Below are 72,089 nucleotides of genomic sequence, written 5' to 3'. Positions count from 1 at the left end.
TTCTGTCACATAATAGTCAAAACACCAAATGCACAAAACAAAGAAAGAATATTAAAAGCAGTAAGGGAAAAAGGTCAAGTAACATATAAAGGCAGACCTATCAGAATTATACCAGACTTCTCACCAGAGACTATGAAAGCCAGAAGATCCTGGACAGATGTCATATAGACCCTAAGAGAACACAAATGCCAGCCTAGGTTACTGTATCCTGTAAAACTCTCAATTAACATAGATGGAGAAACCAAGATATTCCATGACAAAACCAAATTGACACAATATCTTTCTACAAATCCAGCCCTACAAAGGATAATAAATGGTAAAGCCCAATACAAGGAGGCAAACTACACCCTATGAAAAGCAAGAAACCAGTCGTTTTGCAACAAAACAAAGAGAAGACAAGCACACAAACATAATATCACCTCCAAATACGAGGAAGCAACAATCACTATTCCTTAATATCTCTCAACATCAATGGACTCAATTCCCCAAATAAAAAGACACAGATTAGCAAACTGAATACATAATGTGAACCCAGCATTTTGCTGCCTACAGGAAACACACCTCAGAGACAAAGACAGACACTACCTCAGAGTAAAAGACTGGAAAACAACTTTCTAAGGAAATGGTCCAAAGAAGCATGCTGGAGTAGCCATTCTAATAGCGAATAAAATCAATTTTCAACCAAAAGTCATCAAAAAAGATAAGGAAGAACACTTCATATTCAACAAAGGAAAAATACACCAAGATGAACTCTCAATGCTAAATATCTATGCTCCAAATACAAGGGCACCTACATACATAAAAGAAAACTTACTAAAGCTCAAAGCATACATTGCACCTCACACAATAATAGTAGGAGATTTCAACACCCCACTCTCATCAATTGACAGATCATGGAAACAGAAATTAAACAGAGACATAGACAAACTAACAGAAATTATGAACCAAAAGGACTTAACAGATATTTATAGAACATTATATCCTAAAACAAAAGGATATAACTTCTCATCACCTCATGGTACTTTCTCCAAAATTGACCATATAATCAGTCACAAAACAGGCCTCAACAGATACAGAAAGATAGAAATAATCACATGTGTCCTATCAGACCACCATGGACTAAGGCTGCTCTTCAATAACAATAAGAAAATAATGCCCACATATACATGGAAGTTGAGCAATGCTCTACTCAATGATAACCTGGTCAAGGAAGAAATAAAGAAAGAAATTAAAGGCTTCTTAGAATTTAATGAAAATGAAGGTACAACATACCCAAAATTATGGACATAATGAAAGCTGTGCTAAGAGGAAAACTCAAAGCTCTGAGTGCCTGCAGAAAGAAACAGGAGAGAGCATATATCAGCAGCTTGACAGCACACTGAAAAGCTCTAGAACAAAAAGAAGCAAATATACCCAGGAGGAGTAGAGGGCAGGAAATAATCAAACTCAGAGCTGAAATCAACCAAGTAGAAACAAAAAGGACTATACAAAGAATCAACAGAACCAAAACCTGGTTCTTTGAGAAAATCAACAAAATAGATAAACCCCTAGCTGGACAAACCAGAGGGCACAGAGAGTGTGTCCAAATTAACAAAATCAGAAGTGAAAAGAGAGATATAACAACAGAATCAGAAGAAATTCAAAAAAATCATCAGATCCTACTACAAAAGCCTATATGCAACAAAACTTGAAAATCTGGAGGAAATGGACAATTTCCTAGACAGATACCAGGTACTGAAGTTAAATCAGGAACAGATAAACCAGTTAAACAACCCCATAACTCCTAAGGAAATAGAAGCAGTCATTAAAAGTCTCCCAACCAAAAAGTGCCCAGGTCCAGATGGGTTCAGTGCAGAATTCTATCAGACCTTTATAGAAGACCTCATACCAATACTATCCAAACTATCCACAAAATTGAAACAGATGGAGCGCAACTGAATTCCTTCTGTGAAGCCACAATTACTCTTATACCTAAACTACACAAAGACTCAACAAAAGAAAGAGAACTTCAGACCAGTTCCTTTATGAATATTGATGCAAAAATATTCAATAAAATTCTTGCAAACCAAATCCAAGAACACATCAAAATGATCATCCATCATGATCAAGTAGGCTTTATCCCAGGTATGCAGGGATGGGTTAATATACAGAAAACCATCAATGTAATCCACTATATAAACAAACTGAAAGATAAAAACCACATGATCATTTCATTAGATGCTGAGAAAGCATTTGACAAAATTCAACACCCCTTCATGATAAAAGTCCTGAAAAGGATGGGAATTCAAGGCCCATACCTAAACATAGTAAAGCCATATATAGCAAACCAGTAGCTAACAAACTAAATGGAGAGAAACTTGAAGCAATCCCACTAAAATCAGGGACTAGACAAGGCTGCCCACTCTCTCCCTACTTATTCAATATAGTTCTCGAAGTTCTAGCCAGAGCAATCAGACAACAAAAGGAGATCAAAGGGATACAGATTGGTAAGAAAGAAATCAAAATATCACTATTTGCAGATGATATATGATACTATATTTAAGTGATCCCAAAAGTTCCACCAGAGAACTACTAAACCTGATAAATACCTTCAGCAAAGTGGCTGGGTTTAAAATTAACTCAAACAAATCAGTAGCCTTCCTCTACCCAAAAGAGAAACAAGCTGAGAAAGAAATTAGGGAAATGGCACCCTTCGTAATATTCCCAAACAATATAAAATACCTCAGGGTGACTTTAACCAGGCAAGTGAAAGATCTGTATGATAAGAACTTCAAGTCTCTGAAGAAAGAAATTGAAGATCTCAGAAGATGGAAAGCTCTCCCATGCTCATGGATTGGCAGGATTAATATAGTAAATATGGCCATTTTACCAAAAGTGATCTACAGATTCAATGCAATCCCCATAAAAATTTCAATCCAATTCTTCATAGAGTTAGACAGAACAATTTGCAAATTCATCTGAAATAACAAAACACCCAGGATAACTAAAACTATCCTCAATAATAAAAGGACTTCAGCGGGAATCACTATCCCTGAACTCAAGCAGTATTACAGAGCAATAGTGATAAAAACTGCATAGTATTGGTACAGAGACAGACAGATAGACCAATGGAATAGAATTGAAGACCCAGAAATGAACTCACACACCTATGGTTACTTGATTTTTGACAAAGAAACCAAAACCATCCAATGGAAAAACGATAACATTTTCAGCAAATCATGCTGGTTTAAGTGGAGGTCAGCATGTAGAAAAATGCACATTAATCCATTCTTATCCCGTACAAAGCTTAAGTCCATGTGGATCAAACCAGATACACTCAAACTAGTAGAAGAAAAAGAGGGGAAGAATCTTGAACACATGAGTACTGGAGAAAATTTCCTGAATAAAACACCAATGACTTATGCTCTCAGATCAAGAATCAACAAATGTGATCTCATAAAGCTACAAAGCTTCTGTAACGCAAAGGACACTGTTGTTAGGACAAAATGCAACCAACAGATTGGGAAAAGATCTTTACAATTCCTACAACTGATAGAGGGCTTATATCCAAAATATATAAAGAACTCACGACTGCAGGGAGACAAATAACCCTACTAAAAATTGGGGTTCAGAGCTAAACAAAGAATTCACAGCTGAGGAATGCTGAATGGCTGAGAAGCACCTAAAGAAATGTTCGACATCTTTAGTTATAAGAGAAATGCAAATCAAAACAACCCTGAGATTCCACATTACACCAGTCAGAATTGCTAAGATCAAAAACTCATGTGACAGCAGATGCTGGAGAGGATGTGGAGAAAGAGGAACACTCTTCCATTGTTGGTGGGATTGCAGACTGATACAACCATTCTGGAAATCAGTCTGGATGTTCCGCAGAAAATTGGACATTGTACTACCTGAGGACCCAGCTATACCTCTCTTGGGCATATATACAAAAGATGCCCCAACATATAACAAAGACACAGGTTCCACTATGTTCATAGCAGCCTTATTTATAATAGCCAGAAGCTGGAAAGATCCCAGATACCCTTCAACAGAGGAATGGATACAGAAAATGTGGTACATCTACACAATGGAGTATTACTCAGCTATCAAAAACAATGACTTTATGAAATTCATAGGCAAATGGATGGAACTGGAAAATATCATCCTGAGTGAGGTAACCCAATCACAGAAAAACACACATGGTATGCACTCATTGATAAGTGGATATTAGCCCAAATGCTCAAATTACCCAAGATTCACAGATCCCATGAAACTCAAGGATGACCAAAATGTTGATGCTTCACTCCTTCTTTGAGAGGGGAACAAGAATACCCTTAGGAGGGGATAGGAAGGCAAAGTTTACAACAGAGATTGAAGGAACATCCATTCAGAGCCTGCCCCTCATGAGGCCCATACATATACAGCCACCAAACTAGATAAGATGGATGAAACAAAGAAGTGCAGGCTGACAGGAACTGGATGTAGATCTCTCCTGAGAGACCCAGGCAGAATTTGGCAAATACATAGGCGAATACCAGCAACAAACCACTGAACTGAGAACTGAGAAGGAATCAGAGAAAGGAATGAAAGAGCTTGAAGGGGCTCGAGACCCCATATGAACAACAATGCCAACCAACAGAGTTTTCAGGGACTAAGCTACTACCCAAAGACTATGCATGGACTGACCCTGGGCTCCAAATTCATAGGTAGCAATGAATAGCCTAGTAGGAGTACCAGTGGAAGGGGAAGTCCTTGGTCCTGCCAAGGCTGGACCCTCAGTGAACGGAATTGTTGGGAGGAGGGTGGTAATGTGGGGTGGATGGGGAGGGGAACACCCATATAGAAGGGGAGAGGGAGAGGTTAGGGGGATGTTGGCCTGGAAATGGGGAAAGGGAATAACATTTGAATGTAAACAAGAAATACCCAATTTAATAAAGATGGAAAGAAAAAAGAATATTCAGGTTGTTAACTCATGTTGTTATCTCTTTTATAAACTTATAAGCTACAGGAAACCCACTCAGACTTGACTCTCATGGACCAAATAGGCTCCACTCAGATAAGTAATCTGCCTAAAGTTCCCACTTACTACCTATTCCAAAGGGTGGGATTCCTCTGGGTTTCAAACGTACATCTAAGAAAAATTTCTTTTCTCCCAAATGTGCTTAATCTTATTCTCTACCTATAATAAATATATGTGTTCTAGCATCTTGTCAAGTCTGGGCACTTATGAAACCCAGAACATCTCCAGAGAAGCGACCTCCAGATATTTCAATTTCCTCTCGCAGACACTGATGCTTCTATTGGACCTGTTCCTTCTGGCCTATTCTCAGATGGTTCCACAGACCCTGGACAACAGGGAGACAGCCAACTCTAGGACTGGATAAACATCCCCCCTCATATATGGCACCAACCTATCATTCTGCATTTTTGCTCCTTTCATAACACCCTTTCTAGTCATCTTTCTGGAGTTACTATTCGCTCCCTGCCTCATTAATCTTGTCTTTACATTCCTTCAAGGACAGATACAAAAAATTCATAATCAACTATTAATCAGTTCCTGTTACAGAATTACCAGCCGCAGTCCACTGAGGATCCATTTACCAACTGGGCCCTGATTGTGAAAGTCAGCTGTACCTCAATATTGATGATGCCCCAAGACAGCAGGAAGTAGCCTAAGAGACATGTCGCCCCTATCCCCCTTTCACCATCAGCTTCCCCCTCCATTTTTTCCTTCTTTTTATGATTAAAAAAGGGAGGTATGTTGGTATCAGGAATTGCCTTTACCTCCAACAGTGACACCATTTGGTCACTGTTGCCATGGCAACCATCATACATTCCCAGTATTCCAAGTAAAAGGCAGACAGCTGCTGCTGCTGCTGCTGCTTCTTCTTCTTCTTCTTCTTCTTCTTCTTCTTCTTCTTCTTCTTCTTCTTCTTCTTCTTCTTCTTCTTCTTCTTCTTCTTCTTCTTCTTCTTCTCCTTCTTCTTCTTCTCCTTCTTCTCCTCTCCTCTCCCTCTCCCTCTCCTCTCCCTCCCTCTCCCTTCTCCCCTCCCTCTTTCTCTCCTCTCCTTTTCTCTTCTTTCTCTCACCCTTCCACTCTTCTCACTCTCCCATTAAATCTCTCCACATGGAACTGTGTTGGTATTAGTTTGTTGTGCTTTATCTGGACAGGCGCTGGCTGATATTTAGCAACAACAATCAAGACTCACACTGCCAGAAATGGAGATCATCAATCTGTAAGGAAAGGAATGCCCATATTCTTCTGTGGAGAGTCTGCTAAGTGTCATTCTGCCTAACATTTCCTTTACAAACTTTTTCTTTTAAAGACTTTTGAGTTAAGATTGTTCTCTTGGAGCCTCTAATTATTTGGTTAAGTTTAGTGCTGGGTTTTATTTGGATATGGATTTTTAAATAATGAATTATAATGCACATACTTCTTGTAAGGAGATTTAAAGGCCATGATATGAAAGCAAACTCCAAACATCTGGCAAGACATTTTGTGCATGTTCCTTCATCTGTCGTTCATATGAAAGATGATCCCATTGTATGGTTCTGTGACCTTGGTCAATGTTTTTGTTTGTTATATGTATTTTTATTGCATTCTAGTAAAAAATACATGTAAGATTCTAAAATTTCTTCATATTTTGCTTGGTTGATTTCTATAACTGAAGGAGAGGATGGGACTAGACTCCAGGCATTCCTCCCCCAATGTTTCCAAGGACCCAAAGGCCAATTCTGTGCAACACTTGCCTTAGGTACCACTGTTTCGAAACCTTTCAGGGTTCTTTTCTGAAGGTCTGTCTTTGTACCCTTGAACATTTTATTACTCATTGTTAAGTTAGCCTCCCAGAGGTGGAAAAGTCCATCTGGGTTGCCTTTGTGGTCTGAGGGAGGTGCAGTCTCAGGTTGGGTCTATTCCAGCTATGTCAGTGCAGGTCTAATTAAGCAGTCTTGGGGATCTCTCTGCTTTAAAGCAATGTTACCTTGTGGCCAAAAAGCCTGCTGCCTTTGGGTTTCATCACATATGGTTATTTTTCTCATTGCTCTCTCTGTCCCTTTTTATAAGGGCAAGAACCAAACTGATTCTTATCATTTATTTTCAGAAAATACATAAATAAAGCATATTTACTTATGTAGTTCAGAATCTATCAGCTTAACTAGTATAATTTCAAATGAACAATTTGGGATCACATGGGCCTTACAGATGCTTTGTACAAATAAGATTGCTCATTTAAGATAGTACTAAGAGCTAAAGGGAAGAAAAATAACTCAATTGTCCACTGTCCAATGCTCTGATTTTAAAAATTAGTATTGCAATAGGAGGGCCTCCCAGCACTGAGGCAGAGGCAGAGGCAGAGGCAGAGGCAGAGGCAGAGGCAGAGGCAGAGGCAGAGGCAGAGGCAGAGGCAGAGGCAGAGGCAGAGGCAGAGGCAGAGGCAGAGGCAGAGGCAGAGGCAGAGGCAGAGGCAGAGGCAGAGGCAGAGGCAGAGGCAGAGGCAGAGGCAGAGGCAGGAGGCAGAGGCAGAGGCAGAGGCAGAGGCAGAGGCAGGTCTATCTCTGAGTTCAAGCCTAGCTTGATCTACAGAAAGAGTTCCAGTATAGCCAGAGCTACACAGAGAAACCCTATCTTGAAATACGCCCTCTCCCCTACAAAATAGTATTACACTGATCCATGAAAGATAGTTATTAACAACCATGCTGATTAAACCCATTAAAAGTTCTAAGTCATTGTTTATGGCCAGACAAAGAGTAGGAATATGCCCCTGAAAGTCTCTTAGTACCCAAGTTTAGGGGTATAAAATTGTAAAAGTCAAAACCACCAAAGATACATCAAAGTTAGATGATGGACCTAATGACCACTTTGGTCAGAATAACCTTGAAATGTTCACTCCTGGAAGAGCATACTAATTAGATTAGATGTAACCTATTGATTATTTTGTTCATTACATCTGGATCCTAGCCAAGGCCATGAAAATATTAAATGGGTTGTTAAGGCAGATATTAACTGTTGGAGGTTGGGGAATAGAGGGCTAAGAACTAACTAGGCAAACACAAAATGGAGTCACAACAAGATGGTATCACCTTAATCATTTCAGTATGTTTTTCATATGCAATTTACTCTGAAATCACAACCCTAAAATATCCTACTACTAATAATACATACATACGATAGGAGAAGGATGGAAGAACATTTGGGAAGAGGAAGGAACTAGTGAACGGAGAGACAAGAAAAGGTAATAGGAGGTATATATAAAGAGTCAAGGGACATTATGTGTGTATTCAATGTCATAATAAAGCACATAATTTCATATATTCAATATGTTAATTACAAAGAAAAAGTCTGAGTACTTGATTCTTGTAGCTACTTAAGTGTGTGACATAAAATTAACCATCAATAACAGCTGATGGGAGCCCTCGTTGCAATTCCTTTAATGTGGCATTAATGTAAAAGATTACTCCATTATATTGTATTATAAACGGTCATGTCTTGTTGGAGATCACTGAGAAGTTGGCTCTAAAAGTAAAGTTTCACTCCCACCATTTTAGACCCAAGCATATTTGTGTCAAGCATCCTCTAAGCCCTCTTTTCTGAGGACAGCATGGTCCTCCTCCCAACTCTGTCACAGGAAGGAAGAAACAGATTGTCTTAGTCAGAGTTTCTATTCTTGCACAAACATCATGACCAAGAAGCAAGTTGGGGAGGAAAGGGTTTATTCAGCTTACACTTCCATGTTGCTGTTCATCACCAAAGGAAGTCAGGACAGGAACTCCAGCAGATCAGGAAGCAGGAGCTGATGCAGAGGCCATGAAGGGGTATTTCTTACTGGCTTGCTTCCCCTGGTTTGCTCGGCTTGCTTTCTTATAGAACCCAAAACTACCAGTCCAGGGATGGCACCACCCACACTGTGCTGAATCCTCCCCCTTGATCACTAGTTGAGAAAATGCCTTACAGCTGGGTCTCATGGAGGCATTTCCTCAACTGAGGCTCCTTTTCCTGTGATAACTCCAGCTTGAGTCAAGTTGACACACAAAACCAGTCAGTACAATTGATCCCTTGTCAACTTGACACACAACCACATCACTATTAAACCTCAACCCTTACTTTATTATTAATCCCCAAGGTCTAAATAACTTTGAGAGTCCCACAGTCTTTACATTTTAAAATTTCAATCCCATTAAATATCCAATCTCTTTTAAAATTCAAAGTCTTTTTTTCAATTCAAAGTCTCTTAACTGTGGGCTCCACTAAAATACTTTCTTCCTTCGAGAGGGAAAAAATATCAGGGCACAGTCACAATCAAAAGCAAAATCAAACTCTAACATTCCATCCAGTGTCTGGGATCCACCCACAATCTTCTAGGCTCCTCCAAGAGCTTGGGTCACTTCTCCAGCTCTACCGTTTGTAGCATACACCTTGTCTTTTAGGTTCCAGTTGCCTGTTCTCCACTGCTGTTGCTGTTCTTGGTGGTCATCTCATGGTACTGGCATCCCCAAAACACTCCTGTCTTCTGCTGCAACTAGGCTTCACCAATAGCTTCTCAAAGGCTCTCTTCATGGTGCCAAGCCTCAACTCCTTTGCATGACCCCTTCAGTCCTAGGCAATCAATTGCAACTGAGGCTGCACCTTCACTAATGGCCTTCCATAGCCTCTCACAGTGCCCAGCCTTAGCTGCATTTCATGACCCCTTCATGCCTTCAAAACCAGTACCATCTGGGTGACTCTTACACATTACCAAGTCCAGCCACAACATGAGGTACAACCTTAGTTATCTCTGGAACACAACTCTCAAAAAATGCTTCCCAGAAGATTTCACCTCAGTGATGCTGGTCTCTTCTTAATCATCACTAATTTCTTAGCTCCAGTTGACCAGCATCAATAGTCCCAGTAATGCAAAGGTTTTACATTAGTAGTTCTGGTATCTTGTTAATCACAGTTGATTCTTCAGCCTCAGCTAACCAAAACCACAGAATCATCACCATTAAAATAGCAACAACTCTGATAAGAGTCTTTAATCTTCCCTCTGAAATTTCACAAGCCAGGCCACCATCTTCTGCACTGTTGTCAACATTATCTTCCAAGCTCTTACAGAACATCTCACAGAGCTCTTCACACCCCAATGGTACTTCTAGCTCAAAGTTTCAAAGTTCTTCCACAGTCCTGCCTAAAACATTGTCAGGTTGTCACAGGAGTACACCACTCCCAGTACCAATTTGCCTTAGTCAGGGCTTCTATTCCTGCACACACATCATGACCAAGAAGCAAGTTGGGGAGGAAAGGGTTTATTCAGCTTACACTTCCATGTTGCTGTTCATCACCAAAGGAAGTCAGGACTGGAACTCAAGCAGGTCAGGATGCAGAAGCTGGTACAGAGGGCATAGAGGAATGTTTCTTACTGGCTTGTTTCCCCTGATTTGCTCAGATTGCTCTCTTAGAGAACCCAAGACCACCAGCCCAGGAATGGCACCACGCACAATGGGCTGGATCTTCCCCCTTGATCACTAGTTGAGAAAATGCTTTACAACTGGGTCTCATGGAGACATTTCCTCAAGGGAGGCTTCTCTCTCTGTGATAACTCCAGCTTTTGTCAAGTTGACAAACAAAACCAACCAGTACACAGATCAATAGTGAAAATATTGTGCTCTTAAAAGTCTGATAGAGCAAATACAAGGAACTTTTGAAACAAACCTAAAACTCTCTGCAGTCCAGGTTTGCCCTGGACTGAGGAAATTCTCCTCCTGCCTATTTCTCCGATGGTTCCTTGATATAAATTAGTAAAGAGCCTGACACAGAAGGTCTGGGGATTATTGCCAACCTCACTTTTAATGAACAATTTAGACAAGTTCTGGTTTCTTGACCAAGAGAAAAGACAGTTACCCATGCTATGTGTGGTGACTGATGCCTGTAACCCCAGCAATTAAGCCATAGGAACTTAACCAGGCTGGAGAAATATAAAAATCACCCCTACTGGGGTCTTAGTTTCTGTTTCCAAAATCTTCTGAGATTCCCTGTATAGATCTTATATGACTCAGAGATAGGGGTATTTTGTGTGTCCCTTCCTTGACAGTAACATGGCCCAAAATGAAGGCTTATGTGGGAACACATTCTCTGAGTCTGGTACCTTTCCAATGACTCAACATGGAAAAAGCATCTCTATTTAGCACTTTTTTAAAAAATAAATTGCCTTTAATTTTTGGCAGAGATCATCAAGCCTCACAAAGATCATTTTTTTTCTTAATATCTAGAACAAACCCAAAGCAAGCCAAGCCTCTAATAGTCTTTCAGTTTTCAGTACTCTCTAAGTATTATGTAAATATTTTTGTTGCCAAATAAAAAGGAAGTCAGAGCCAGAGGGGAGCTTCACAAATTGAAATTTAAGTTAACCTTCTCACATTGATTATATGTAAAAAAAAAAAAAAAAAAAAGCCTACTGGTATAAATACGTATCAAAAACTTGTAGGCTTTTCTGCTTAAGAGAAGCATATCTAACTTTTTGCCTGTTTCTGTGTCTGTGGGTTTTGTTTGGTTTGGTTTAATTTTGGAGGCAGATTTGCTGTATAACCCTGACTAGCTCTGTACTTCTGAAGTTACTCAAGATGACCTTGAATCTATGGCAAACCTTCCAACCTTAGCTTCCCCACATGATAGGATTCCACTCAACCCCCATGAACTTTAGATTTAAATATTGACTTTAACCAGAAGACATTATAATATACTTTATGCAGCAAAGAAAGAGCCTGGATGTATTGCTTATCTTTGATTTCCAGATCCCTGTCCATCACATCACGAATCTATTATCTCTTCCTCTGCCTGAGGATGACCTGTAACCTGTATGTATCTTTGATTAGTCTCTATTTACAATCTTGGTTAATCTCAGTAGGGCTGAGTTGGCTAATGTTTAATCTCTGAAATGACCTGGTCATGACATTGACCCTCTACTAAGTAAAGGTAAACAAACAATGCTATGTAACCACAGGTCTGTCAATTGTTTTATGGTAGTACATACCAATTTGTCTGTCAGGACAGATTAATAGTAATAACTATGTTATGATTTGCCAATACTTTGGGTGGAACTTGGAAGAACTAAGGCTGGATCTATGGCTACACTAAAATGTGCTCATGTGACTGACCAGCCCACTCTAAGAAAGGCAGTGCAAGCTTTGGGCTTATTGGTACCAAGATATGCACACATATCAGCCAGTGTATGTGTACAATGACCTGAAGAAGTGTATCTGGCACATCCAGATGGTGGGAGGTGGGGGGGTCTACACCAGAGATTTCTAGAGCATAATAATTCATATCTGCCTCCCAATGCTACTATATTCCTTAACTGTAATAATGTGATTCCAGGAGTTCAAGTTGGGTCCTTCGAGTTCTTTAATTAAACAAAAATTTAAATAATTGATCACTATACTTCACACTAAACTGAAGCTAAGGAGCTGTGATTCATTGAGCCACACTGGTCCCTGGCACACAAGTTTTCAAGTTGCTTCTGAAGACAGCTGCCCCCAATTGCACTTCTAGTTATATGACACAAGAAAAGAAAATACTGGTACAATCGATATTTTCTAATAAGTTTTTAATAACCCTTTATTTTTAGGGTGAATCCAAACTTTTTCTTGTCAGACTGCTATCAAAAGATTCGAAGGCTTTGTGTCAGAATCTTCATTACTCTTTTTCAATCCTCAGGGGAGAAAAGATGCAATAATAATAAAGGAATTCTGAAAATTCTGTGTTTTAGAGACCCTATAAACTCTATACCCTTAGTCTAAGTAGGGTATCCCAGTAAGTCTTGCGATACGGCTCCCTCCAATTCCGCTATTTGTAGCAGCAACGCCCCACTACAACACACCCTCCCATTCTAACCCCAGACTATGCCAGCAACATGTTCTGAGGACAAAGAACTGAGAACATATTATCAAACAGGTACAAGTGGGTCTTCCAAAGTAGCCATCGAGGCAACCTCTCAACAACCTGAAACCTGGAGTTTGTCTCCTGGAAGAAAGAATGAAGGACAAACTGCCTTTAGTGTTGATTACTCAGACCTTATCAGTTACTGTAAATAAATAGTTGATGTTATTGTGGTGTATTTTGCTTTTGAGAAAGAGTTTGACTGTTTAGTCCAAGCTAAGCTTAAACTTAGGGTGATCCCATCCTTCAGGATCCCCAGCACTTGATTTCAGGTGTGCACCAACAGTTGAAGACAACAGGTGATTTCTCAATTGCAGCCCTGGTAAGTATATAGCACTAGACATAGGGCTCCCATGCTGTTTTAATAGAATACCACCATCAAATGAAGACACTCCATCACTTTCATAGAATGAGAAAAACCCCTAAGTTCTTTCCTTATCTGGAGACAGATACATCGTGTAAAGACAGATTGTATCCTCTGCTATTTTTTTCTCTAACAATAATAGTAGCTGCTTCTGCATCTTCAGATTGCTAGAAAAAATATTAAAATATCCAATTACTGTCTTGTGCATGGAAATGCAAAATAGACCTCTATCTCAAATTCCCCCACAAATCACTCAAATTCCCCATTTATAAGAAGCTCTACCGTCTCCATCATAGTTTATCATGGAGCCTGATATACCCAATTACAGGAAGCTTTTGTAACAAAGCTCATTGGTTCCCTGTATGTTCTTAATGGCTGTTGGCTATAGCACTGACAAATTACTGACTAAATGGGATTCGAAGGCCATCTAAAACCTGACATAGAACACAGAGATAGATCAGTAGGTAAAAGCACTTATTGTGCAAATCTGATGATCCAGGTTCAGTTCCCAGAACCCATATTAAGTCAGAAGGAGAGAACTGACTCCTCAAAGTTGTCTTTTGATCTCCACATGTACACACACATGCTCCTCCTCTGATAATAACAATTCCGTTAATTCCTGACATAAGGTATATCCTAAAACTGTTCATTATAATTTTGGTTGTTAGGATTGTTGCTACTAGCTACCAAATAAATTAACTTTTGGCTCTGACCTCATCAAAAGTAAAGATTTTTCTATTATTCCATCAGTCGAGGGAGAGCATCTAGTTGGCATTGTGTATACAATATACACAGAGGTCTCAATGGATTGTTAGTTAAGACCTGTTTCAAGTTGTCATTTTTTGTGAGACTAGAAGTATGCAAGTAAACTATCAGCAGAACCCCACTCCCTCAGAGAATTTTATGGAAGAGTCTCAGTGAGAGTCTTAGTTTCATTGCTGTTACTGTGATGAAATATCCTAACAATAACATAAGGGAGAAAGGACTTATTTTAGCTTATAGTTCTAGGCCACACTCATCTCAAGGAAGTCAAGTCAAGAACTTAAAATAGATGGTCACATCACATTCAAAAGCAAGATCAGAGAGAAATGAATGCATGCATGCTTACTTGCTTGTGCTCAGCATAATTTTTCTGCTCTTGTACAGTTTAGAACCCCTGCCTGAGAAGTGGTACAGCACATGGTGGGGTGGATCTTCTCACATCAATTAACTTAATTAAAACAATTTCCCATGGATGTACCCATAGGCCCACTGTGATGGTTTGCATATGCTTGGCCCAGGGAGTGGCACTATTAGAAGGGGTGACTTGTTGGAGGAAGTGTGTTACTGAGGGGGTGGGCTTGGAGACCCTCCTCCTAGCTGCCAGGGGATGCTCAATCTGTTCCTGGCTTGGGTGAAGACATAGAACTCAGCTCCTCCTGCACCATGCCTGCCTGGATGCTGCCATATTCCTGCCTTGATGATAATGAACTGAACCTCTGAACCTGTAAGCCAGCCCCAATTAAATGTTGTCCTGTATAAAACTTACATTGGTCATGGTGTTTGTTCACAGCAATAAAATCCTAAGACGGAAGTTGGTACCAGGGACTGGGGTATAGCTGTGATAGGCCTGACCATGCTTTCATTTGGAAGAATGTGGATTTGGGGACTTTGGATTTGGAAAGCAGTGGAATGCTTTAAATAGAGCTTAATGGACTATCTTAGTAGGAATGTGGAAGTCTTTGTTACTGAGAGTGATTTGAATTATGCAGACTTGGCCCAAGAGATTTCATAGGAGAAGAATTTCGGTATGTGCTGTAAAGACTGTTTTTGTGGTATTTTGGTGAAGAATGTGGCTGCTTTTTGCCCTTGTCTGAAGAGTCGGCCTGAGGCTAAGGTGAAAAGACTCAGATTAATTAAATTGACAAAGGAAGTCTCAGAAACTCCCATCATAGATTTTGTTTTCTGGTTAAGTCTCATGAAGAACAGTTTAATGAAAAAGGGGAAGTTGAAAAAGGAAAACAATAAAATATATGGTTTGAGTAGTAAAGGGATACCTGGAAGTAAAATGGAGCTGAATCCTGTGTTCAAGAATATTAAATTGAATTAATCCAGTTTATATATTCTTGAACTCATGTTTTCTGAGTTCTTTCCCACGGCCTTAATGTCACAGCATTCCCGTTTTGCTGAGAAACATTAGACACACTCTTGCTTCCTGGATTTGTGCTGTTTCTAATTATCATAGATTCATTGACCTTTTTCATTGACCTTGGTAGGAAGAACATTCTCTGGAACTATTGGAAGCTATGCTCTTAAAACCCTCCATTATTGATGTTAATATTATAGTTAGAGTTAAGTATGACTGGGTTCATTAAGAGGTCAGGACAATGGAAAATCCCCAGCCAGCTGCAGAAGACTAATACAAATCTGGCGGTCAGGATGTCTAATGATATGACAAACTGTGACCTTTCTGAGAAACCAACATCCTGTTGACGTCAATCTGACCACAGGATCCAGTGTCCTTGGCTTGTGTAGATGTTTCCCACTTCCCCCTTCCCTCTGTTACCCCTGCTATGGTATAAATTCAGCCTTGGGAAAAAATAAAATTTGTCGCCTTGATCAGACTTTTGTCTTGGCATCCTTCTTCGAGTCTCTTGTCCTCCATTCTCTCCTAGGTGGTCCCCAACCTACACTGACTACCCTGCAGGTTGGGGCATGGAACATAAAAATTGTGTCCATTATTATGCAAACAAGCCTTATGCCTAAAGCAACCATCAGCACTTGTGGAGATCCATGTCCCACTGGCTCTGCTCCAGGGGTGGGAACTGTGTCACACTGTCCCTTCCTCAGACATGCTAGACTTGGCACATGTACACACACACACACACACACACACATACACACACACACACTCACAGAGGGGGGGGACACCCCATTTTGTCTTTGCAGCTGTTTTGCTTGCTGTCCATTCTCAAATTCTTTGACTTTGCATACTCCTTACTCTAGTGTCCGTCATGTAATCTTTCTCCCTCAGGCTCTGTTTTCTCATGTTCCAAGGACAATGGATTGAAGCCCACTCTAACCCAGTATGAACTGATCTTAGCTAATTGTATATGTAAAGACTCTATTTACAAATAAATCATATTCTCTAGTTTGAAGTAGACACCAACAATCCAGTACATAACACCATATAAGATTGTTTGGAAAATTAGAGGACATAGAACATACATAAGTTTGTTACTATTGTTTCTATTGTGAATTTGAAGCTGAGAGAGTATAATTCATAAGCAATTCTTTTATTGAATGTAAATAAAACTTATTGTAGGTAATTAAATCAGTGAGTGGTACCTGAACACCATAATATGTTTTTTTTTCAAAAGTACACCAAGTGATTCTTCTATGTAGCTAGGGTTAAGAGTTAACTGCCAACTAACAGGCCTCATATGCTGTGCCAAGGAATTACTCTCATTAAGAAAATGTTTGTGTGGCTACTCACCCACGAATGAGTGAGAGCCCAAGTAAGAAGGTTTACTGAAGCATCGCTCCTATTTCTACCTGTATGGCAGATCCCTGTCCACTGGAGGCAAACAGACCCCTCCTGAAGCCTCACCTTCACCCTTTCCAGAAGATTCAGTCAGTAAGCAGACGAGAGGCTGAGAGCTCATAGCCCACCAGGCACTGTCATCAAATAAAGGCTAAGAGCTCGCAGCTTCCCAAGGACTATTTACAGGTTGAGAATACAACATGAGGACACAGGCACTACACTGAGAGCTCTGAGAGCCCTGTGTCCTTAAGGAAGGACAGATAACACTGGCAAGGTCATTTCCATTAGCAAATGGTCCTACCAGCAATGTTTGGGTCAGTCTCCCTCTTTTTGGCTGAGCTGCTATGGCGAGAGCCCCTGCTTGTGACATTTGTCACACTCTGTCTGATATATATGCTCCTGCTATAGCTGTTTCCAGCTTCTCAGGAGACCTTACCAGACAGAAGTAGAAAAGCTGAGCATTAGTACAGAGTTATCCAGGACCCCCTCCTCCAGCAAGATTCATAACAACTTCTAGAACAGAGGCAATAATGGACTTCAGTAAAATAATTAGGAAATGCTAAGGCTTGCACTGTTTATTACTTTTGTATTTAATATAATTTAGTTATATGTTTACATAATTAACATTTTGTTGTTTGGCCCAGTTCTTGGTTTTCTAAGACAGGGTTTATTTTTTTCTTGGCATTTTGGCTAAGATCACATTTTGAGACAGTACCTCATGTAGCCCAGGCTGGCCTTAAACTCTGGCTCCTCCTGTCTCTGGTCTTCTTTATACTGGAATTACAAGAATGTGTCACCATACCCCACTACTTAGAATTTGTTTTTCAATAGTAACCATAATGCTTGTGTTTTAACATTGGGTTCACACATGTGAATATTTAACAACTGACTCTGATTACATTTGGCTTTTAGACTAATTTGAAAATGCTAGTATACAAGTCAGACATAGCAATAAGTGCTTTTAATTTCTGCACTTGAGAGACAAAAGCAGGCAGATTTCTGTGCGTTAGAGGCCATCCTGGTCTACATAGTGAATTACAGGACAGCCATGGTTTTATACCAAGACCCTGTCTTGAAAACCACAAGAACAAAAACAAACAACAAAACCCTAAAACAAAACATAAAAAAGAAAGAAAAAAAGGAAAAAGAAAGAAAACAGAAAATATCAGAATATCAGTATACAAAAAATAATTTAATCCATTTCTGACAAGAAAGGCAAAATGATATTTAAATGCAAATAAACAAGTAATAAATTAAGAAAAAATGTAAGTAATGTGAAGAGTCTATGTAGGTAGAATGGGGTTGGCATACTGTACCCTCACTCTTCTGCTAAATGCAGCTCTAAACCCTGAAAATGCATAGCAAAGCAACTTCAGGACTAGAAGCAACTGACGACTGGAAGTCTAAAATGCAACCTGGGGTCCCTTGCTTTATCTCAGCTAATCAGATATTGAGTCCAAGGGTACAGATCATCCCAGGAGGAGACCTTTGACTTCGACTCAAAGAGGTCAGGCTCATAATTCTGAAAGTCTAAGTCCCTCAAGCTTCCCCACACACCATTACCCTGTACAGCATCTCCCATGGTTGATGCTGTAGCAGCCAGAGGTAAGAGGAACCATCAAGAATCCAAGATGTAGAAAGGTCATCCATCTTTGCAGTGGAGCTGTGGTTCTGTGAGGATGGATTAAACCTCTGCAGCCTTTATTCTCACTAGTCTCTCATCCCACCACCCTGGATGCTGTGCAGAAGTACATAGCAGAACAGGGGAACCAAGGTGGATGGAAAATTCAAACGAGTATTTTACAAAGTAGGAAGTAGGGATGGAGAGATGGCTCAGCAGTTAACAGTGCATGCTGTGTTAAGTCAAAATCACATAAACAATTTAAACGGACCCATAATGAGAATTTTGGGTTCTTTTAAAACCCAATTATGATATATGTTATATATTTTTGTTTTAATCATATGTGAGATATGGGACTACTTCAGATTGTCCACAGCAGCTGACTACGATTTGTCCAATGCTCTTGCAGGAGTGTGATTCAGCCAGCTGAAGATAGTTTACATTAGGCGCTTTTTTTAAAATTTTTTTAATTTTTCTTGGATATTTTATGTATTTGCATTTTAAATGTTATCCCCTTTCCCCTCTCCCCCTGCGTCTATGAGGATGCTCCCATTCCCACCCACCCACTCCAACTTCAACGCCTTGGCATTACCCTACACTGGGGAAACAACCTTCACAGGACCAAGGGCTTTTCTTCCCATTGATGCTAGACAATGCCATCCTTTGCTACATATGTGGCTGGAGTCATGGGTCCCTCCATGTGTACTCATTGGTTGGTGGTTTAGTCCCTGGAAACTCTGGTGGGGTCTGGTTGGTTGATATTGTTGTTCTTGCTATGGTGTTGCAAACCCCTTCAGCTCTTTCAGTCTTTTCTCTAACTACTCCATTGGGGTCCCCTAGTTCAGTCCAGTGGTTAGCTGCAACCATCCTCATCTGTATCAGTAGGACTCTGGCAGAGCTTCTGAGGAGACACCGATATCTGGCTCCTGTCAGCAAGCACTTCTTGGCATCAGCAATAGTGACACTTGTAATTCTGGGGTCTATTGAGAATATATAAAATGCCAGGGCCTCAAGAGACTGCGGTGGGTACTGCTGTTCCTGCTGCTGTCCCTGCTGCTGCTGGTTCCTGTTTCTGTTTTTGCTGTTTGCTGAATTAATGGTTGCTGACTGCCATTTGCTGTTTGTTGTTTTTACTGTTACTGGTTGGAAATATCCTGATGGTGAAAATTGCATTTGCCCCAAGGAACTAGATCCCTCTAATCAGTAGGAAATAGTCTAAAGAGATCTATGCCACCTTTCCTCTCTTTCTTTCTCACCTATCTAGTGTTGAAAGGTTGGAAGGAATTGGGGTAGAGAAGGGTAGTAGATACAAGAACCCAATGAAGTAGCCAAAAAGTATCGTTACATAGACCTATAACACCTAAGGAAATAGAAGTAATTAAAAGTCTCTCATAAAATAAAAAAAAAGCCCAGAGCCAGATGGTTTTAGTTCAGAATTTACTGGACTCTCAAAGAAGGGTAAATGACAATACTCCTCAAATTATTGCACAAATTAAAAACAGAAGGAACATTCCCAAATTCATTTTATGGGGCCAATGTCACCTTGATACTCAAACCATACAAGGATTCAACAAAGAAGGAGAATTACAGACCAAATTTCCTTATGAACATAGATTAAAAAAATACTTAGTAAAATACTTGCAAACAAAATCCAAGAGCACATCAAAAATATTATTCACTATGGCTGAGTAGACTTCATTCCAGAGATACAGGATGGTTCAGCACATAAAAATCAGTCAATAATTCCCACCATGTAAACAAACTAATAGAAACACACACACACACACACACACACACACACACACACACTCATCTCACTGAATACCAAAAAAAAAAAAAAAAAAAAAAAAAAAAAAAAAAAAAAAACCTTTGACAAAATCCAAATCCTTTTATGATAAAAGTTTTGGAGAGAGTAGAAATATACCTCAATATAATAAGGGCAGTTTACAGCAAGCCTGTAGCCAACATCAAATTATATACTCAATATAGTACTCAAACTTCTAGTTAAAGCAACAAGACAATTAGAAGAGATGAAGGGTATACAAATTGGAAAATTTGCTATTGGTAAATGATAGGATAGTGTACATAAACATCCCCAAAAATTCTAGCAAGGAACTCCTACAGTTGATACACTTCCTTAAGTGGCTGGATAAAAATTAAATAAAAAAATATATCAATAGCCTTTCTACATGCAAATGACAAGTGGACTTAAAAAGAAATCAGGAAAAGAATACCCAACACAACAGCCACAAATAATATAAAATATATTGGAATAAGTCTAACCAAACAAGTACACAACTTGTATAATAAAAACTTCAAGTCTTTGAAGAAACAAATCAAAGAAGATATCAGAGGATGGAAAGATCTCCCATGCTCACAGATGTATAGGATGGCCATAGTACAAATGGCCATCCTACCTAAAGCAATCCCCACTAAAATTCCAATACAGTTCTACATAGACCTTGACACTCAACTTCATATGGAAAAATCAAAAAACTCAGGATAGCTAAAACTATCCTTAACATTAAAACACCTTATCGAGGTGTCCTCATCACTGATTTCAAGCTGTACTACAGATCTATAGCAATAAAACCCATGTAGTATTGGCATAAAACAGACACATTGATCAATGGAATCAAAGAACCAGGCATATATTGACACACCTATGGACACCTGATTTTGATTAACAAGTCAGAAATATACACTCAAAATGAGAAAACATCTTCAATAAATGCTGCTGGTCTAACTGGATGTCTGATGTAGAAGAATGAAGAAAGGTTCATATTTATCATCCTGCACAAAGCTCAAATCCAGGTGAATTAAAGACCTTAATATAAAACCAGAAACATTTTATCTGACAGAAGGGGAATAGCCTTGAACATATTTGGCACAAGAGACAACTTCTTGAATGGAACATCTATAGCACAGGCACACAGATCAACAATTAATAAATGGGACTTCATGAAACTGAAATGCTTCTGTAAGGCAAAGGACACCACCAATAGAACAAAATAGAACAGAATAGAAAAAGATTTTCACCAACTCCACATCCATCAGAGGGCTAATATCCAATATATATTTTAAAAAGCTCAAGAAACTAGATATCAAGAAAACAATCCAATTAAATAATGTGGTACAGCATCAGAATGGCTAAGACAAAAACTCAATGGACAGCACATGCTGGCAAGGATGTGGAATAGGGGATGCTTCTCCATTGTTGGTGGGAGTGCAAACTTGTACAACAACTCTGGAAATCCATTTAGCAGTTTCTCAGAAAACTGGGACTAGTTCTACCTGAAGACTCAGCTATACCACTCCTTAGCAAATACCCAAAAGATGCTCTATCATCCCACAAGGACACTGCTCAACTATGTTCATAGCAGCTTTATTTGTAATAGCCAGAAACTGGGAATGACCTAGATGTCCCTCAGCTGAAGAAAGGATTAAGAAGATGTGTTACATTTATACAATGGAGTATTAACCAGCTGTTTAAAATATGACATGATACTTGCAGGCAAATGGATGGAATTAGAAAAAAAAAAGTCACCCTGAGTGAGGTAACCCAGCCCCAGAGAGACAAACACGATATGTACTCACTTATAAGTGAATGTTAACTCTTGAATTCCCGACCCTTAGGGCAGTCGACCAGGGTCTGGGGTCCACCTAGGAAAGAATGGGGGACAAGAGACGCAAAGAACGGACAGCAAGTCAAGAAGTCTGATCAAACTGACAATTTTTAATTTTTCTCAGGCAGAAGATATACTGGTAGAAGCAAAATGTGGGGAGGGGTTAGGTAACCACAAAAGAATGGGCCCGGCTTGATGACCAGGATATTGGCTGCATAAATTGGCCTAGCAGGGGGAACAGTAGGGTGGGTTGCTTAGTGATCTGACCACCAGTGCCTAACCACTGGTACTCAGTGACCTGACAACCGGATTTATTCTCTCTATTGAATTCAAGCAGAACTGTAGGTGCAGGCTTAGATATGGCTGCTTTGATCTAACATAAGGCTATTGCTTTTGTTCTAACATAAGCTAGAACACAATTGCTTTTTAACATGAAGGCTGCTTCCACCATCTTGAGGCTGCTCCCAACATTGAATCAATGATACTCATGCCTCAAACCACAGACCCAGAAAAACTAAATAAAAAGGAGAGCTCTAAGGGGGATGCATGGATCTCCCTGGGAAGAGGAAATAGAGTAAATTTTGTGAATGGACTAGGGGTGCATGGGGATGGGAACAGAAGAGATCAGGCAGGGGAAGGAGAAAGGATTGGAATTGAAGGACATTTGGTTTGGGAGTGAGGGATGGTGGGGGATGTGGAAACCTAGTCTAGTAAAAATTCTTGGGGTTCTATGAGGGTAACCCTATTGGAAACTTCTAACGAGGTAGGATTTGGAGCCTGAACCAGCCATCCTTTGTAATCAGGTGTCTCTGTTAGAGTTTTACTGCTGTGAACAGACACCCTGACCAAGGCAACTCTTATAAGGACAACATTTAATTGGGGCTGGCTTACAGGTTCAGAGGTTCAGTCCAGTATCATCAAGGCAGAAACAAGGCAGCATCCAGGCAGGCCTGGTGCAGGTGCAGTTAGGGTGAGGGTCTTAAGCCCACTCTCCACAGTGACACACCTATTCCAACAAGGCCACACCTCCTAACAGTGCCACTCCCTGGGCCAAACATATAAAAACCATCATATCAGGCAAGGCTTTTGAATATGGGAGTGGGACACCCATTCAGCCACAAAATTTTAGGCCTATAATGTATTCCCCCTGCAATATGTATTGAGGCAATGGAGGCAAAGAACACGTGAGAGTAGTTAACCAATGACAGGCCTAATTTAAGGCCCATGGCACAGAAGAAGCCAATTCCTGACATTGCCTGGATGACCAGGAACTAGAGGGTGCAAAGCCCAGAGACCCATGATAAAAACAACAGCAACAGAATCCAACAACAACAAAATCAATAAAATGATTCCTAATGATATTCTTACATATTCATAGATTGGTGCCTAGCCCAACAGTCATCAAGGAGGCTACTGCCCATAGCTGATAGGATCAGATACAGAGACCCATGGGCAAGCGTTAGGGGGAAAAGGGGGAAAATTGGAGATTTCCATCAGGCTCCTCCCCTTGAAGTTCCAGAAACCCCGTGGAAGAGGGCGAGGAAGAAATGTAGGAGCCAGAGTGGTGGAGGCTAGCAGGCGAACAAGTCCCACAGACTTAACTAACCAGGGCTCTCGGGGGCTCACAGGGGCTCACAGGGGCTCACAGGAGCTCACAGGGGCTCACGGGGGGCTCACGGGAGGCTCACGGGGGGCTCTCGGGGGGCTCTCAGGGGCTCACAGAGACAGAAATGAAAATCATGAAGCTTGCATGAGTCTGTGGTAAGTTCTCTGCGTATATGCGATGGTTGGTAGCTTGGTGTTTGTGTGGGACTCCTAACAGTGGGAGTAAGAATGTTTGTCTCTTGGTCCCCAGCTCCGAAAAAAAAGAAAAAAAAAAAAAAAAAAAAAAAAAAAAGAATGTTTGTCTCTTTCATCTTCTCTTAGGACCCATTTACTGCTACTGTGTTGACTCGGCCAGTCCAGAGGGTTTGTGCCTAGTCTTATTGTGTCTTGTTATGCTATGTTCAGTCATGTTTCTGGGAGGCCTGCCTGCTCTGTTTTGAGTGAAAACAGAGGAGGCATGGATCTTGGAACTGTCCAGGAAGGGAATGGGAGGAGTGGAGGGAGAGGAAACTGCAGTCAGGATATATTGCAAACAACAACAAACACACAAAAGAGTGCACACCGCTCTTGCAAAGAACTAGAATTTGCTTCCCAGCTCCCACATCAGATAGCTATAACTGCCTTTAACTCTAGCTCCAAGGAATCTGATGACCTCCCCTGGCTTCTATGGACACCTACACTTGTCTCTGTCTCTGTCTCAGTGTCTGTCCATCTATCTCTCTGTCTCTCTGTCTCTGTCTCTCTCTCTCTCTAACACACATACACACACACACACACAACTAAAACAAATCTTAAAGGAAAAGAAAATACTAGAAAGTAACAAGGAAGGTTACTTATGACTTGAAGTAATGGAGGACATAGGAATGTGATTTTCAGGACAATGAAGGCTTTGAGAAGTCATTAGCAGATGGACCACTGCCTCAGACTGGGTATCAGGCCATTTGTATGAAGGATGGATTGAAAGATTAATCAGGGGTTGAGAACTGAGCAGACAGGACACCATAGTGCAGAAGCTGGTGGGATTTTGTAATCTATTGTATACAACAGGACTCAGAACTAATCCTGCAACTTAATTTTCAAAAAGTCCTCAACATAATCTAAGTCCATGTTGAACGTGAACAAGGAGAATCCAATACCCAAATGTAAAGAGTAGAGAAAGCAATGCAAAGAGGCCCCAGATGTTATGTTCAGAGCAATGACAGCAAAAGACTCTAACCTCCTCACAGCCAGAATGAATGTAGGAAGCTATAAAGAGGGACAAGAACATACACCATTGAGTGAGTAATGCATATAAAATTTCTTCAAAGAAATTAAACATTTATCCTAATTATATTTTCAAGTGTATTTATTGGGCTGGAGAAAGGGCTCAGCAGGTAAGAGCACTGACTACTCTTCTAGAAGTCCTGAGTTCAATTCCCAGCACCCACATGGTGGCTCACATAACTGTTGTCCCATGGGATCCAGTGCCTGTACATCCAGACATAACACTTATACCCATAGAAATAAATCTCCCTTGAAAAGGTATTAATTCTTTTGTGTGCTGTGGGTGTATGTGTGTAGGGAGTGTGTGTGTGTGTGTGTGTGTGTGTGTGTGTGCATGCACATTAATGTGTGGGTGCGTTCAGACAGGGCAGGGAGTACATGTGTGTGTACACAAGTGGAGGCCAGAGATGAGCTTCAGATATCCTTCAGCAGCAGCCATCTACCTTCCTTTTTGAGGCAACTTTAACTTCTACCTGGGTTTTGACAACTGGGCTATGCCCCAGGGATCCTATTGCCCTCTGCTCCCAGTTAACAAATGCATACCACCACTCCCATGTTTCTTTTCTTTTCTAGCTAGGATCAAGTCTTTCATGCTTGCACAGTTAAGCAGCTTGTCAAGTGAGCTATCTCCCCATCCCCAACTTGGGTTTTAGTAATAGAAAGCACAATAATTAAAATAAAAGGCTCACTGTAGGAGCTGGAGAGATGGCTCCGTGGAGATCTTCCAGAGGATCTGAGCTACACACCCAGCACCCACACAGTGGCTCATGATGGTCTGCAACTCCAGTTCCAGGGAAGCCAGCGCACTCTCCTGGCCTCCTCAAATACTGTGTGAACAAACATACATGTAAACAAATCACCTATATGTATATAAAAAGTTAAAACAGTTCACTGAAGAAGAAAAATTTGTAAGCCCAACAAACAGTGTCAAGCATCCCAGTGCATATGTTATAGAAGCCCGTGGAGGGAAGACAGAGGAAGATGAGAAAGATAACTGGCAAAGACTTCACACATCAAGAAGCCCCTCAAATTCCAGGAAGATCAGCACAAAGGGATCCAAGACATAGCACAGACAGATTTGTCAAAACCCAGAGAGGGAAGTGTCAACAAATACAGGAGATAGTCTATAAAAGCAATTCCATTTTTCTCCAGAGATGGTGGGCTTCCATCTAGTTTCCAATAAAGTCATTGTCTCCATTGGGATCAGATGGGAGGCTACCTGTGCTCCACTCAGAGAATTTGTATGCCTGGTTTGTCTAGCATAGGAAAACTTAGGCTGCAGCCTGGCTGTCACTGGTTGCTTTCAACCAGGTTTGTAGGGAGAACCTATAGGATTAGAAAAGTTGCAGTTTTGGCCAGAAAAGGAGTGCAATTAATCTTGCTGCCAAACAGAGTGTGGTTGCTAAAGAGCCTGGCACTAGGAAAAGAAGGACACTTTGAGGGCCTCCTGGGATTCCACAGGACCACAGCCACAGCAGGCTTAGAAGATAGAGAAGTTTGTCTCACCTCAGATGTGAAAAGAGAAGCCGGGGACTCTCTGCATAAGAGATAGCCCATGGGAATAACAGCCACATAAAATGCAAGAGTTATGGAGTCACCAACACATTAGCTTTTTTAAAAAAAAAATGGTCTGAGAAGCAGCAGGGGCCAGGGTTGGAGTCACTTCAAGGAGTCCCTGAGGCTGTACATGAATCTGCCGGAGTAGAGCAGAAGCTGCCAGGCAGACCTTGTGGACTTAGGAATGACGTGGGCATGGAATGACAAGGAAAGCTGTGAGCAGTCAGTTCAGTGAAACCATCGAGGCCACAGTAGTGGTGGATCTGTCTAAGCCTCCATATCACAGCGCATGACAGACACGGAGCTACAAGACTGAGTGTGCACCTCGCTGCAGGTAACTGTTGCTTTGGCCTCTTTGTGATTGGCCTGTTTCTCTCTTGGGATGGGACTGTTGATTCTGTCCTGGGACTTTTTGGAGGTAGAGTCTAGTCAAAGTAAGTCTGGTCTTTGTAGCTTGACCACCTTGCAGGAGTATGCTATGTGCTCCCGCCAACTATGCTGCCACAGGCCCAGGGTTGGGTCTGTGACCTGGGCTCAAGACCTCTAAACCCCTGACTGAGACAAATAAAGCTTTCTTCTTTAACAGCTGATTAATCTCCGATATTTTGTTACAGAGGGCTGATTACACAGCTCTCTTAGTTACTTTGTAGCCACCCCAGGCATCTTATTAATTGATGTAATATTGATTTTCTTTTCTTTTTCTTTCTTTCTTTGTTCTGGTTTCTCTGTGAAGCCCTGGCTGTCCTGGAACTTGCTCTATAAACCAGACTGGCCTCGAACTTAGAGATCTGCCTGCCTTTGCCTTCCAAGTGCTTGGGGTTAAAAGCATGCAACACCACAAGTAGGTGGTAGGGACTCTTCCAATACTGAAGTGTTCGAATTCAAGTAGATCTTATTTATCATGACTTCAAAGCAAGAGATCAACGACTCTGGTCATTCAAATGCCACAGAGGAACTGTACAATGATTGCTTTAAGTGAAAAGACAAAAGTGTGATATATACGTGTAGGCGCAGTTTCAGCCATCTATTGTGGACCTTGGAGAGAGAAAAATGGACTACTATATTTGGAAATGGTGTTTGGGAAGGAATTTAGGTTCAATGAAGGCATGAAAGTTATGGCCTCATGATTCTTACCACTAGAGATCCAGACTTGGCGCCTCACACCCAAAGTGAGCTAATTTCTTTATCATTTAAGGAAGTTTAGGGTAAATACATTATTTGCCAACAAATCCCCGCCCCCACAGACACCAGATAGATTGCTTTCCTTAAGCTGTTTTTCTTTGCAGAACACTAAGCATAACCAACAGGTTTACTAGCTTCAAGCCTCTGAGGATGTTCAAAAAAGAAAAAAAAAAAAAAAAAAAAAAAAAAAAAAAATAAATGAAAAAAAAAAAAAAAAAAAAACCCACTACCTAGAATTTTCAGGGAGATTGAGAAATCTGTTTGTTTATCACCTTTCCCCGCCCTGCTCCTCCTCCCAGTTCTCGGTTCTTTTATGCCATAGGCCCTGGGATACCTTTTCCATTTGTACTTCTGTCCTGTTCAGAATCACTCCTTGAAGCTTCAGATCCCTTCTCTACAATGAACCTCAGCACTGCAAACCACCACATACCCCTAAATGATGGTAACAGCATTCCGATCATCGGGCTTGGAACCTACTCAGACCCTAGACCGCACGTGTGTGTGTGTGTGTGTGTGTGTGTGTGTGTGTGTGTGTGTGTGTGTGTGTGTGTGTGTGTGTGTGTGTGTGTGTGTGTGTGTGTGTGTAGGAGAGCGGGTGGGGGGAAGGGCTGCCTAAATGGATTTTAAATCAAAGGTCGAATTCTCTCTGGTCACCTTTCAAGGTTTTTATAGTTGCCAGAGTGAAGCAAGGGACTCGGAACTTGTGAGTTTATGATTTACAAATTACTTTTTTATTTAAGAATTTTTAGTTCAGTCTAGCAAGTGTCTAATGAATACCTGCCATGGGGGTATATCTAATTTGAGATTTTTCCATTGCGACATGATGTCATCATCCACAGAGGACATGCTTTAAAAGACTGAAAATAAAGTCACAACATTATCAGTCTGTGAATTTGTGGAGCGATGCATTGATAGTTCTTTGTCCAGATGTGGTCTGCAGGCTAGACTCACCTGTAAGCATGAGTCTATAGAAGCTTCCAATATGAAGAGAGTCGTCCTGCTATGTAGGCATTTAAATTCTAAGAGGAAACAGACTAACTGTGGAGGCGGGGAAGGTGGAGTTTGTTCTAGAACTCTGCCTAATATCTGAAAACAGTGAAAGGAGAAGAATCAAAATCACCACACAGAAAGGTTCCCACATGGTTGCTTCCGAGTTGCTTTGATTCTGTGGTGATGCTGCCCCTCAAGGTGGTGACCCTGGTGGAACAAAACAGGTGGGCATTGTCTGGGAAGCAGGCTCAAAGTGAGGGCGTCAGAGGACCAGCGCTCTTTATGAAGTCCACATGTGGTCACACATGCTCCCGCTCCTTATCAATTACAAATTCCTCATTCCTTACCTTACACGCCAAGCCTTTATAGGTTAGCTGGCTTGTCAATCCAGACCATCAACCACCACTCTCCCTACATGGAGATCATGATGTAAGGCTAGGGAGAGGTACAGTGTTTGCTTCACAAATGTGAGGACCTGAATTCACACATACAAACACACACACACACACACACACACACACACACACACACACACACACACACACACTCAACATACTCATGCACGCACGTAAAAAGCCAGGCATGGTGGCATGTGCCTCTGATTCCAGTGCTATGGGGGCAGTGACAGGCGGATTCCATTTCCTCATTGGCCAGCCAGTCTAGTCAAAACCAAGAACTCCAGATTCTCCTATTCTTCCATACGAGTCCCCAAGCTCTATCAACTGCTTGACTGCGCATGTCTGCATCTGTCTGAGCTAGGTGCTGGGTGGAGCCCTCAGAGGACAGCCATGCTAGATTCCTGTCTGCAAGCATAACAGAGAATCATTAATAGTGTCAGAGACTGGTGCTTGCCATGAGATGGGTCTCAAGTTGGGCCGGTTCTTTTTTAAAGATAGGGTCTCCCACTGAATCTAGAGCTCACCAGGTGCTGTGGTGGCTGACCAATGAGCTCTGTGAATCAATCTGCCTTTCTCTGCTCCTCAAGCCAGCTCTGGGGAGACAGTCACCCTTTCATGTGTGGCTTTCATGCGGGGGCTGGGGATCCAAGTTCAGGCCCCCGTGTTACCATGCTATGCAGTTTATCGATTGAGTCATCTTTCCAGTCCCCTATAGTAAACTTTGAGGGATCAACTCAAAGGATACCTCTTCCCACTCACGATACCCTAACGTACACATGTTCACACACAGCCTCTTGTTCTGCTGACACTCTATAATTTTTCTCGTTGGGCCTGAGAAGTTTATTAGAAAAGACCTGCTTGTTCAACTCTAGAGTCTCATGTCAATGTCATGTATCTGATGCACGTTCACACGGTACTTACTAATGTAATGGAAAAGTTCGTGAGACAGATGTGTCCATCAGACAGTATGGAGTTATAAATGTACCTTTAAAAAATAATAGCTAAGTGTTCTAAACACTTAATGGTGTGCCCAGAACTTTGTACTGCATGCCTTTTCTAACATAACCCTCACATTACAAAATCAATACCAGTTAAGCCCACTGACAGGGAAAGGGAGATGGACAACATCACTCCAGGTTAGAGCGCCAAGGCCCAGGGCTGGACTGTGAACCCATATCATTCATGTCCAGACCTTGGGCTCTGCACACTGCTTTGGCAATACTGGTGGAATCACATTTCTGAAGCTCCAGTGCCAAGCCCAGAGAGCACAGATGGAATGCTGAATGAGGCAGTCCGCCACAGTTTCTCTTACCTCTACGATCTTCCAATCATCAAAGTATGGCGTTGGGAACTGTTCTGTGAGCTATACATCAATGTACCATGATATTTCCCTTTAAAACCCATTTCTGTCCTCCTCACATTTATCCCCCTTATCTTGTAAGGTACCTGGCAAGACCTTTATAGCAGTGAAGACAGCTATTGACGAGGGGTACCGGCATATTGATGGGGCCTACGTCTACCGAAATGAACATGAAGTCGGTGAGGCCATCAGAGAAAAGGTGGCAGAAGGGAAGGTAAAGAGGGAAGAGATTTTCTACTGTGGAAAGGTGAGTCATGCCTTACTATGTAGATACAGTGAATGGGGCATAGGATGAGGGCAGAGCTCAGTAAGATAGTCCTCACCTAGTGTGCACAAGGCCCCAGATATGATCTTAATCAAACACTGGCAAACAACAAAGGAAGGAAGGGGTTGAGGAAGGAGGAGGTGGTGGGCAAATTATCCTTTGGGATCCTTTAATTTGCTAAAAACAGTATACCTGTGTACACACACATACCAATTAAACACATATTGACATATAACCACAAGTAAACAGAAGGCCATGTGTAACTGAGTTCATGGAACGGCTGGTGGCTTTGGCCCATAAAGGTCTGCCTTCATTGCGCTTTACCAACACCCAGGGGCAGTATGAGGTAGGGTGAGTGCACAGATTTTGTGGTAGATTTTTGTGGTAGTTTGGGTGAGAATGACCCCATAGGCTTGTATGTTTAGTACCCAGTCTGCCAACTCTTTGTAAGGATCGGGGGGGGTGGTTGTTTGAGGAGGCGTGTTCTTGTTGAAAGAGGTGTGTCACTAGGGGTAAACTTTGAGGTTTTGGTACTCTCTGTGGAGCAGTAAGTAAAGCTCTCAGCTACTGCTTCAGTCCCATGCCTGTGTGCTCGCCACCATGATGATAATGGACTAAGCCTCTGAAACTGTAAGCAAGGTCCCAACTAAATGCTTTCTCTTACAGGAGTTGCTTTAGTCTCTGTGTCTCTTCATGGCAATAGAACAGTCACTAAGGCAGTCGCCCATGTTAGAACATGTTTCCCACAGCAAATAATACAAATAATACTTACAAAAATAGCTGTATGGTCCAGCTGTGAGGTACTTAGCATTTACGAACATTGTTTTCCCTATGTAAGAGCATTTCCTAAGCTTGCGGATTAGTATTTACAAAGCACTTGAACTGTATCTAGCACAAACTAATATTGTATGTCCTTGTTGAACAAAAGAACATTAAAGAGGGCCTATAATCCAGGCTACTCAGGAGGCCGAGGTAAAGGGATCACAGCTCAATGTTCTAGCTTGGGCTAGAGATGGAGTTAAGACAGTCTAAGTAACTTAACAGGACGTTATCTCCAATGTTAGGAAGGGATTAGGCTGTAGCTCAGTGGTAGAGAGTTTACCTGGCATGATTAGGCCCTGGGTTCAACCCGCAGCATCACAGAAAGTAAAGGAAAATGAAATCAAGATGGAAAACATACTTTTCACTTAGACGGAACGGCAGCGACAATGCCAATAGAGTCCATGGTGATAACGGACGCATAGTTTTCTCTTCTCTCTCCCCTTTATGTTTCTTTTCTTTTCTTTTTTTATCCTATGCTCCCTCTCCCTATTACTAGGGTTTGAACCCAGGACCTTGTGCATGCCAGGCAAGCACTGACTCACTAAGCTACATTCCAATCTTTTTAATAGTGTGTGTAGATGTGTACATATGCATTTTCATGTATATGCAGGTAGGTGAGTGTGTGTGTGTGTGTGTGTGTGTGTGTGTGACTGTGTAGGCCAGAAGCCAACCTCAGCTGTCATTCCTTCATAGCTATCCACCTTGTGTTTTTGAGACAGGGTCTCTCGCTGAGATCTGGTGGTCACTATTCAGGTTAGGCTAGTTAGCCAGCAAGACCTATCTCTTCCTTTCCAGCACTGCAATTGTGCATGTCCTACCCAGCCTGGCTCTTTTACATGAGGCCAGGAGATTAAACTGAGGTCCTCATACTTGTATGCCAAGCCCTTTACTGACTGAACTACCTCACCAGCCTCTTCCTCCCCCAGTTAATCCTTTTTTAAACTATAGTTTGAGACAGAGTCTTGCCAAGTTGTCAAATCTAGCCTAGAACTCTGTAGTCCAGGTAGGCCTTGAACTTTCCACCCTTCTGCCACAGCCTCCCAAGCAGCTAATATCACAGATGTATGCCACTGTGTTGTAAATGTGGCTGTTGACAACGTCAAGTCTCCGAGGCTTCTTGCCTCAGTCTGCTAACTCAGGCCTAGTCCTGGAAGTTTCTGGCCTCTACACAGCCTTACCTAGGTCTAATATGTTTTCAGCCTCTGAGACTTACCACCGAATAAGCTCACCCTTTCTAGTTATTTCTGAGCTCTGGCTGGCTGATTCAACTCAGCTATTTAGGCTCAAAATTCTCTCCAAGCAGACTGAGTCAATGTGGCTTCTCTCGGCTTCTGAATCACTCTGCTTGGCCTCATAATAACTTTGGCAATTTATTCTAGTCTGGTTCCTTCTCATTCTCTGGGTCTGTCTGTCTTCACCTGGTCTAGCTTGTTCTCTCTCTGCAGCCTGTTTCTGTAAAACTGTTCTGGTAAAACTACCTTGTCCTTTCTCTCTGCACTGCTCTTTTAAGTAGCTTCTCTTTTCTCTCTTCTTGTGAGAGTTGGTCATACTCTCTCAAATCTTTTGCTGATTCGCTTAGTCTCCCACACAATTAGACATCACTTTCAAACACGTGTTACTTCTTTCTTCAAACCAACTTTACTTTCATTGTTTAGGATTAAAGTCATGTCTGTATTCCAGCCAGAGGGCTTTAAAGTGTGTGTAAGGCTGAGCCCTACAGCAACTAGGCTTTTCAGTAAATAACAATCTTTGGATTCACAGTGTGATCAAATACCCTGCAATACTATGTCTGTTTTTTTTTTCTTTGCTTTTAAGACAAGAAAAAAACTGGGAGAGTCTAGTTTTCCAATTTTATATCCTATGATAAATATATAAGGTCAACCCCCCCCAAAATGCACCAAAAACTCTGGAGCAAAATTTATACTACGAGAAGATGTACTAATTTATCTGATTACCACTCTGTTTTCTGCACTGGCATGAAAACTTGACCTTACTCATCCACCATCCAACACTTTGAACTCAGAGTAAAGCCTTAGCAAGGATTGGCAAAATTGCCCTGGGGTGTGAGACCAAATGAGACTGCTGAGCTATGGACTGTCATAGCCGTGTCAAGAGAGTCTTGCTACCCTCAAGTGTAAACATACTTCCGTGATGTGAAAGGAGCAGACGGCGTGTGTGTAAAGGTTTTACTATGTGAATGTGGAAGTAGTAGACAGTCTTTCACTAGCCTTCTTGATTTTCTTTCAGTTATGGAGTACAGACCATGATCCAGAGATGGTCCGCCCAGCCCTGGAAAGGACCCTACAGACCCTCAAGCTAGATTACATAGACCTTTATATCATTGAGATGCCCATGGCCTTTAAGGTAAGCTCAAGTACCTAAGGTTTAGAGCTCTAGTCCATATTGATCATTCTTTAATAGCACAGAATGCTGTAATGTTTGCTACCATAGATGGGAGGATCCTGACCTTGCCTGACAAAAACTCAACGAATAACGCTTACAGGTTTGGTCCCATGTTTCTTAACGCAATGCAGTTTCTATGATACATGTTCTAACAGCTGTGGTTGTTTTCCATCAAAATAACACTGCGCTCCACATTTTAGTTGACCAGTATCCAGACATATCCATCTTCTAACCCCACAGCCATAAAAATGTCTTCACATATCACAGAGCAAAGTACTATAATATAATAAAAAAATATTTCTTACCTTCCATCCCCCTCAACAGGAGACAACTAAAAAGAGGGATCAGATTTGTGAAGCCAAAACCAAGGCAGAGTATCAGGGACACATTTATTCCTGGAACACAAGTACAGTCCTTTTGGGACTTTTTTCCATCTCTAGACACTGTTTATTTAATACTTTGATATGTTCAGTTGCTGAGTAACAAATGCTTTAAACTTTAATTGAAAGAGAAATTAAGAAACAGAATTGGACTTGGGAGAGTGGACCCTTCACCTTGCCTGGGCAACACAGTAGAACTGGTCCTGGTAGAGGGGGAGTGGGTGAGGTGAGCTGGCCTTTCTCTTCACTAGATGTAGCATTTAAGAGGACTGGAGGGTGAGACCAGACTCTTGCCTGGGCAGCACAGTAGATCTGTCCCTGCTGGTATGTGTGAGGGAGAGCTGGCCCTGCTGGCAGGAGCACAGGAGAATGGCTGGGCTGACGAACTCAGCTACCACACATGCTCAGATTCAGGACTCTGAGTTGGCCCATCCCAACATCCACCCTGTCTATGACCTGCTGCAGCTTGTCACCAGTCCTGCAGATTCAAAGCTATAGGGTCTCCGTGACACAGGGCAGCAACAAGGTAACTGAGAGGCGTCCCATGAGGATCCAGGATTGATAGCAGAAGCCAGAGGCTTCAATCCAAACCAATGACTCATTGAAATGAACATTTGCAAGAAACCCTGTTTGGGCAAAAGGGTATACTATGGGATACACTGCAGATTCCACAGAGAGATGTTTCTTTTGTTTGTTTTTTGTTTGTGTTTTGTGAGGAGGTTTCAAAGGCAAGGGTAGATATGAAAGGTTGGGGAGGGGCTGTAGAGATGGCTCAGTGGTTAAGAGCACCGACTGCTCTTCCAGAGGTCCTGAGTTCAAATCCCAGCAACCACATGGTGACTCACAACCATCTGTAATGAGATCTGATGCCCTTTTCTGCTGTGTCTGAAGACAGCTACAGTGTACTTATATATAATAAATAAATCTTTAAAAAAAAATGAAAGGATGGGGGGATATGTAAGACTGAGTGAATAATGTGAAATTCACAAAGAATCAATAAAAAAGTAAGAAACAAAAACCAGAACCGGGGATTAAAGTGACAGGTCAGGGACTAAACATGCTTAGTGCTCTTGCAAAGGATCCCAGTTTGATTCGCAGCACCATCTCCAGGACACCTGGCGCCCTCTTTGGCCTCATGAGTGTGTATATATATAATTTTTCTTTTCTTTTGTAATTTTTGATTTTTCAAGATAGAGTTACTCTGTGTAGCCCTGGCTCTCTTGGCACTCACTCTGTAGACCACACTGGCCTGGAGTTCAGAGATCCATCGCCTCTACCTCTTGAAGAGCTGAAATTAAAGGTGTGCAGTAGGTACAACCAAGTCCTTTTAAAACAAAGAAGCGAAACTAGTTAGTTGTCCACAGAGTGAATAACATGGCACAGCTCCAAAGAACATTGTGTCACAGTGGCTACAGTCGGTTAAACAATCAATCACACTGCCCAGGTTCTGCTTTGCTGTGACTCTCCTCTGAGGCCAAAGCTGGGGAGAGACTTTGAGGAAGCTTCCCTTTTGAAAAGGAGATATGGACTTGGTGTCTTTGCAACAATATTGATAATCATAGGCTTTTTGTCTGATGAGGATTTAACAGACAAGATGATATAGATTTATTTCTACCCCTCAACTTCTCCCATATCCCCAATCAATCAACCAGTTCTCAAATTTATGACTGCATCATTCATATGTATATACATTGTGTATCTGTGTGTCTGTCTGTCTCTCTGTCTCTCTGTCTCTGTCTCTGTCTCTCTCTGTCTCTCTCTCTCTTTCTCTCTCTCTCCCCACCTTGTGTGTGTGTGTGTGTGTGTGTGTGTGTGTGAGAAACCTACTGACTCCAATTATTATTGCCTTTATTTTCATGAGTTTTGGAATAACCACTTAGGATTGGGGTCTCATCATTAAAAAAACAAACAGCCGGTCCTCCCTCCCTCAGCTGCCAATGACTGTCTGTAGCTCTTCATTTACTTGTTAGGCCTGATGAAATTTTCCTTCATCCCTGTCAGCATGTCGAATGGTGTGGTCTTAGCAGATCTTCGCCGAAAGTTTTCTCTCTCTTCCATGACCTGGCTCTGTTAAAGAGAGTAAGACTTTTGGTCCCTTGAACATCAGATAGGATCGACTACCAGCACACTGACCCTGAAAGTCCCAGCACACTGACCCTGGAAGTCCTCATTCTCAGCTACCATGTTTTTCTTAAGAAGTCACACATGGCTACTGGGAAAGACTGGGAAATTCAGGCAAGGTAATGGAAACAATGTGCCAAGTGCTTTGGACAAATGGAGCTACCTGGAGACTCCCAGCAAAGGTGAGATTGCATTAACTATGCATACTAATTATATCTGGAGGGCAAGGGGCCCTTGTGCACACAGATAAGCACTGGAAAAGCCAGGAAAAATGAAGCATGCAGGCTCAGCTCATCAGAGGAAAAGGATGTTTACCTGCCTTCCTCCAGAGTGCTGGGAAAGGTTGTGGTTTGCTACCTAGTGACCCCTTGCTATCTGTAGGGCCAGGCTTCAGCTGTATCCACCAGTATTGATATTTCGTTTATCCCACACTCTATCCCCTAAATCTTGAATATTGTTTCTAAGTCCATCGAGCCCATCCTTATGAGAGATGTAACATCACTTGTATTGTAAGTGATTTCTGCAGCATCTTAGACCAGGCCAACCCTGACACCCACAGGCATTCTGTTTACCTTAGTCATTCTCCATAGGCCCTAAATCTGGAGCACTGTTTCTGGGTCAACAGAACCTACCTTTAAGGAAGAAGCCAAAAATATTTTGTAAAGAGTCTCAAAGTAAACATGTCTCAAGTTTGTTTCACACTTGGGGCTGAGTTCGCTATTATCAGTCATAATTATTACCACACCAAACTTTTCCCCAAAATTGTGGTGTGCTTAAATATGGCTAAAATAAACCAACATGGTGTCAGACTCCAAGAAGCTTGACTTGGCACCGGCTAACTGAGTTTGGCTGAACCGAGTTTCATTCTTACCTCACCTGGATCGATTCTCTGCTAACCACGATGACTGCAGGGACCCTCACAGCTGACACTGAATGTGGGGCATACAACCCTTGAAGAAGGTAAGGACATTTTCCTTTAGACAGAGGTCCAGGGTTTAGGAAACTTGGGTCTTTCACACAAGCACCATGACCATGCGAGTGAGAGGATGAAGTATTAACATGAGCGTTCCTCAGTCTTTGGAAACACAGCCTTTCGTACAATTGTTGAGACACGTGTTAAGATGCAGAGGAGCTCGTTACTCGGAACAACAGCTATGCAACTTCATACACATAGGAAGGAATAGGAAGAGAGTCCATGTAAGGAGAGATTTTACAAGTTGGAGTAATGTCTTGCTTAAACTCTCCCAGGAGAGAGAAAGAGGGAGAGAGGGAGAGACGGAGACAGAGAGAGACAGAGACAGAGAGAGACAGAGACAGAGAGAGACAGAGACAGAGAGAGACAGAGACAGAGAGAGACAGAGACAGAGAGACAGAGGGAGAGAGAATTTTCTGCTAGACACAGTTATTTAGACACAGTTATTGGCAGGGCAGGCACAGTCAAGCTTCCTAGTGGTCACAGAGTCACTTCAGGGCTCACCCTCCTGGGCAATCTGGCTAGACCTCAAAGCCCTCTGCCTGCATTCCTTTCCACAGATCCCTTTCCACAGCCAGGTCCTGATAGTGTAGGGCAAATTCCAAAGAGTGGTGGGCGGGACCCTACTACTCCCAGTGTGAGCTAAGACTGCTCTTCCATTGGCTGTATGGGTTTTGTTTGTTTTCCCTCACAGTGGAAATAACCCAGTACAGATCAGTCAATACTCCCTTCCTGGGTAAAAATTAAAACAGGCCCAACTTTTAGTACAGCAACAAAGGCAACTGAAGTCTAAGTACCTAAGCCAGCGCTGCTTAAGCTTCCTAACGTAAGGGTTGTTCAGGGTACCAAGGGCATTCCCTTCTGCTGGTCTAATCAACACTTAAATGAGTGTATAACTTTCATGGTAAATAAACTAAGAGAAGAAAATTTAAACACAGCTCCAGAGAAAGGACAAAAGCAACCACCTTATAATTATTTAGGATGCATTATTTCTCTACCACAAAATTTCCATCAGCCTCTCAGCTTAAAACAATGAACTCTCAATTACTTACGAAGAATTTGAGGCCCTATCAAATTGATAGAATCCTTACCTGCCTGTCACTACTAACAATTTGGTTCCAAAGATCCCCTTTAAATTTTTTTTTGAAGATACCCCGTGGTTATTACCTAAATTACATCTAAAAATTCTGTAGGGGTTTCTCCTAATGCTTTTCCAGGCGGTTCCTCAAAAGGACAAAGAGCATCTCTTTTATATACACTTCCACGTGCTCCGCAGAAAAGATTGTACGTAGTTTAAACCCAATGTATTCAATCAACGTTGATTATTAGACATTTCTCAGTCATTAAATATTTTAACTCACCTCTGATAAAAATTTGTACATAAAAGTTACAAGAATACTAGCAATGTAACCTGGTCTAACTTGAAAGAAAAGAAGTGTTACAAAGAGGTTATAAATGTAAAAGTAATACAATGAATGGATGAAAAGAATCTCTAAGCCTTTTCTACTTTCCATTCTTAAAAAATCTTTTAACTTTAAACTTTGTATCTTAGGACAAGAAAAAAAATGTGTAAAATCTATAACAAAAACTAGCTTGAAACTTACAACAAATGGAGGGAGCTGGAGAGATGGCTCAGTGGTTAAGAGCACTAACTGCTCTTCCAGAGGTCCTGAGTTTAATTCCCAGCCACCACATGGTGGCTCATAATAAATGGCTAAAGGTTTAAAAACCATATTCATAGGCAGCACCTATAAAGGTATCAGTCCTGCTGAGCCTCCGGCCTATCACTTATCTCCTGTTTAGACTAAAGAGGACACAACAGGCCTGCAAAATACTTTGGATTAGTATGAGTTTTTACGTAATGATAAATTCCTAAGGTTATAAAGGTTTTTTCAGGTTAACAAAACCTGACTTAGAGATGTGTATTTAACTACTTCAGTCTTTGCTAACTGTTCAACATTAGACTTCAAGGGAATTTTAAATAAGAAACATCAGGTGTTTGATAAATAAAATATATCTGATAAGTAAGGTTTATAAATTCCTAAGGTCTAGTTAGGCTACCAGAAACTGACTTAAAGATCAATGTCTAGCCTCTTTGTCTTTGTTACTTAGTTAATTTAAGGTTTAACTGTTTGGATAAATTGAGTTATTTAACAAAAACAACCTGATATTCTGTAATGGTACAGTATGAACAAGTCAAAAAATAAAGTTCCTAGTCTCTGTATAGGCTGTATTTGTGGTTTAAATGTTTATTTTATTTTTTGATGTTAACGGATTTTCAATTAAATCTTAAATATAAATTATTAAGGCTCAAACTCAATAGGGATAAAGTTATAAAATTCCAGTAATTGTAAAAGCTACAAACTTGTTGTAAACTGTTAAAGATAATTAAGAAATGCAAGTTAATTTTCTGGCATTTAAATTATCAAATTTTGCAATGTGCTCAAAACTGTACTTGTAGACATACTAAGTACAAATGTAATTCACTATACAGGGGCACACTTTATTTAGCCTCCTGTATATGTTTTCAAGGTTAAGCTAAAGCAATAATAATAATAGTAATAATAATAATATTTTTATTTATAATTACCAAAACTTCATTTTTAAAATTTACATTTTTGTATAACATAACAAAAATTTAAAAATAACAGTGTAAAATACTTGGGATGGATTTTGAAAACAGGAAGTAATTTTTTTAAAAAATGATTTAAAAAATATTTCATTTGGATAATATGGTAACCTATAAATGCAAAGAGTAATTGCATATTTCTCAAACTCCCTTGGAGGCCAAAAGGAGTTAAACAAAAACATCATCAGTAGAATTTAGGTTATTTGGAAGTTTTTACCTATTATATTTTGATACAGTCTAAAAATCTGCTACAGCACACTGTCTACAAAATGTAGTACAAACTGAAACCATCTGGCAACTTCTTTCTCTATGAAGCTGTTAAGCTTTGATACTGCTCACATTTTTTTTGTTTCATTTACAATATCATATTGTGGCCACCCCCACAATAACACACTTCCTCCAACAAGGCCACACCTTCTAATAGTGCCACTCCCTGGAGCCAATGCAAACCATCACAGTGAATGAACATCAAATTGGCATCTGAAACTACTGTTATCTGTGTCTTGGATATTCTCTGTTGTCAGTATGTAGAAACCTATGCTCAAAATTCACTATAGATAGGTACACTGTCTTTCCCTGACTCATGCCACAGCTGTGGGATGAGACCCAGAAAAATAGCATTGTGTTATATTTAAATTTTGACTTTATCAAACAGGACCTTGTACATGTCCTTTCAAAGAGTTCCATTAAAAGTAAAAACTGATAATGATCCTGTCTAAAGTCTCTGTTAAATAATAAGATCTAAAAAGTTAATCAATGGAAGGTGCCTGATCTAACACCAAGGCGAGATTATGCTTATGTCTTTCCAGAAAATAAATAAAACCCCATAGTTCCCACAGTTGGATGCATCTGGCACAAAATCCCAAAGGCCGTCAGAGAAGTGAAATATCTGAAAGTGGACGACAAACTGGTCAAAAGGAGATGTGTGGTTGTTTGTATAAAAATGGCCCCCATAAGTCCAAAGAGTGTGGCTCTGTTAGATGTGCCTTGTTGAGTGAAGTATGTTACTGGGGGTGGTCTTTGAAGTGTCAGATGCTCAAACCAGACCTAGTGTTGCTATCTCTCCCTGAACTGTAAGGTGGCTCCAATGAAATGTTTTCCTTTGTAAGAGTTGCTTTGGTCGTGGTGTCTGTTCACAGTCATAGAAACCCTAAGACAGGATGGAATCATAAGTCTATTGCTGACTTGTCGGGAGAGACATCAAGTCTCAGAAATGGAGACTTTGGGGAAACAGCAAGGAGACTACACTTGTGTGTCCTTGGGCACAGACCCCAAAATGTTGCTCTTATGTTTACTGATTGTATTGTACACTAACTCTCAGATTGTCAGTGCAAAATGTCAATGTTTTTTGGTCAGGTTCTTTAAAGACACACCTGTAAGAGCAGACAGTATGATGGCGTTTGCCGTACTAAAGGTGGTTTTTATGTTCTTTTATTGCCAATCACAGGGATGGTTGCTGACATACAAACAGGAGTCTCAAAGATGGTCTACATGACTAGTAAAACTATTTATATTATGGCTAAAATATTAGCAGAAATTAAGAGATCTTGGTTAATTTTGGTTCTCAACAATTTCTTAGCATGTGTCACTTTAATGTGTAGGATTTTTCTAACATTATTGATGGTCAGGTTAATGATTTGTACAAAGAGATAGATAAAATCTCTCAAGTGACCTTTGAATGCCCGTCATGGTGAAAATGGCTTCCTTGGTCCTCTGATAGCTATCCTTATAATACCCTTATAATATTATATATGTGTGCCTATGTATAATAGAGGTAATGCACTCAACCATGCCCTCTGTTATGGCCACTATTTTCTTTCTTTAAAACTTAGAAACAAGGGCTGGAGAGATGGCTCAGTGGTTAAGAGCACTGACTGCTCTTCCTGAGGTCCTGAGTTCAAATCCCAGCAACCACATGGTGGCTCACAACCATCTGAAATGAGATCTGATGCCCTCTTCTGGTGTGTCTGAAGACAGCAACAGCGTACTCATAATATATAATTAATAAATAAATAAAATATTTTAAAAAAAAACTTAGAAACAAGAAGATACTGAGGGCAAGAAGTCCTTGTTACATAGATAAATAAACACTGGAGAAGCTGGGAGAGTTAAACATACAGGCTTATCTCTTCAAAGGGAAAAGACTGTTACCTGTCTTCCTCGTGGCATGCTGGGAAAGACTGTAGTTTACAACCTGATGACGTTTTGCTATCTGTAGATCCAGGCTTCACCCATACCCACTAGAATGCATATTTTGTGTATCCTAGACCCATGCCCCCTGTATCCTGAATATTGCTTCGGAGCCCACATCCTTATAGAAGAAGCCTTGTAAAGAGTTTCCATGTGAACATATGTTACATATTTGTTGTAACTTGGGACTGAGTTGTCATCAGGAAGCATTTTTCCAAAGTTGTGGTTCTTAAATATGACTAAAACAAACCAACTGGTGTCAGACTTCAAAAAGTTCGGCCCAACACTGGCTAAGTTGAGCCGAGTCAAGTTTCATTCTTACCTCTCCTGGATCATTTTCCTGCCAGCTGTGACACTTGCAGGGACCCCCACAATTATACAATATCATATTCTGTATAATTACATATCATATATTATTAAAAAGATACTATAATGTATAATAAGGTATATAACTTTATGAAATATGCATGTTTTATATGCTACCACAATATTATATGTACCTAGAATATTTACTAGTAAAGTATATAAATTGGTAAACTTGATTGGCAAGGTCACAGTATATTGGCCTGTTGAGAGCTCAAATTGTCTATTTTTAATTCTTAAGTATAAATAAATGTTCTGTGTTTTACAGCCTGGAGAGGAATTTTATCCTACAGATGAGAATGGCCGAGTGATATACCACAAATCAAATCTGTGTGCCACGTGGGAGGTGAGTTCATGTGGGCATCTATTGCATAATGTCAGTAGCTATTGTAAAAGCCCTCTATTTTTACCTGAGGCCCCTATATTCCTGCATAAACCCTGATAGCCAATGTCGTTACATTCAATAACAAGTAACAGAATTTCTAGCCACATGGGCAGACATATGAAAGCTCCCCTTATAGGTGCTCAATAAGTCTTTCTTTTAATCTTGAAAGAGAGAGAGAGAGAGAGAGAGAGAGAGAGAGAGAGAGTGTCTGTGTGTCTGTGTGTCTGTGTGTGTGTCTGTGTGTCTGTGTATGCTTATACCATGTAGGTCAAGACATATCTTGGGGACCCTGTGGGTCCTGGAGATTGAACTCAGGTCATCAGGCTTGGCGACAGGTGTCTTTATGCACTTAGCCATATCAGTTAACCTTGGTGGTGAAGATTTCTTAATTCTCACTGAAGACAGTAATTACCAGGAATGGGAAAAGAAATACAGAGAATGTGTTCTACTTAAAACAGTATTTTAAAACATAGATGAGATAACTCAGTAGTGTAAAATTGAGTTTTAAAAATTAATGTGATGTCTAAAAGAAATTAAAAATAGCCCATGTAAAGCTAAAAATTATTCTAGTTCCATTTTTGGACCATGTCCTGGCTCTTTTCCCTGGGAGTATATGAGTGGGAAGGTTCAGGAATGTAAGAAAACTGTTGTGTGTGTATGCAGGGAAGGAACGCTCTATGCTGGTTGGGGGATGGATTAGTGCAGAAGGTGTACCCTGATACAGCAATTCACCTCTCCCTGACTCCACTCCCAGCACCACCTGCCAATCCAAAGCCAAGAAAATGAGGATGTGTAAGGATTTCTGCCTATTTCTTTCTGGGGGTCACAGCTGAGGGTGTGAGTCACAGAGCAGTCTGGAGGGTTTTCTGATAGCCATGGTCTACATCCAAGAGGACGTATGCTTACTTACTTTATTGTGATGAACTTGGGAGTCTGGTCTTCCCTTCTATAGGGATGCCTGGAAGGAAAAAAAAAAAAAAAAAAAAAAACAGTTCATGGCCCAAAGTAGCCGCGCATTTGCTTCAGAAGAAAACTTATCTCAGTCATGTATCCCAATGTAAACAAAACAGAGGACCAAGATACGTTTTGTCTTAAAAGGCATTCAAAAGAGATCGGCTACCCAACAAATAAAGAGCCAAAAACCACACAAAAACCACTTAAGCAAACAAGTAAAAAAAATACCAACAAGGAACGATTTAGGAACGCGTGGGAATGCATATTAGTTAGAAACAATACAGAATTTAAGGATCAGAATGAGGAAAACCCTTAGTATGAACAATAGAAACCAAAACAATGACAACAACCACCACTTCAGTATGAAAGGGAAAGCTGAGCAACAAAAAAAAAAAATAAAATAAAATAAAATTAGAATTCCGTTAAGAAAACAGAAGGAAGCAAATGGCAGTATTTGAAGAAGGAAAGATACTAAGTACAGAAAGAAGAGGAAAGAAACCCATGCTTGCATGGTACTGGGGATGGGCCTGGGGTCTCCAGAAAACAACCGCATACACTGAGATACTTCAGCAGTGCAGAAAAGTTTACTTCTGCAGAAAGGTGCGTAGGTGCTAAACCAGGTAAGCAGTCGTCCAGCTTTATTCCTAGCTCAAGGGGTCCTGTGCCTATCCAATGGGCGTGGCTATCCGATGGGCGTGCACAGGCCCGGCCGCACATTCTTATGCGGTCAGCTGACTTAAATGTAGTAAACAGTTGATAAGCAGGACCCAGCCTTACACAGAACATACACTTGAACATATGTTTTGATTTCAGGAAAACGCTGACCTGAGAAGAGGCTTTTCTGCTACGTGGTATTTTTAAGAGTTGTCTTTTAAATTGGTGTTTTTCCCTTGTCTTATGTACCCCTTTGATAGAAAGTACAACACATTTCTTTCACATTTCCCACAACGATTATAATGTGGTTTCAGGATATCAAGGAGAAGTACTAGGTGAAAAAGAGCTAAACCTCTCAGAATGTGGTAAGTGCATCAATAAAAGAGCATGATAAAAAGCGATCGGCTGGAAAAAAAAAAAGGCCCGGGAAGAAGGAAAACGAATGACGTAAATCAGAGAACGAACACCCATCTGGAAGATGTGGTGATGTCGATAATCTTACAATATGTGTAGTGAAAGCACCTCACTGAAAAGGGAGAGTCTGCCAAAATGCAGAAAACCAAGTCCCACTGTGTGTGTGTGCACACACACGTGCATGTGTATGCATGTGTGCATATGTATGAAACAATTTTTTAAAAAAAGACAGAAGCATGTGAATAGAAAAAAGAGCATATAGAAAAAAAAAGTTAGGTTAGCCTTATTCCAGAGAAATCTGGGTTGACTATTTCAGCTTCTAGAAAGGGGCTTAGGCATGAAGCCTACGCTAAAACAACAAAAAGGAGAAAATGAGCAATGCATGTTTGTAATTAAAGATTCCAGGGCCCATCACTAATTAAGATAATAAATACACATAAAATCCGTAGCATTTATGAGATTCATGTGTGATCAACCTTTTGACATAATTTACTCTCATAGAAGTCTCCACCAAAATACAGCAGCGGGCTGGAGGCGTGGCTCAGAGGGCTGGAGGCGTGGCTCAGAGGGCTGGAGGCGTGGCTCAGGGGCTAACAGCACTTGCTTCTGGTGTGGGAGACTCAGGTTTGGTTTCCAGCACCCGCTCGGCACCTACTATCTATAACTTCTAGAGGATCCGATGTCCTCTTCTGGCCTCTGAGGGCACTGCACACACGTGATGCTCAGACATGTATGAAGGCAATTTACCCGTACCCATAAATAAAACTGAGTAAGTCTAAAAAGAAAACAAACAAAAGAACGCCAGTTTTTTTAATACCCATGGGAAAATGTGACATAATGTTTTCTCACCCACAAAATATCTCAGTAAGTATCCTAGTTACGCAAAGTGTGCTGTCCTTTTAAACTGAAGTCAAATCTGAAACCAAGAACAAAAAGATATCTGAGAAAACATCAAATATTTAGGAACAGATAACACATCTAAATAATTCACAAGACAAAAAGGAAGAAAAACCAACTGCATGCAATCCATATGCTAGCCCCACACAATTAGAAATTGAATCCTTAAAAAGACAATATTAAATATTTAGATAGAAATTTGATAAAATATGCATAAGCTTTCAACATTAAAAAAAACTACACTGTATAGCTAGCTAAAAGAAATCGAAGATCTAACTAAATGGAGAAACATACATCATCTCTTAATATTCAGTGTGTTATAGTGTTAATTCTCACCAGACTTGTCCAAAGACTCAATAAATCCTAGCAAAAACTAAAATCGCCCATTGAAATAGGAAAAAAGCTAATGCTAAAATTTATATGGAAACACAAACATCTGCAATGCCCCCGAAGGACTTAGAAAAAAAGAAAAGAAGGAGACATGATGGGGAAGCGTTGTATACATGTATGCATTTTCCAAAGAATAATTTTTGAAGGTTTTTATTTGGTTTTGCATGAGCATATGCCATGTGTGGAGGCCCATGGAAGCCAGTAGAGGGCTGGAGTTACAAGCCGATGTTAGCTGTGTAACGTGGGTGTTGGGCGGCGAATTTGGGTCCTTTGGGAGCTGTCTCTCCAGACCCATCAAAAATAAACTTAAAAAATTAATTAAAACAGAAGTTGAAGGAGTTACAATAAATTTAAGAGTTGCTACATCAGAGGATGGCCTTATCGGGCATCACTGGGAGGAAAGCCCCTTGGTCCCGTAGAGGCTGGATGACCCAGGGTAGGGGAACGCTAGGCTGCTGAGGCAGGGAGTAGGTGGGCGGGTGGGGGAACTGGGAAGGAGGATAACATGTGAAATGCCAATAAATAAAATAAGCAGTAAAAAATGAAAATAAATAAATAATAAAGAATTGCTACGTAGTTACAGAAATTGTATAGTGCCGCGTTGACACAACACGGGAATCAGAGAACCGGTGTAGGAATGCTGGAATAGATCCACAGACTATGACATCAGGATTGTAGCAGGAGGGCCAGGGGAGGGGAGAGAGACTGTCTTTGCAAAGGTGTGTTGAAAGGCGCTCACACCAGCTTGCAAAAACGCACTCTGCAAATCTCCTTCCAACTGAATGGTCAGGGATGTCCCTTGGCTAGCTTGAATGCAGCCTCGTCAGAAGGTGACACCACAGGAATTGACAAATGCTGTAAACTGGGTTGCTATTTCCTGACCTGGATAGCTGGGTGTTAAATATTTATCCGCCCTCCACAGACGGTGCTTATAAATGGAAAGTGAAAGTGATTTTTACTAGTGTGTGCATGTATTAGAATCTATCAAAATCTTTCGTTTTAGTGTTTATAATATGCATCTACTTGGGGATGGGGATGGGGTGGGTGTGCACAGCAACATTCTTTCTTGCCCCCTGAGAGCATCTTTCTTGACTGTTGGCATTTACCCTATAGGCACTGGAAGCTTGCAAAGACGCTGGCTTGGTGAAATCCCTTGGGGTGTCTAATTTTAACCGCAGGCAGCTGGAGCTGATCTTGAACAAGCCAGGACTCAAGTACAAGCCTGTCACCAACCAGGTAGGACAGAGTGGCTTTTGCTGAGTGGGGAGAGATATCCAGTAGAACTTTCAAATGATAACAAAGCTTCTGGATTTTGCAGCACCAAGTCTTCCAGGTGCTCCATAGAAGCCATAGAGTCCAGGATTCTAGACCAATCTTTCAATTTCTTTCAATTCACATCCCTTAAGAAAAAGGGTCAGACTGGGTCATGGATAAAGTCAGATGCTAGTCTGTGCTATATGATAGTTCAAGGCCTGCCTTGATGCTACGGAGTGAGACCCTGTCTTAAACACACACACACACACACACACACACACACACACACACACACACACACCCCTACAAAACAAATAACCCAATCAGGCATGGTGGGCACATCTAGAGAGGCCAAGGAAGGTGAGCCTTGAGGCCAGCCTGAGAAAGAGTGTGTCTCAAAGAAACAAAACAAAACAAAAAATTAAGCCATTCTTGAAAGCTCAAATCCAAGCAAATATAACCAAGATTATTTTTTTAAAGATTTATTTATTTAATGTATATGAGAACACTGTCATTCTCTTCAGACATGCCAGAAGAGGGCATCAGATCCCACTACAGATGGTTGTGGGCGACCATGTGGTTGCTGGGAATTGAACTCAGGACCTCTGGGACAGCAGTCAGTGCTCTTAACCACTGAGCTCCCAAGATGTTTTGTTTTGTTTTTGAAGAAGAAAAATAATGGGAAGGAAATGAGAATTGCCAAATCAAGGCAAGATAAAGAGGATTTAAAATAATGCAAGGCTCGAGAAGTTGAGGAAATAAGTGCATAACACAGGCCAAGGTTAAAGGCAGAAGTCATTTGCAAATGCAACAGAAGGACTTAGCTTTCTGGAACAATGTATACAAAGGGAAGCCATGAAAAAGTCAGAAAGAAAACTTGGGTGAATGTGAAAGTACCGGAAGGGGGACTGGGCTGCAGCCAAATCATGGCCATGCTCATGTAGCACGCACACAGGCCAGGGTTAAGTCTCTGGAACTGAGAAAAAACTGCTCGAAACAAAGAACATGCAAAACATAGAAAGTGATGGGTTTTTTTAATATAATAAATGATTTCATATATTTATGAATTAAAAGACTAATACAAAGTGAATCAAAATACTTGATGGGGGGAAAAGACCTCTAAGGCCTAACAGAACATAAGCAGAGTAAACAGATGGGAATTCACAGGAAAATACTCCTGGGAGTATGAAGGTTAAGGGAAATGTCTCACTGCAAGAGAGAGCCAGCCTCATTTAAATGTGATATTCTATTACATGACACACATTCGTGTTAGACTTGCAGAGGATCCAGGCTTGGATCCCAGCACCCACACAGCAGCTCACGATCATTTGCAACTCCAGTTCTAGGGGGCTTGATGCTGTCTTCCGGCCTCCACAGGCACTGCTGCACATGTGTGGTGCCCACGCACACCCACCTGCAGGCAAAACACTCACATACATAAAATAAAACTAAAGCAAGTCCTAGTTAAAAGAGAAAAATCTGCCAAACGTCTGTGTCATCTGGTCTAACAATGCTCTCCTCTCCTAAGCTAAGGATCACATTCACTCACATTCACATAGCGTCAGTGAATCCAGGAGTGCACATTGTTCTGCCTTTCTGGATAACTATTTTTGTGATTGTGAGTTTTTCCATTTTGTGTTTTTATTACTGTGTGTGTGTGTGTGTGCGCGCGCGTGTGCGTGCGTGCCACACAATGTGTGTGGAGGTCAGAGCGCAACTTCCGAAATTTGGTTCTACCTTTTCACTCCGTGTATCCCAGGGACTGGAACTCAGGTCACAAGACTTGGTGGCATGCACCTTTACCCACCGTGTCCTCTCAGCAGCGCCTGAAGAACGCTTTCAAAGCCATGTGAACCTGCATTGAAAAGTCCTTCGCTTTGTTCTCTTCTCTAATGTCACCACACAGGTGGAGTGCCACCCGTATTTCACCCAGACAAAACTCTTGAAGTTCTGCCAGCAGCATGACATCGTCATTGTCGCATACAGCCCCTTAGGGACCTGTCGCAACCCGTTATGGTAAGTAATGCTGTACTCCCATCAAGGAATGTCTCTTTCTGTGTGGATAGGGCACAAAAGCAGTGTGAATTAGCTGAGTGGGAGACTCTCTTTGGCTGTGGGATCTTCAAGAACTGGCCTGCTCGTGTCAAGATCCCGGCAAACAGATGAAAACTCATGATACTTCCTTACCGAGGGCTTTACTTGATTACACTCAACCTAGTGCATTTCCTATGGCTGCCTGATACGTAAGAAACATTCAGTAGATGTTGAGGTATTCTTGGACAGAGTTTCTGCGGCCGTGTTCTGAAAGCTTTTAAGTTGTTGAATTTGGCACACCGTGCAATACCTTTGATGGACTCAAGGAGCCTTAGGAGAATGTCTGCCCTGATCCAAGGAGCCTTAGGAGAATGTCTGCCTGATCCGATGGCAAGAGTTGAGCTACTTTCTTCATTGCGATCTTTTTTGCCTTTCCCATACGACTACCTCAGACCAAGCTCTCTGTAAGATTCTTCACCCTGGACCAAGCTCTCTGTAAGATTCTTCACCCTGGGGTTGGGGATTTGGCTCAGTGGTAGAGCGCTTGCCTAGGAAGCGCAAGGCCCTGGGTTCGGTCCCCAGCTCCGAAAAAAAAGAACCAAAAAAAAAAAAAAAAAGATTCTTCACCCCACATTGCACACGTGAAGAGAGAAAGAGCTTGGTGTGTGTCTGTGTGTGTCTGTGTGTGTGTGTGTGTGTATGTGTGTATACATGCACATGTGTGTATGCATGTACATGTATATATGTGTGTGTGTATGTGTGTGTATGTGTGTATGCATGCACATGTGTGTATATATATATATGTGTATGTGTATGCATGCACAGGTATATATATGTAAATATATGTGTGTATGCATGCACATGTATATATATGTAAATATATGTGTGTATGCATGCACATGTATATATATGTGTGTGTATGCATGTGCATGTACATATATGTGTGTACATGCACATGTGTGTATATGTGTGTATGCATGCACATATATGTGTGTATATGCATGCATGTGTGTATATATTTTTATATGTGTGTATGCATGTGCATGTATATATATGTGTGTGTATGCATGCGTATGTATATATATGTGTGTGCGTGTATGCATGCGCATTATATATGTGTGTGTGTATGCATGCGCATGTATATATACACACATGCTATTGTGTGCCCTCTGAGTTAGCCCCACCCACCTGCCTCTCTTGATCTTCTCATGCTAGAGCACCTCTTCATTCCATAATTTGTTACACTCAGAGAAATTGACTAAACGTGACTTAAGTGCCCTGGCAGTAACCAGTGAATGAGAATACCAGCTGGTAACCAATGGATTCTTATCTTTCATCAAAAGGTGACATGTATTTTCTTCTCTCCCCTCCTCCTCAAGGGTGAATGTATCTTCTCCACCCTTGTTAAAGGATGAACTCCTAACCTTGCTGGGGAAAAAGTACAATAAGACACAAGCTCAAATTGTGTTGCGTTTCGACATCCAGCGAGGGTTGGTTGTCATCCCTAAAAGCACTACCCCTGAAAGGATCAAAGAAAACTTTCAGGTAAGAGAACTACCTTCAGACATGCAGAAAGATGGTGCTGTCTGTCTGACACCCCTGGAATGTCCTTGAACGTTGTGATGACCCTCAACTAGCACAGCATCAATCTCATGCCTGTCCCTTGTGTGTCCTGCAGGTCAAACACTCCCCTGCCTGTGTAACTCCCACCAACACACTCCAGACATACTTGTAGACTAAAAGTAGACTTTCTCTAACCACTTCCACTTCTCTTTTCCTGTTTACAGGCAACCTCTAGAAAAGGAGATCTCGTCTCAATTCACTTCTCCTATTTTAGATCCATTAAAACTGAACTCTCACCCTGGCGGTCTATGTGGGCAGCTTTTCTCAGGGTCACCAGGGACTTCTGTGTGAGCAGATCTGGGACTCCATCCTCAGTCAGTGAGGGGTCACGGCTTTCATCCACATTTAGTCTAGTTGACTGTTCTCCCTCTTGGAACATTTGCTCTGACAGGAAACGATATGATATGGAGGTTTTGAGAAGAAAAGCAAGCACTTGGGTGGTTGATGTGCATTTCTGAGAGGGTCAAATGCAGTCCACGCTGGCCTCAAACCTTCTGTGTAGCTAAGGGTGGCTTTGAACTCTTGAAGTTTCTCCCTCCACCTTCCAAGTTCTGAGGCTACAGGCATGATTACCTGGCAGTTAATTTAATTTTATAGTATGAAATCTCTACTCATGTAAAATAATTTGTGCCATGAAATAAAAGAGACCACAGAAAAATCAATCCACACTGAACAAAGGAAAATAGCGATTAGAAACAACACAGAAAGGGAGAATTCAAAAGCTCATCTTAAGGGGTTGGGGATGTAGCTCAGTGGTAGAGCGCTTGCCTAGCAAACGCAAGGCCCTGGGTTCGGTCCCCAGCTCCGAAAAAAAGAAAAAAACAAAAAACAAAAAAACAAAAGCTAATCTTAAGTTAAAAACCAAAATTTACAAAAATAAGTGCACTTATGGCAAACTTAGGTTCTGGTTACTTATGCATACTGACTCCTAGAAGAAACAGAATCAGTGCTGGTTTTTTTTTTTTTTAAAGACACTTGACTGAATGATAGCACAGCACAGAAGCCTGCATTACATAGAGTCTTTTATAGAATGATCCTAGAAAGAACATTTTCATCTGAAAAGGTACTTTAATTTTGGCTGTTCTTTTCTTCCAATTAGATATAGAGATAGATATTTGTTGCAGTTTCCTCTCTAACCCGAATTGGCCCGTACAAAGAAAACACAACTCAATTAATGTGAAAACAATCCAGCGTCTAGATTTGGCAGATCCACCCTACACTGTCCTATTCTTAGCTCCCAAATCTCTCATCCCTTGCACCTTTTATTTGCCAAGTCTCCAGCTTCTTCTTCTGTCACGACGACTCTCTCCTCGCTTCTTCTCTTTCTCCTCCCCTGATTCCTCTAACTTTTCTCAGTTCCCCATCCTCTGTTCAACAGTCCCTTTTCCACCTATCTTCCTTACTCCTCTCCCAACTCTCTCTCCACTGTTTAATCCCCTCCCCCTTGCTCAGGTTCTACTGGCTCAACTGTCACCAACTGTCAACTCTCACCCTATTCTCTGATTCTAATCCCCCTCTCACTCCCGACTTTTCCCTCTGTCCAAATCTCACGCTCTTGCCTTTATTTAACAAATTCAGAGAAAATTTCAAGGCAAACCACAACATTTCCCCCATTTTGTCCAGTTAAAAAACCTTTTCCCAATACATATGTGAACTAAGTATTATTATTACCATTCTGCAATTTATAAAACTAACAATACACTCATCACCCAGTCCATCAATTTTGTTCATTAACCATGTCATCTATACTAAAAACTATACTTGACTATATCCTGGTTCTAGATCCTATGCCACCCTAAAACTACTCTAACAGATTTATCATCTTTCTCAATACTAAACCGTTTGGGTTGTCTATGAGACTACTAGTCTCCAACCACATCAGAAATCCAAGAATGATTAATATTACCTGAAAATATAGGAAGCACAAAACATGGCTTCCAAGCTTAGCCAATTTATAGAGACTGCTGATCACCTGGACAGTCCCCTTATTCCTTAATATGCCGGAGCATCAGTCTTCAGCCTTCTGGCCCAGGATCATCTGACACACCTTAGTAATGCAGATTTTGAAGGGCTGATCACCCTGCCTTGGCAGAGATTATCAGTCGACTATTCTGCATAATTTGTCCCTTTCTGGACAGTGTTTTGTCTGTAGATGAATTGAAGCAATTTGTTCAGTGGCTGTGTCACCACGATTTGAGCAACTCCATTGATGCCCAATTTCTTCTTCGAGTCTAAGGGGTCCTGTCAGGGGCAGACAAGTCTCTAGTCAAATGATCCAGATGAAGAAATGTCCATAAACGGGTTATTCTTTGGACTTCTGATGCCCTTGAAGATTTCCTATCTACACAGGCATTTCTGAACTGTTAAGCATAGAATACCGTTGGCCCTCTCTAATCGAAGTATTTACAAAACCCATCTAAACTGACTTAGAACCATGACTTTGCTATCTGACCTTTAGCTGGTACTGGTTAATCAACTAAAAATAATGTATAATAGCAGTTATAGGACTGGGTCTAAGACTTGTATTCTTAGATGCATAGTGGAGGCACAATGCTTATGTTAAAGTAGCAATATTAATCTCAATTATAAATCAATAAGAAAGTATACCAATGAAAACCTCGCATTTGTGTAAAATGCATTCTATACCAATGAAAAGATTGTAGCTTCAACTTTGTATCAATTACAAACATTTCTATCAATGTAAAATATAGCTGTAAAATTTTGTTTAAGAGTAAGTTTGTCAATCTATCCCTGTTTGTCTATTTCTCTAACTTCTATGTATTACTATATCACCCCCCCTTTTTTTTTAACTAAGAAGGATACAAAAAAAGAAAGGAAAGGTAGCAATCCCTGAGTTTAAATTCTCTAGTTCCCCCTGCCCAAAGCTACATTTGTATTGTATCCCTTAAAAGAAAACATATCCACAGTTCTTAAAATAACCAGAACCATCCACCCCTGGGACGATGATCTTCCTTGTCTGCTTCCAGCTGAATTGGGGCGAAGAATTCCCTTCTGGGGCCCAAGGGGAATTAGGAAAAGTTGGCTTTGTCGAAGTAGAGCTAGCCGGGATTTGCCTGCCAGTCATTCTGTGCTGAGAAAGTTCATCGCTTAGCTGATCTCTTGACTATGACAGTCTGAAGGGCTGGATAAGTAAGATGGCCATTCTGGAAAAGTTCTGAAAGCAAGCCTTTAAATGAAGCAGCTTCAGTGTAATTGAGGGAGAATCAAACACGAAGTTGGACTGGAAGGTCCCGGAATCTCAGCATCCCAGAGTGTGGATCATTTCAGGGCTGTCTTTCTCTTCTTTCATCCTGCAGCACACAAAACTTTACAAGCATTATATAGTTCTATAAGCGCATTCACATGGAGTAAGCAGGGTGCACAGTTTAGTAAATAAGGATCAACAAAGAAAGGTGACTACCTTTCTTCAGGTTAATCATATAATCAAACCGTAACATAATTTTGTAATACATGTATGTATTACAAGTTATGAGAAATTCATACTCAAAATGTTACTGGCTGTTTATAGACATTTTAGTCTCAGCCAGTTCATACACGGAGACCTAAACATCCTCATATATACATTACCTATTTGTTGATTGTCTTAGTCTCCCTTTTCTTCTGTGTTGCCAAGGACTTCAGGAGGTCTCCCCTTGTCATTTCTGATTTTTATCAGCTTGGAAGGAACCCACAGCTTTTCTTCTCCTGTAGAAACATAGGCATAACCCCTTCCCCAGCGTAACACATTTCCCATTTTCCATTCTGACGTCAGAATATCCTTAATATAAACAGGCTGGTTTAGTTCAGTAGTCTTTTCCACAGTCCAATGTCTTTCAGCAGCTGTGCTGTTTTGTTCATCAGCATTTAAAAAATTTAAGGTTAATAAAGCACTATGTAGCCTATCTCTGGGAGTTTTTGTTGCCCCCTTTTGCCTGTTAAGCATCTCCTTTAGACTTCGGTTAGATCTCTCCACAATCGCTTGTCCTGTAGGATTGTGTGGTATACCTGTAACATGTTTTATATTATAATATTCAAAGAAGCGCTTAATCTTGTTAGAGATATATGCTGGACCATTGTCCATTTTAATTTGTATGGGTATTCCCATTATAGCCATAACTTCTAACAAATGTGTAATTACAGAATCGGCCTTTTCTGATGCTAAGGCAGTTGCCCATTGAAATCCTGAATATGTATCTATAGTATGGTGTATGTATTTCAGCTTACCAAACTCTGTAAAATGGAGAACATCCATTTGCCAAATTTCATTTCTTTGGGTGCCCTTAGGGTTAGTTCCTGTAGGCAATGGAGTTTGATTATATAACGAGCAAGTAGGACATTGCTTCACAATCTCCTTGGCTTGTTGCCAAGTGATAGAAAATTCTTTCTTTAAGCCTTTGCTGTTAACATGGTGTTTTTTATGGAATTTGAAGCATCTAGTACACTTCCTATCAGTAGCTGGTCAATTTCATTATTACCTTTGCCAGAGGGCCTGGCAGACCTGTATGGGATCTTATGTGTGTTATATATAGTGGGTAACTCCTATTTCTGATCTTTTGTTGTAGCTGAATAAATAGTGATGTCAATTCAGAATAATCCTGAATAAGTTCCGCAGTCTCTATGTGCAAAACAACCCTTTCTGTATATTGAGAGTCAGTTACTATATTAAGAGGCTCTTGAAAATCTGACAACACCATGAGTATTGTATACAATTCAGATTTTTGAACTGACTTATAGGGACTCTCAGTCACCTTGTTTACATTTTCTGATTTATATCCTGCCTTTCCTGACTTACTGGCATCAGTGTAAAATGTAGGGCTCCAGATATTGGAGTTCCTTTTATTATATGAGGAGGATCCAGTTAGTTTTTATGAACTGAAGTCGCTTGCTTTTAGGGTATTTGTTGTTAATGTCTCCTAAGAAGTTACTGCATGCTCTTTGCCAATGTTCATTTTGTACCCACAAAGAGGCAATTTCTGTATTAGTAAAAGGTACCACAATTTCAGCCGGATCCATTCCAAGTAATTGTCGAAGTCTCAATTTTCCTTTAAGTATCAATTTAGAGACCTTCTCAATGTAGGTTTTCAGTTTCTTACTCTGTTTATGTGCTAAAAATATCCATTCTAAGATATAATCTTCCCTCCGCATGAGAATTCCTGTAGGGGAATGAGTAGAGGGTAAGATGACTAATATGTAGGCCATTTTTGGATCAATACGATCTAGATGTGTGTCCTGCAATTTCCTTTCTACCAAAGCTAGCTCTTTCTCAGCCTCAGCTGATAGTTTCCTTGGGCTATTTAAATCTTTATCGCCTTGTAACGTTTGAAATAAATTGCTCAACTCTTGAGTGGTCAAGCCAATCACAGGCCTCAACCAGTTAATATCTCCCAGTAGTTTCTGAAAATCATTAAGTGTCCTTAATTGATTTCTTTTGATTTGCACCTTTTGTGGCCTAATCCTTTGTAGACTTATTTTATACCCTAGATAATTAATAGAATCTCCTCTTTGTATTTTCTCAGGGGCGATTCGTAATCCCCAGCATGGTAAGGTTTTTTTTACTTCATCAAACATTCTTTCTAGGATATTTATATCTGAATCAGACAATATGATGTCATCCATGTAATGATAAATAATAGATTGGGGAAATTTTTTGTGAATTATCTCTAATGGCTGCTGTACAAAATATTGACACAAGGTAGGGCTATTTAACATTCCTTGTGGCAGGACTTTCCATTGATATCTTTTTATGGGGCGACCTCTATTAAGGGTAGGCACTGAAAAGGCAAACCTTTCCTTATCGCCTTCATGTAGAGGAATAGTGAAAAACAATCTTTTAAGTCAATCACTATAATAGGCCACTCCTTAGGCAACAAAGAAGGCAGTGGGATCCCAGGCTGCATGGAACCCATCGGCTGAATAATCTTATTAATTGCTCTGAGATCTGTCAACACCCTCCATTTGCCAGAACGTTTTTTAATGACAAATACTGGAGAATTCCAAGGGCTGGTGGACTCCTCTATATGCTGAGCCTCCAGCTGCTCCTGGACTAGCTGTTCTAATGCCTGTAGTTTTTCTTTTGTCATAGACCACTGATCAATCCAGATGGGTTGGTCAGTCAGCCAATTTAGTGGCAAGGCTGTTGTTGTCTTAACAGCAGTGGCTCCTTGGGGTAGCACTAAATTGTCAGCCTCTGCTGTATCTTGATTATGGACAGCTTGGACAGTCTCTAACTGTCCTTGATAACATTCCCTGACTAATTTAAAGTTTTTATTAGGAGCCTGATGAATTTCAGGGCCAGAACCTGAAACTGAGGGGATATTAATTTGAGTTTTCCACTGCTGTAGTAGATCTCTTCCCCAAAAGTTAATGGCTATATCAGCCACATATGGCCTTAATTTTCCTACCTGACCTTCTGGTCCTATACATTTAAGCCACCTGGTGCTTTGTTTTATTTGGGATAAAGTGCCAACACCTTGAAACTGTATATCTACTCCTTGAAGTGGCCAACTAGTGAGCCAAGATTTTGGAGAGATGATGGTAACATCTGCTCCAGTGTCAACCATTCCTTCAATTTCGATATTGTCTACCAGTATTTTTAGTTTTGGCCTTTGGTCCTCTATAGACGTTAGCCAAAATATTCGTTTTTTGCTCCCCTTGAGGTTTTTGGAATTGTCCATAGGACTTCCCTCAGCCTCCTTTGGTTCTAGAGTATCTATTTTTGAAGTCTTGCTGTTTAATTGTTCTGAGGAGGAGAACTCTCCCTGCCTGGTATTGGGGCCTGCAAGAGGCCCCCCTGGGGAGTTTTTTGGCAGGATCGCCCCATCTGTCTGTTATTGCTTTACACTCCTTAGTCAAATGTCCACCTCTGCCACATCTTTTGACACATTCTAGGGACAGCCCCTTTTGGTATTACTTTGGTTTTTTCTTAGTAATATCTGAGATGACCCTGCTCACCACAATTAAAAACATTTGAAATCTTGGGTCATCTCTAGCTGTCCAGTGGCAGCTTCTCCCTATCACAGTAGTATCAGGAGAACAAGATCCAACATCAGCTGTATATCTAATCCACTCATCTATTGGTTCTTACCTTTCCTTTATTTGTCTAATTACTTCCCTGCATTTGGTATTTGCATTTTCAAAGGCTAAAGACTCAATTATCGCCTTTCTTGCTGCTGAATCTGATACACTCCTTTCCACAGCTGAGGTAAGCCTTTGTAAAAAGTCAGGGAAGGTTTCTTTAGGACCTTGTATGACTTGAGTGAATGTTTCAAGTCTTTTCCCTGATTCTGCGACTTTGTCCCAGGCCTTTAAGGCTGACAATTGACACCATGACAGAGTTTCTTCATCATATATAGCCTGCACCTCTACTTCAGCAAAGCGGCCTTCACCAAGCAGTTGATCTGTGAAAATCTCTCTGCCCCTAGCTCTATTTTGTCTTGCTATCTCCCTTACTTCTTCTCTCCACCACGAAATCCATTGTAAATTTTCAGCAGGCTCTAGAATTGCTCTTACCATATCTTTCCAGTCTTGGGGGATTACTCTATTTTTAATAGCCCAAGAAATCAAGATTTGTTTTACAAATGGTGAATGCATTCCAAAATTAGATTACGCTTTCCTTTAAATTTCCTTAATTCTAACACATCCATGGGTTGCCATTCAAATTCTTCATAACCCTGTGGATGATCATCGTTTGGAGGCCTTTGTTGTACACTAACTGGATAGACTAAAGTTTGTTTCCTAATAACCTTAGGTTGGCTTTCCCTAATTTTATCTTTTGTCTCTACCTGAGTTTTTTCTTTAGTTGTAATTTTAAATTCCTCTCTTAAAGTCTGTACCCATGCTTCATATTTCTCCTTCTGTCTTTCCCCCTGTTCCTTGAGTTCCTGAATTCTCTGTTCAAGGCTTTGCTTCCACACTTTGAATTTTTCTTTATATTGTACTTCTAATAATTTGTTATCCATTATCTTTTGATTGATTAATTTTAAAAAGTTATTCTCTAAGTCTTGCTTCCAAACCTCATTACTTTCTCTCTGCTGTTCAGTATGATCTGTGAGCTGTTGTATGTTCTGTTCTAACATCCTTTCTAGTTCCTGTCTACCACTTTCATTTTCATCTTTCTGTCTCTTATTCTGATCTATAATTTCCTGTGTCTTCAATTCTAGTGTTCCTTCTAGGCTACATTGCCAAGATTTAATTTTCTCTTTCTGTTGTTCATGTTGTTCCATAATTACCTGTATCTTCTGTTCTAAGGCTAGAAATTTGCTATTTAGGGCCTTGTCTTTTGAGAAGATATAGTAAATCAGAAGAATGAATATTGTAATATTGGTAAATGATAAAGTGTCTTTTTTTTAAAATTTATAACTGTTAGACTATTTAAAATATCATGTTATAAGGTCTAAAAGATATTTATTGTGTTTTTTATTTTTAAGTATTAAAAAGTTATATATCTCTTTTATATCAAAGTAGTATCTGATCTGAAGCCCCTTGTATCTTTTTTTCCCTCCGCTTCAGAATACGTGTAGTCTTTTTGATTTTTTGTAGACCCCTTAGACCTAGTCAATTTTTAATCTATTAGTATTTTTGTCTAGATCTCTATCAGAGCCCTATTTTGGGGTTGAGAGGGAAGTAAACTTTTATCTCAGGTTAGTTGAGTTTTAATGGATTTGTTGGGCGCCAATTGTTGCAGTTTCCTCTCCAACCCGAATCGGCCCGTACAAAGAAAACACAACTCAATTAATGTGAAAACAATCCAGCGTCTAGATTTGGCAGATCCACCCTACACTGTCCTATTCCTAGCTCCCAAATCTCTCATCCCTTGCACCTTTTATTTGCCAAGTCTCCAGCTTCTTCTTCTGTCACGACGACTCTCTCCTCGCTTCTTCTCTTTCTCCTCCCCTGATTCCTCTAACTTTTCTCAGTTCCCCATCCTCTGTTCAACAGTCCCTTTTCCACCTATCTTCCTTACTCCTCTCCCAACTCTCTCTCCACTGTTTAATCCCCTCCCCCTTGCTCAGGTTCTACTGGCTCAACTGTCACCAACTGTCAACTCTCACCCTATTCTCTGATTCTAATCCCCCTCTCACTCCTGACTTTTCCCTCTGTCCAAATCTCACGCTCTTGCCTTTATTTAACAAATTCAGAGAAAATTTCAAGGCAAACCACAACAGATATTTATAGATACATAGACATATTGATATGTTACTACACCTGCCAAAGTAGGCTTTTAAACCCGGTCTTGTTCTTATTTGGGAAACACTGCATCTATAATTAGAATAAATCTTCAAGTCTTCTCTCATTATTGATTTCATGAAGCCTGTGATCTCACAAGACCTGCTGTAGTTTGTCAGTAGGATCCACAGTAGGGCCACAGAGTGGGGCCTACTGCGTAAAAAGTAAATCCATGGGGGGGTTGGGGATTTAGCTCAGTGGTAGAGCGCTTGCCTAGCAAGCGCAAGGCCCTGGTTCGGTCCCCAGCTCTGAAAAAAAAAAAAAAAAAAAAAAAGTAACAATTAAAAAAAGTAAATCCATGGAAGGACTCCTTTTTTGAGCTATTGGTTTGTGTGGCACTGGGTTTAATGTAGTTAAAGCGTTTAATATTTTTAGGTGTTTTGTTCTATTTTATGTAAGTCGGGGTTTTGCCTGCATGCTCACATGTGCACTGCCCGCATACCTGGTGCCTGCAGATGCCAGAAGAAGATGTCAGATCCCCTAGAATTGAAGTCAAAGGTGGCTGTAAGCCAGCACGTGGGTGTTGGGAATCGAACGTCAATATCTGGGTAATAAATAATCAAAGAAAAGAATTCTTTGAAAACAGTCAGAAATGATCTGGAGAGGAGCCATTAGTTAAGTGTATTTAATGTATCCTGTGAAAGGTAAATAAATAAAAAGTAAGGCTTTATCTTTATCTTCATAGGATGGATCATGAGGACCACTAATACGTAAGTAAAGGAAGGGAGTTACACCACATCTGCACACCGTACTTTCTCCTAACGCCAAGCAGGGTAGTGAGTGAATAGGAGCCGCCCACTTTCCATCCCATATGTGTCTATTATCCTATAGCAGTGCCGGTTTACAAAGAGCATGGGCTTACAGATTGCTTACACAGTCATAAGTTATAAACAGATAAACTCTACAGATTTTAGTGAAAATAAAGATATTAAATGCTGATACAGACTAATTTTAAAACAAGAACATAAAGTATAAAAGGTAGGAAAAAAATAAAAGCAGGCTAGCGAGATGGTTCAGTGGCTAAAGGCTAAAGACAAAACTTTCATCACTTAAAAAAAAACCTCGTAGGAGGTGCACATGGTAGCCCAAACTTTTGTCTTTTTTTTTTTTTTTTTTTTTTTTTCGGAGCTGGGGACCGAACCCAGGGCCTTGTGCTTGCTAGGCAAGCGCTCTACCACTGAGCTAAATCCCAACCCCTAGCCCACACTTTTAATCTCTGTACTCGGAAGGCAGAGGCAGACAGATCTCTGTGTTTGAAGCCAGCCTGGTCTACAAAGTAAGTTCCAAGACGGCCAGGGTTACACAGAGAAACACAGCCTCAAAAACAAAAACAAACTAACAAACAAATGTCCAATTCCGAGGAGCCACAGGGTGGAAGGAGAGAACCAGTTTCCACAAGTTATCTTCTGACTTCCCCAGGAACACAAGTACACACTAGATAAACAAATGGGAGGAACACAAAGAGAAAAATAATTGTAACAACCCCCTAGAAAGATGTTTTGAACGAGAAAGAAGCTTCAAGAGTGGTGCACACCTGCCATCCCAGGAGGGAAGTTTGTCAGGTAGAGACCAGCCCCAGATACCCAGCATGTTCCAGACCAGCTTGAACTACAAAGCAAGACGTCAATGTTGTTGTTGTTGTTGTTGTTGTTGTTGTTGTTATTATTATTATTATTGTTAAAAGAATAAGCAAGTTTATCCTTTTTAAAAATTCTTCTCTCATACATTCCATGCCAACCGCAGTTTGCCTTCCCTGCCCCGCAGCCCCTGTCCCCATGCCTCCCATCTCCCTCAGATCAAACCCTTCTCCTCCCTTCAGTGAAGAACTGGCCTCCCAGGGACATCAACCAGACACGGCAAAACAAGCTACAACAAGACCAGAAACATACCGTCACATCAAAGCTGGGCAAGGCACCCCAGTAGGAGAAAAGGGTCCCTCAAGTAGAGAAAAGGGTCAAGGTTAGCCCCCACTCCCACTGTTAGGATTTCCATAAGAACACCAAACTACTCACCCATACCATACGTAGAGGATCTAGGTCAGAGCCACACAGTCTCCCTGTTCTCTTCAAGTTCTCATGAGTTCCAGTCAGCTGATTCGGTGGGCTTTGTTCTCTTGGAGTCCTTGACTCCTCTGGTTCCTCCGATCCTTCCTCCCTTTATCTGTAGGACTTATGGAGCTCTGCCTGTTTGGCTGTGGGACGCTGCATCTGCTCCTGTCAGTTGCTGGATGAAGTCTCTCTGGGTTTGTTTGTTTGTTTGTTTGTTTGTTTGTTTGCTTGTTTATAGGACAATTCTGCTAGGCTCCGGTCCCAGCACCCTCTGCTGGCGGGAGAATCTGTAGGTCGAAGATTTTTGTGGCTGTGTTGGTGTCCCCATCCCTCTACTTGAGGCCTTGCCTGGTTACAGAAGACGGCTAGTTCAGGCTCCGTGTCCCCCATCACTAGGAGCCTTAGCTAGGGTTTCTCTCACAGATTCCATAGAATTTCCATTGCGCTTGATCCACCGCACCCCTGGAATGCTTCCCAATTACAATCATTTCTCCCAGTATATTCTCCCTCTCCACTTCTGATCCCTCTCGTTCCTAACCCCACTTTTCCTTAGTTAATCCCAGGGAATCTATTCTATTTCCCCTTCCCAGGGAGATTCTTGTGCCCCTCCACCTTTAAGCTCTCTTTGTTACTTAACCTGCCTGGATCTGTGGACGGTAGCATGATTGTCGTTAAATTTATAGGTAACACCCACTTACAAGTGGGCGCATACCAAGTTTGTCTTTCTGGGGCTGGGTTACCTCACTCAGAATGATTTTTTCTTCTAGTTCCATCCATTTGCCTGCAAATTTCATGATGCCGTTGTTTCTAACAGATGATTAATACTCCATTGTGTAAATGCACCACATTTTCTTTATCCATTCTTCAGTTGAAGGACACTTGGGTTGTTTCTAGTTTCTGACTATTAAAAAAAAAAAAAAAAAAAACTGCTGTGAACATAGTTGAGCAAGTGTCCTTATGATAGGATGGAGCAGCCTTTGGTTATAAGACCAGGAGTGGGGTAACTAGATCTTGAGGTAGATCAATTTCCAACTTTCTGAGAGACTGCCATGTTGATTTCCAAAGTGGCTGTACAACCCTTGGTCCACAACCTTGCTGGCATGAGCTTCACTCATGGTTTTTAATCTTAGACATTCTGGCAGCTGTGAAATGGAATTCCAATAAGAAAAAACAGCAGCCCACAGAATGGGAAAAGATCTTCAACTCCACATCTGACAGAGGGCTAATACCCAAAACATACAAAGAATTCAAGAAACTAGACATCAACAAACTAAATAACCCAATTAAAAAAAAAAAAAAACAGGTACAAAGCTAAACAGAGACTTATCAACAGAGGAATCCAAATGGCTAAGAAACACAAAGAAATGTTCAACATTCTTGGCTATCAGGGAGATGCAAATGAAAAGAATAATCAGATTTAAAGGCTAGAAAATATGGGTTTTTTTTTCCAGTGTTTAAGGTCAAGAATAGTCAAGAATTTAAAAAACCCAATGTTTTAAATAAAAAATGAAAATTCTTCACATGTGGGACAGTTTTAAATGCTCACTCTTCAGTAAGTTTGAGCGGTCCCAAGCAAAAGTGGCAAAGGTCAGAGCAGAAGATCAAGCTGCCCCACACCCTCCCCTTCGATGCACCACACACACACACATACAGGAACCCAGCTCTCTCAGACACTCACAGAGACACTGGCTCTTTCACAAAGAGCCTCATCCGAGGCTCTCCCTTACTGTCTCCACTCCCTGACTCATCTTCACAAACGTTGTCTTCTATTTCCACTATTTAGATCTTTGACTTCTCTCTCACCGAAGAAGAAATGAAGGACATTGAAGCCTTGAATAAAAACGAGCGCTTTGTGGAGATGCTCATGTAAGTGTCCTAGGGTCACTAGTCAGGCAGTGCTTGTCACATGTTAACAATAAGGCTCCTGGGAACCCTCACCTGTGCCCATAGAAACACCAGGATGAGGAATGAGCAGGGTGTTCTGAATGTCTGCCACTTAGGTAAAGACATGACGTGGAGACAAGGAGGATTAACCCTTCATGCAACACCTGTTAGAGCAACAACACAAATTCTGAAATTACACTGCTTATATCTAACTAAAACTCAAAGCAAAACCCAAGTTAGAGTAAATTCCTTTTTAAAAAATTCTGAGAGGCCTGCTTGTGTAGTAGTAGAAAGAGTGTCAGGTTGTGAACCAAGAACCTAGAGTTTAAGTCAAATATTTTCTTGCCTGTAAGATTCAGAGCTTTGGGGCTGGGAAGATGGCTCAGTGGTTAAGAATACTTGATGCTCTTTAGAAGACCTGGGTTCAGTTCCCGCCACCCATATCAGGCAGCCCACAATCACCAATAACTCCAGTTCCAAGGGAGTTACTGGTCTGTAAAGGTCTGCAGTGCACATAAGTTCACACCCACACAATACCCCAAAACAGGACTAAATTAATAAACCGAGCACAGTAGTACATACCTTAAATCCCAGCCTTCAGGAGGCAGAAGCAAGTGGATCCCTGTGAGTTCAAGGCTAGCTTGTTCTACCCAGTGAGTTCCAGGCCAGCCAGAAATGCATACTGAAGACACTTCTTTCAAAAAATAAATGCATAAATGAATAGAGCTGGAGAGATGGCTCAGTGGCTAAGAGCACTGGTTGCTCTTCCAGAGATCCTGAGTTCAATTATCAGCATCTACATGGTGTCTAATAATCGTCTGTGACTTTAGTTCTCAGGACACCCTCTTCTGACTTCACCAGGTACTAGGCATGCATGTGGTGCAGAGAGATACATGAAGCCAAAACACCTATGCACATACAAATAATGAAATAAATCTCATAAAAAATAAATGATTCAGAGCTTCAAGCTCTGCCTATCAGCTAGCCATCTTTTCTGAGACTTTACCACATACCATATACAGATGTCTCCCAAGACACTGTTCCCTAAACACTGCAGGTCTTTTAAATTAAAACCAGTGCGGCTTATACACAGATAGCCAACTGTGTATATGTATGCACACGTTTTGTTACGATTTTGATTTCTCAAATCACGTTGGTAGTAACTTCATTTGGTCTTCTCTTTAAGCAATGAGTTAGGTAGCACCCATTAAGATAAATGCTTAGAGTTAGAATTGATCTCATCACTTCATGAGTCGGAAAGTATTTTGGATGTACTAGTATTGATTTTCTGAATTACTGTAATAAAGCCGCTCCTGGATGTGAGTTTTCCAGGGAGGACACTGCTTGGCATCAAAACATACCACCCAGCCTCAGAACACATGAAAAAAAATGCAAGCACACATAATATCTTACTGGAAACTAAACCATAGTTAATCAATATCTCCAGAAGATATGTCACTTCTACTCACAAGTATCGTTAAATGAAGAAATAATATGGGCCTAACATTCTATTGATTTTTCTTTTACTAAAACATTTCAGAATTTACATTTGAAATACTAATATCAATTTTAACAATATTAGGGGAAAGTGACTCATTCTTCAGAAAAAAATTAGAAAATCAACAAAGCGATATGAAGATTAAGCTCCATTGATTTATGGAAAAAACTGTGTCTTCGAAGGGAAATGAGCTATGCCTCCTCTCAGATGCTGTTTTGTTGAACTGTACCGTTGGAAAGCAATGTTTATTTTATATTTTTGTAGTTCTTGCAGAAAGCTATGTTGTCTACATTCCATGATAGACATACACACACTGCAGACTGGTGTAGATACTCTTACCTTTGTTATTTAAAAATTAGGGTCATCATCGTCATTGTCATGGTCATTATTGTAACAGTACAAGATAGGGTCATTATCATCCCCACCCTCATTACAAACAGTAACACTTTGAATGCAAGTACAGGCCGGAAGTCTCTCATCTTCTTTTGTTGTGAATGAAGTGATTAGCCACAATTAACTTTTCCATGCCTACCTATTGTGTGAATCATCATGGAAAGGTGCTGGCTTAAGGGGAAATGAGAAGGAAGTACAAGGGGGAGTGATAGGGAAAGGAGTGGAAACAAGACATAAGGATGCTGGTAACACAGCCGTGCCACCATTAAACTGTCTTCTTCTTGTGGGGTTGTCTTGGCAGGTGGAGTGATCATCCTGAATACCCATTTCATGACGAATACTGAACATGGAAATTTCTTCAGTGGAGTTTTTTTGTCTTTCATTCGGGATCTTGAGTTGATTAATCCCCTCCAGACGTAGAAATAAATGGGGTCTTGCTATCTTCACATTAAGTTGAGCAGAATACACCATGCTTAACTTGTGTATAGTATTAATTCAACTTAGCTCTGATGAAGAGAAGATTTAAATATATCTAAATAGTTTGTTGGAAAATGCTTTACTAGTATCTTTAGCTCAATGTCTTCTAGATTGTTGATGGAAATTACCAAACTTTACTTCAAAAATAACAAAATATATAAAATACAAAATACAATATAAAATATAAAATACAAAAATATAAAAACAGGTTCTAACCCAGGAGTCTGAGACTACCATAGAGAGTCTGATTTGTTTAGCATTTAGCAGGACAACAAAGACGTTGGCATGCTTCCAGGTGCTGACCATAACCATGACCCAAACAAGGTCATGGACACAAGATGGACACAGCCAAGACACAAATCCACATACCAATATTAATGCACCTTGAGTATAGACAGAACTGGAAGTCTAGAAAGTCCTAAAGAAGAACATAAAGCAGGATGTCCCGGGGCTAGAGGTTCTCACTGGAGTACTTGCCTGGCAGACTGGAGACCCAGGGTGAGGGTGTGGGTGAGGACTATCAGCAAAGCCATAACAATTCTGTTTTTATCCTTTGTTTCCATCCAGTGTGCCCATTCAGCTTTTAATATGCTTGAAGGACAGACAGTTACCGATTCCTTCTTAAATTGTTTTTGTTCAGGGCAGTGGGGAATTGAGACAGGGTCTCAGGTAGTCTGCTCATGTAGCTGCTTACAAACTTGCTGTGCAGCTGAGACCAGTTTTGAATTCTGAACCCCTGGTCTTGAAAGGAAAATTATACAGATTTAAGGTTTAAAAATATGAAGTTAAAAGAGTATGTTTCAAAATTCACAACCTCAGGACTAAACACTGTGAAAAGCAAGTCCAGGCAGCCCCGCCCTGCCGCTAGAACTAACAGACCATAAAAGGAAAGGAATGCAGAACAGACCAGGAGTACCGGATCTGACTCACAGGCCACCTGGCAGGAAGAGATAAGCCCCCAGCCCCCGACATCCAGGACGCCCCAAACCTGCCAATGTGTGTAGCTATACCTTATTACCTCATCATGTGAAATAGCCAATCATATGTGAACATGTCTATGTGCCTCGTTTGAATCCACCAATCCCTGTAACTATGCATCTGCTTCTGTACGACCGCTTCTGCTTCCCAATCCCTATAAAAGCCCCATGCTGGAGCTGCTGGGCCTGCAAGTCCTCCGAAGAGACTGTGTGCCCGATGGTACCTGTGTTTTCCAATAAACCCTCTTGCTGATTGCATGCGAGTGGACTCGGCTTGGTCATTGGGCGCTTGGGACTCCTCCTGAGGGAAAGGTCCTCTCCGGGGGTCTTTCATTATGGGGGCTCGTCCGGGATTTGGAGACCCTCTGCCCAGAGATCACCGACCACCCACCGGGAGGTAAGCCGGCCGGCGTTTGTCTTGTCTGTTGTGTCTTGTCCTGTGAACGATCGATCAATAGGCTCAGATCTGGGGACTATCTGGGCGGACCAGAGAAGGAGCTGACAAGCTCAGACTTCTCCCCCGCAGCCCTGGAAGACGTTCCAAGGATGGTTGGAGGAGAGGGAGATCCGGATCCGTGGCACCTCCATCCGTTTTCGGAGGGATCCGCTCCCTTGATGACTCCGTCTGAATTTTATTGGAGTAGAGGATCCAAGACCCTCGCTGACTCCATCTGAATTTTTGGTTTCAGTTTGGTACCGAAGCCGCGAGGCGCGTCTGTTTGTTACTTGTTTGACTGTTGGAATTGTTTGTCTTCTTTGTGACCTGACTGTGGTTTTCTGGACGTGTTGGTGTCTGTTAGTGTCTTTTTGACTTTTGTTTCGTGTTTGAATTTGGACTGACGACTGTGTTTAAAATCTTGGACCGACGACTGTGTTTGAAATCATGAAACTGTTTGCTTTGTTCGTCGAAGAGTTTTACTTGGTCCCCTTAACGCTTAGTGAGTAAGATGCTAAACTGGACCCCACTCTAGTGGCGGTGTGTTGGTTGATAGCCAAAGTTAATTTTTAAAACATAGTGTTTTGGGGGTTGGGGATTTAGCTCAGTGGTAGAGCTCTTGCCTAGCAAGCGCAAGGCCCTGGGTTCGGTCCCCAGCTCTGAAAAAAGGAAAGAAAAACAAAACAAAACAAAAACATAGTGTTTTATCTGTGCTTGTGCTCGCAGCCAGCTGTGATGAACTGGGAAAGATTTAAATTTTGCTTGGGAGCAAAGAACCTTAAAGGAACAGGCTACATTAGAAATGCTACTGGAGGAACTATCTGAAAAGGCTGAAAGCGAGGTGGGAGAGGACTCTAAGGAAAACAAGAACAAGAAAGGAATTTCTGACATTTGCTCACAGAAGGAGAGTGCTCATTAAGAGAAGTTCTTTAAGGAAGTCTGCCTTATCTGCTGGCCTTATTCCAAGGGAGGAGTCAGTCTCCAGCATTAAATTACTTTTCTCGTTGGTCATCATTAACATGGAGAGTGCCTTTGATCCTATTCCCACAGCAGCCAGTTCCTGCCCCTGTGGTCAAAATGCCCCAAGTTGGGGGGCAGAGAAGCCCCTAAAATAGTTTCAAAGAATCTACAACAAACAAAATCTAAAACAAACAGAACTTTGTTTTGTTTTGCCAGTCAAGATTTAGAATTCAGGCTTTGGCGGTGGCCAAGGTCAGGATTAATGTTTTCTTTTCCATGGGCCTATAGCCCACTGAGACAGTTTGGTAAAGGGCTGCTACTAAAGTACTGATAGCCCCAGGTGAACTGGTTACAATTCTTTTATCAGCTGCTTAGTATCTAGCACCCAGGTTCTAACCATCCCTCCATCCTTTTGTTATTAGTTGTTATTAGAAGCCTAGTGTCATTTGGAGGCTGGTTCTCTTGAGAGGCAAAGCTACCAAGCTGACACTGAAGAGAGATACTCCTTAAGAGAAAATCTAAGTCCAGAGAGACAGCCGGTAACAGGCTGCCTCTCTGCTCACCTTTCTGTTTCATAGGCAAAGCTTGTGCTTATTTTTACAATGGCCTTTTTGTCCAAAAAAGGCCTCCTAGTTTAACTGTGTGACTAAATGCTATTTGTCCTCTTCAGTGGACCTCTCTCCTCTAGATTATCTTCTTGTTTTCTCACCATCCCATTTGAGATGCTTGTTAGTAGCTGTTACAGGTCTTCTTTACCACTGAGGAAAGACAGAATCCTACTGGAGTCCAGAAAGAATGTTCCAGACATGGATGGAAGGCTCCTGACTGTTGACTTCAATACCCCTGAAGGTAGGGAGTGCTCCAGGTCTGCCCCCAGGCTCCAAGGGTGGGTCTCCTAGGGGCTGGAAAATGCCCCACCAATCTGGCTAAGATAAGGAAAGGATATGAAGAGAAAGTTACAGAAACTTGAAGGGTTAAGCTAAGTTGCTGAGAGTTAGTATAAGTTACAGAGAAAGTAAGGTTAAACAAAGAGAAAGAGAAAAGAAGGTAAAAAAAAAGCAGGAAGCTAAAAGAGACAAAAAGAAGAGGAAGCTAGAGAGCTAAAGAGAGATAAAAGACGAGAGAGGAACATATACTGGCCACAGTAGTTAGGGAACCTAGGAAGATAGTACCTGGCAACAGAAGAGAATTCCTGGCTAAAGATCAGTGTGCCTAATGCAAAGAAAAAGGACACTGGGTCAGGGACTGCCCAAGAAAGAACAAGAGGGGCCACTGGAGAGCTTCTTGGTCCTAGAGTGCTGGCTATGTACAGAGATAGAAGGGAAGTGTGGATACAGGGACCCAATGCTCTGTGCTCCTATGCCCCCCCCCGTGGGCCAATATCCAAAGACCTTGAGTGCAAGGGGCTACTGGCAACGAAGAATACTTATGGACTGCCCGAAGAACAGTGGACCTTGGCATGGGCCGGGTAACCCACCCACTAGTTCATGGTCATCCCTGACTGCCCCTATCCCTTGCTCATGAGAAAATTGCTCTCCAAAATGGCTTGCGTGGGCTGAAATGGCTGGGTGAGGCCATGTGTAAGACCTGTCTCAGTGCACCAGTACCTGATGCTAGGAGATGTGTGGCTTAGTCCTGTTCTGCCTGGAACACACCACTCCTGCCAGCCGGGCACTAACAATTATCACCCAAATAGAGTGTCCCAAAAGATGGGACCACTGGTCAGCTGCCATGGCATAGATTCTCCACCTGTTGGGGGCAATCTGGTACCCCCCCAGCACATCAGCACTGCAGATGCCTTTGCCATCTCTTGGATGCCCTGGTGAAGCCAACAACTGTGAGTACTATTCATTGCCCAGGAAAACAGGAGGGAAGAGATTCAGTGACATGGGGCAGTGACAAAGCAGATAAAGTGGCTCGGGAAATGGCTATGCAGGAGCCTATCCTGGTTACAGGCCTGCAAGAGACAGCCACTGGGAACTGGGATTGAACTAAGGGATGGCCTCACTTAGAATGTACAACCGAAGAAAAGGCCCAAATTGCTTAAATGAAAAAAAAAAAAGACAATGGCACACTTGAGGGGAAAGCTATACTCCCCAGAGAACAAAAAAAAAAGACTCACTTTGCCAAATACAGATATGGACTCACTTAGATAAAAAGTTTGTCCAAATAGTTAAGGTGTATGTAATAGACTTTAAGATTTTAGCCAGAGAGGCAGTAGAAAATATAAGATATGTCAATAAGTGAATGCTTAGCAAGCAAACAGGGCAAAGAGACCTAGAGAGTTTAGTGAAAAGTCGAAGTGAACTTCACTGAGATAAAACCAGAAAAATATAATCACAAGTATCTCCTAGTGCTTGTAGATACTTTTCCAGGAATAGATAGAAGCTTTCCTCAGCAAACGAGAGACAGCCTCTGCAATCATCAAGAAGATACTGGAAGAAATCTTCCCCCGATTTGGAATGCCCAAGGTAATCTGGTCAGACAACGGCACTACTTTCGTTGCCAAGGTAAGCCAGGGTGTGGCCAAGTATTTAGAGGTCGATTGGAAATTACATTGTATTTTCAGACCTCAAAGTTCAGGACAGGTAGAGTAAATAAATAGAACTCTAAAAGAGACCCTGACCAAATTGACCATGGAGACTGGCACAGACTGGGTGATACTCCTTCCTTCTTGCTCTCTTCAGAGCAAGAAATACCCCTTCTAGATTCAGCCTTACCCCTTTGAGATCTTATATGGGGCCTCAACTCCTCTGACTGTATTAGATGATGTTACTGAACCAACATGTCATAGTAATAATGATTTGTATGCCAGGCTAAAAGACCTACAGATGATACAGAAAGAAATCTGCTCACAGCTGACAGCAGCCTATTCCCCGGAGACCCCTGAGACATCCCATCAGTTCTAGGTCGGAAACTGCAGCTACACTGAGCCCAGACACTCGAGCCTTGCTGGAAAGGACCATACCTGGTGCTGCTGACCATCCTGACAGCCGTCAATTCTCAGCCCTCACCAGCCGTGTACTAGCTGTTAGGGCTGAGGGCTGGGACCAAAGGGA

General features: G+C 41.2%; 1 protein-coding gene across 2 annotated transcripts; it reads left to right on the top strand.

Annotated features, from left to right (window-relative positions):
• Positions 1-28,032: 28,032 nt before the first annotated feature.
• Positions 28,033-66,524, top strand: Akr1d1 (aldo-keto reductase family 1 member D1). Of its 2 annotated transcripts, XM_032905220.1 has the most exons (9): positions 28,033-28,128; positions 30,464-30,628; positions 33,716-33,832; positions 42,796-42,873; positions 47,335-47,457; positions 49,382-49,491; positions 50,889-51,054; positions 64,189-64,271; positions 66,482-66,524. In XM_032905220.1, exons 1-9 carry the CDS (start codon positions 28,033-28,035, stop codon positions 66,522-66,524), a joined length of 981 nt encoding a protein of 326 aa, XP_032761111.1. The 2 variants fall into 2 exon arrangements, with proteins under 2 accessions (XP_032761111.1, XP_032761112.1); XM_032905221.1 differs by lacking the exon at positions 47,335-47,457.
• Positions 66,525-72,089: the final 5,565 nt, after the last annotated feature.

Source organism: Rattus rattus, chromosome 6 (assembly GCF_011064425.1).
Source record: "Rattus rattus isolate New Zealand chromosome 6, Rrattus_CSIRO_v1, whole genome shotgun sequence".
NCBI classification, from domain to species: Eukaryota; Metazoa; Chordata; class Mammalia; order Rodentia; family Muridae; genus Rattus; species Rattus rattus.
This window is presented reverse-complemented; position numbering and strand designations above follow the sequence as displayed.

Excerpts from the sequence above, each read along its gene's own strand:
- Akr1d1 (XM_032905220.1), top strand. The coding sequence starts at position 28,033 with ATGAACCTCAGCACTGCAAACCACCACATACCCCTAAATGATGGTAAC. Across the intron at positions 30,629-33,715 it reads AGATTTTCTACTGTGGAAAG|TTATGGAGTACAGACCATGA; the intron begins GTGAGTCATGCC and ends ATTTTCTTTCAG. Across the intron at positions 47,458-49,381 it reads ACAAGCCTGTCACCAACCAG|GTGGAGTGCCACCCGTATTT; the intron begins GTAGGACAGAGT and ends GTCACCACACAG.